The 72,089-nt window shown below is 44.4% G+C and overlaps 1 protein-coding gene across 2 annotated transcripts; it reads right to left on the bottom strand.

Annotated features, from left to right (window-relative positions):
- Positions 1-26,563: 26,563 nt before the first annotated feature.
- LOC115161039 (matrix-remodeling-associated protein 5) lies at positions 26,564-46,221 on the bottom strand. 2 transcript variants are annotated; one of them, XM_029711718.1, is made up of 10 exons: positions 45,784-46,221; positions 44,119-44,318; positions 39,039-39,168; positions 38,587-38,825; positions 38,308-38,459; positions 37,746-38,199; positions 35,934-37,658; positions 32,563-35,903; positions 29,811-30,846; positions 26,564-29,688 (listed from the first exon to the last, which is right to left on the bottom strand). In XM_029711718.1, the coding sequence occupies exons 2-10, from the start codon at positions 44,295-44,297 to the stop codon at positions 27,369-27,371; spliced, it is 9,576 nt and encodes a 3,191-aa protein (XP_029567578.1). In that variant the 5' UTR covers positions 44,298-44,318; positions 45,784-46,221; the 3' UTR covers positions 26,564-27,368. The 2 variants fall into 2 exon arrangements, with proteins under 2 accessions (XP_029567578.1, XP_029567577.1); XM_029711717.1 differs by having other exon boundaries at positions 32,563-37,658; positions 45,784-46,220.
- Positions 46,222-72,089: the final 25,868 nt, after the last annotated feature.

Here is a 72,089-nt window from a genome sequence, read left to right as displayed (position 1 = left end):
TGTATGAGATGCTCTGAAGGCGATGAAGCCCGCTGTGGACAAAGTGAAAACAGCTGTGGAATACTTCCACAGGAGCACAGTAGGTGCTGAAAAACGAAAGTCTACCCAACGCCAGATGGGGATGCCTGAGCTGAGGCCTAAACAAGACTGCACTACAAGGTGGAATTCAACATTTTATATGTTGAAGCGGTTTCTTGAGTCAAAGGATGCCGTCATCTCTACCCTGGTCATTGTCAATGCACCTGTTGATGTGTCACGTCCTGATCCTAGTAAGATGTCAGTTTCTTTAGTAGTGTAGGTCAGGGGGTGTTTTGGGGTTGTTCTATGTTTTCTATTTCTATGTTTAAGTTCTAGTTTTCTATTTCTATGTTGGGATTGTTTGGGTTGATCTCTAATTGGAGGAAGCTGATCCTCGTTGCCTCTGATTAGAGATCAAATTTAAGTAGGGGTTTTTCTTCCTGAGTTTTGTGGGTAGTTGTTTTCTGTTTAGTGTACGTCACCTGATGGAACTGTTTTCGGTCATTTTGTTAAAGTATATTCATTAAAAGTAAATATGAGCACTATACACGCTGCGCATTGGTCCCCTTTATACGACCCGCCTTACAGAACTACCCACCATGATTAGATCAAGCGGCATGCCCGGGAAGAAATGGACACCTGGTTACATCAGGAGTGGATTGAGAGGAGAGACTGGACTTGGGGCCAGGTAATCGAGCGATATCGGAGCCTACCTGGGAAGAACAAGGGGCAGCCCCCAAAACATTTTGGGGGGCACACGGGTAGTTTGGCTGGGCCAGGACTGGGACCTGAGCCAATTCCTTGTGCTTTTTGTGGTAAGCATGTGCCTGCCTCTCGCATTCTCACTCCAGTGCGCCTCCATAGCACAGTACGTCCTGTGCCTGCTCCTCGCGTTCTCCCTCCAGCGCGCCTCCAGAATCCAGTACATCCTGTGCCTGTTCTTCGCACTCTCCCTCCAGTGTGCATCCATAACCCAGTAAGGCCGGTGCCTGCTTTGAGCACTCGGTCCTCAGTGCGTCTCCCCAGTCCGGTGAGACCGGTTCCTGCTCCACGTACAAAGCCTCCAGTGATAATCGATGGTCCGACGCCTGTAGAGATGATCCATGGCACTAAGCCTCTAGTGATGATCCATGGCCCGGAGCCTGTAGAGATATTCCATGGCACGAAGCCTGAAAAGGTAATCCATGGCCCGTAACCTGAAGGAGTAATCCATGGCAAAAAGCCTGGAGGGATTATAAATAGTCCGGAGCCTGTAGGGATAAACCATTGCACGAAGCCTGTAGGAATAATCCATGGCCCGGCACCTGTAGAGATAATCCATGGTAAGAAGCCTCCAGTGATGATCCTTGGCGCGGAACCTGTAGAGATGATCCATGGCATGGAGCCAGCAGCAACGGTCACTAGTCCGGAACCTATTATGACGCCTCTCAGTCCGGAGCCTCCGGTGATGCTTTTCCGTCCGGAGCCTCCAGTGACACTCCTCAGTTCAGAGCCTCCAGCGATGCTCTTCAGTCCGGAGCCTCCAGCGACGTTCTTCAGTCCGGAGCCTCCAGCGATGCTCCCCAGTCCGGAGCCTCCAGCGACGCTCCCCAGTCCAGAGCCTCCAGCTATGCTCCCCAGTCCGGAGACTCCAGCGGCGGTCCGCAGCCCGGAGTCTCCAGCGGCGGTCCGCAGCCCGGAGTCTCCAGCGGCGGTCCGCAGCCCGGAGTCTCCAGCGGCGGTCTGCAGCCCGGAGTCTCCAGCGGCGGTCCGCAGCCCGGAATCTTCAGCGGCGGTCCGCAGCCCGGAGTCTTCAGCGGCAGCCCGCAGCCCAGAACCTCCAGCAATGATCTACAGTCCGGTTCCTTCGACGACAATCCATGGTCAGGTGGTAAGAAAGCAGAAGGATCAGCGGGTGGAGCGGGGAGTACGCCCAGAACCGGAGCCGCCTCCTATGCTGGAGGTTAAGGTTATGTGGACTGTATTTGAGCCGCCATAGACTTTTGTCACCCTCCCTACCCTCCCTTTGTGTTTGTGGTTGTTTTGTTGGGTTTTGATTTGTTGCATTCGGGGTCTGCACCTTTGGGGGGGGGGGGGTACTGTCACGTCCTGATCCTAGTAAGATGTAATTTTCTATAGTAGAGTAGGTCAGGGCGTGACAGGGGGTGTTTTGGGTTGTTCTATGTTTTCTATTTCTATGTTTAAGTTCTAGTTTTTCTATTTCTATGTTGGGATTATTTGGGTTGATCTCTAATTGGAGGCAGCTGATCCTCGTTGCCTCTGATTAGAGATCATATTTAAGTAGGGGTTTTTCTTCCTGGGTTTTGTGGGTAGTTGTTTTCTGTTTAGTGTATGTCACCTGACGGAACTGTTTTCGGTCATTTTGTTGTTTTGTTAAAGTATATTCGTTAAAAGTAAATATGAGCACTATACACGCTGCGCCTTGGTCCCCTTTATACGACCCGCGTTACATGATGCTCTGACCCAAGAGGAATGGGAGGTGGTGGAGGAGGTGTGCAGAGTCCTGAAACTTTTTGAGCAGGTCACTGTCGAGATCAGCGGAGAGAGGTACAGTAAGCAGTTATTACTACATCATTATTTAATCCAGTATTATATATGTATATGAGCAGTAGATGAGAATGTAGTATCAGTAGACAAAACAGGAACCTGTTCTCTCTTTTCAGCTATGTCATAGCCTCAAAAATGATACTCCTGTGTAATGGTCGGCAGCGAATCACAGCCAGCCGCCAGAGAGAAGCAAATGTAACCCCAGAACATGTGACAGAGTTGATGGACGCCCTATGTTAATCAATGGACAGAAAGTTCCACAGAATGGAATATAATCACGTGCTATCAGCAACCTCTGCGCTTGACCCCAGGTTTAAGAAGTTAGCCTTCAGTGATGCCAGAGCGATTGATGAGGCTCTTCAAAGAATAACCTCAGCAGCAGGGAGGGACAGCCCCAGCAGTCAGTTGGCTCAGGCACCAGGGCAACAGGAAGAAGAGGGATCAGATGAAGCACCAGCAGTAGTGCCACAAACGTCTGCTGTTTGGATGCTGTTTTACGAGAGAGCAACTGGGAATGCAACACGAAGTAATCCCTCAGCAGATGCCATAATGGAGGTCCGATCCTATTTGGAGGAGCCCCTCTGAGCTGGTGGAAGAATAAGGCCTCTGTCTACCCACGGCTTACTAAAGTCATGACAGGGAGACTCTGCATAGTGGCCACATCCGTTCCCTCTGAGAGGGTCTTCTCGAAAACAGAACAAATAATTACTGAGAGAAGAAACCGCATCAGCCCCTCGAAAGTGAGGCAGCTTGCAATTCTGAATGCAAATCTCTCATAAAAGTCAGCGTTGCTGTGTGCTGCTGGTTATAACATGGCAATAAAGAAGAGAGAGAAAAGAGGGACCAGTTTAATGTTTTAAGTGGGATGCTACAGTTTTGCACATTGTTATTTATTTTTCTTTGATATGGTGCAATATTTTATTATGCTGTTCAGATTGTATTCGTTTTGAATGGTTATATTTATATGCACTTTGTTTATGTACATTAAAAAGTTATACTATAAATGCAAATGTTTAATAGCATTTTTTTCATAACAAACCAATGCATGTTTAAGTACATTGTGGTTAAGGTAGAGTATGATTTCATGTAATAATTTAATTAGAATTGTTTTAACACCAATCATAGTCAAACTATCACAAACTGTTTGACTTGAAAAAATACAAAACATATTTTTTTTAAAGAGTCGTTTGGGAGCCAAAAGAGACGGCTCTTTTTGGTGGGCTGAGCCGAGCGAGCCGGCTCACTGAAAAGAGCCGGAATGCCCATCACTAGTCTGAATGTAGAATTCCACCTACACGGCAGGCCCAGGGAGCAAATCAACTGCATCTATTGTCTACCGCTGGCCAATCAGGTAGCTCAGATCACCGTGTCTGCACAGTTTCCTCGCGACACAGACTTTAAAAAGAAGCGTCCGACGCACAGCAAAGTTGATAAAGTGAGAATTCAAAACTTTTAAAACCGTGACTAGAGAGAGACTCAATGAATACAGCATAGAGCTGCTGGTTTTATTAGTAAGTTAATGTTTAAGTTGTTATTCCACACTGTCAACACTTTGTTCAACAGTTTTATAAGCAATAAAATGCGCATGTTTCGATAAACTTGCTTTGTTATTATTTGTGGCTTGTCTTTTTTAATATTGAGGAATATTTCACTTTCTCTCGTCATAGGAGTAACAACATGAATTGGTGCATGAGATGGAAATAATGAATTGTGAGTCAGTGGCGACCTGGTCATTCAGGGCAGGTGGTTTAGCATGCATGTTTTGCATGTTATTTTGGTATTCATTCGTGTCAGGTATCCGTTTGCAAACAATGTAAAAACAAATTTATTGAGTGAATAAAGCCGCATACAAACATGGTCTCTGTCTTGCTTTCTTGAGTAAGGAAACTCCAAAATGCAGGTGTTTCAGCCTGCTTTCTGTGGTGGAGGGGCAGCTAGCGGAAAATACAGAGTGTAGGCGTTGGTAATCTTCTCTAGTTGCGGCGTGATTGGCTCAGTGTTCTGTCACTCATGGGGACACTACATCACCACAGAATCTACAGGGAGAGCTAGGCAGTTCAAGCCCCCTTGGGTCCTGTCATAGATTTACATTATAAGAGTCCATCCAAGAAGGCTCAAGGTCATTGGCCACAGATAAAATTACATCAAATCACGTTATATCTACAGTAGCTTTGATTGGACTGATCATGTCAACATCATACTTTCAAAATCTTAGCTAGCAGTCATCATGAATCAAGTCTACAATCTACTGGCACTCTTCATATGAAGAGAAATTATAGATAAAACGTATCGGTGCTCATTGGCCGTTGGACATAAACATTACACTACAAGTCGGAAATCACAAATTCAACAATGAGTGGTTTGGAAAGAATCAGTGGCTAACTGAAAGCGTTGCAAAGCATTCATTATTTTGATTCCCTACCTGCTATTCAGTGGAGAGGGTGTGTGGTCCAAGTCTGGGTTTAAGGATTTAAAACGTCTGTCTGAAAGGGTTTCTTTTCCAAGCTTAAAAGGATAAACATTCAAACGCAACACCATGGGCTACAGAAGGTTGAACACATTTGCCATGCTGTCCATCCAGCATGACTTCTGCTGCATTCAAAACAACTGGAAACTCAGAACTGGGAAATCTCAGACCTCAGTGAGTTCAAGACAACTGGGAACTTGTAAAAAATTAGCTTTGAACAGTTATCCAACTTGGAATTATAAGTTGGGAACTCTGGCCTCTTTCTAGAGCTCCGACCAAAAGATCAGTGACATCATGATTCAACCTTTTTTTTCAGAGTTCCTAGTTGTCTTGAAAGCACCATAAATTCTGAGAATGACAGACTTTGATGACAATATTTGCCCACAAGAAGGACTGTCGCGCCACCTTCCTATTCAAGTGAACACAGCTCAACAACGGTGAGTCCAACAATGTCTTGTATGCTGCTGCATAAATGATGTAATATGCCAAGTAGATATGTATTGCCTACTGTAGCTAAGATAGTAATACTAAGTGTATGTTGTGTAGTAAGCTGTTAGTAGCCCATGTGTCACACCCTAATAATTTGGTCCCTTTCCCCCTCAGAACTTAGCCTACTGTTCTGACTTGGTGGTGCACATGTAGCCTATAGCCTGTTTTAGAGAAATGTCATCATCAAATATTGTGTGCTTATATGCCCACTTTATTTATCCTACAGTTCTGACTTGGTGTACAGGGAGAATACTGTAAGAACAGCCCATGTTCAGAATTCTGTCACTGTACATTTCAAAAGGGATGAACAAATAGTTATATTGACTACGTCCATCTTAGCTCACTCATTAATGTCTTAATTGAAATTCCGGATTGCCTCTTATCTGCTCATCAATCCCTTATGCCATAGTTTGTACATCTCAATTGTTACAGGCCTATTGCTTATATATGTCTATCTCATTAGTATCTTCTTCTTCATTTTAGGCAATGTTGGAATGATTTCATTGTTTCGCTTGCTTTGCGTATTATAATTAGCTCATGTGCTTTTCTTGACGAGGAGGAAATACTATAAATTGTTGTTGGGTCTGTAACCATGTTTGCCAGTTACAGTCTCTTCCCTTTCAAATATTTGTTTTCAACTAAAAGTTCAGTAATAGACCCGTGTAATTCCAGTTGATATTGCAATGGTTGTTTTGTTTGCGCAAAGCGGTCAGTGCGTCTGTATATTGTCTCTAAATGTGGATCCTTGTGATTGTATTTTTCTTCCTTTTTAGACCACATAGGTCTAATAAAATACTTCAAATGGTAGGTTAACCTATTCTCTCTCTCTCTCTCTCTCTTTCTCTCTCTCTCTCTCTCTCTCTCGCTCTCTCTGTGTGTGGTGACTTAAAGAAGAGCAAAGTTAAGTCCTCAACATCTTGCTGAATTCATCTGAACTTACATCTATCTGAATTTCTGTCTGTGTCCATTTTGAAAGAGCTGAACGAATAGGCCTACCTCATTGCAGCTCGTTTGTTTGCACTTGCTTTTACTTAGAGCTAAGTGTTAATGATATAAGAATAAACGTTTACTGAACATAAACGTAATAATGGCTGTGTATGGTTCTAAAGTCAAAACTTTAGTTATCTTATCCACAAGGAGTCAGTAGTAACTACATTTGCCATATCAGCTATGGTTTTTAAATAGGCAGTAAATGAGGCTGAATGAACTGTTTCGCTGCTAGACAAGGCTCCGCTGATAGCCAGGTGTAGCAGTGGTAAGGATTCACTCCATGGTGCTGAAAAGAAAGCTGTTGGGACAGCTTTATGTAGGCCCTAACAGTTTGTGAGCCCCGTTTGTCACCGTTGTAGTGCAATTAATGTACTGTTTATTGTTGTGTTGTGTAGTGGCTTTACTGGCATGCATCTAAAAATTAATGTTGAGTTTGCCCCATCAAGGTTTACATGCTAAAATCGCCACTGGTGCGAGTTAAGTTTTGCCATCTGCTGGAAGATTGTGTCCCCTTTTCTCAGCAGAGGAAGGGAGAGAGAAGGGACGGTGAGTTGGGTGAGAGGCAGCCTCACTGCTGCTCCCTCGCTCCCCTCAGACTGACCATCAGATGCAGGCCATCAGTCCAGTAAAAAAAGCACTGCCTCACAAGTAATCAAATGATCTATTGACAATGTGATTATTCATAGTCACTTCAATTATACATTCATGTACATACTACCTCAATTGGCCCGACCAACCAGTGCTCCCGCACATTGGCTAACCGGGCTATCTGCACTGTGTCCCACCCACCACCCGCCAACCCCTCTTTCACGCTACTGCTACTCTCTGTTTATCATATATGCATAGTCACTTTAACCATATCTACATGTACATACTACCTCAATCAGCCCAACTAACCGGTGCCTGTATATAGCCTCGCTACTGTTATAGCCTTGCTACTGTATATAGCCTCGCTACAGTTATTTTTCATTGTCTTTTTACTGTTGTTTTTATTTCTTTACTTACCTATTGTTCACCTAATACCTTTTTTGCACAGTTGGTTAGAGCCTGCAAGTAAGCATTTCACTGTAAGGTCTACACCTGTTGTATTCGGCGCACATGACAAATACACTTTTTGATTTGATTTGATATACCTAACATGTTTAAATATAATTTCAAAATGAACATCATTGGCAGGGCAATTCAAGCGTAGCCAATACGCAGTGAGAATGTATTGGGCCTATAGCCTACTGCACAAACATTGCTACAGAACTGTTTTTAATTGGTTAATGTTGCATAGGCTGTTTTTTAAGTAATGTTTAAAAAAAATCTGAGTGGTAGATCTCGGCATGCATTTTGACTCAAAAAGTGATCTTGAATCCGAAAAAGTTGGTGACCACTGTTCTGGAGTGTCATAATAAACGTTCATCCATCCTCACGCTCTTACACATTACGCAACACTGACATTAATTAATGGCTTATTTCCTGACATGAAAAAACTGTACATTTTGCAGAAATAGCCTGTTGTTGAGTTCAGAGTGACTATATTATGCAGGCCATAGTCTACTTTGTGCCTTTACCTGAATGGAGCTACGGAGAGACAAGCTTGAGGATATATCAGTAAGTCGGCTATCTGTGTACATCAGAGGAAGATAACATAGACAATTGTATCTGTTGTTCACAAAACAAACTATGTCCCTTTAACTGAACGTTCTATAACGTTTCACCATCCTGAACAGTCCCATGCTATAGATCACTGAGATAAGTTAGCGTTGACTTCCACCACACACCAGATTAACAGATAGGATTGATGTCAATAGGAATGTAAAGGTTATGGAGCACCATTTGTCTCTAAGGTATGATCTATTTCTCCCTCAGGCTGTCCCGTGGTGTTCCATGAGATTAAATGTTTAGAACCGTTAGACAGAAACACAATTCAGTTCTGGATGGGTGCTCGGCCCGCTGTCCGGAAGTTTGAGAATTTTGCATTTTTCAAACTGCTGAAATAGCATTTTCCTGCAATCTAGAGACATAATCTTATTGTTAATTCTATGTAAAAAAAATATGTTTTTATATTTTTCTGCGTATTTTACCTGTTGAGCTGTCGGTATCCTCATGACTGGCGGTTCTTTTTTTAAAAAAGAAACTAAATATGCTTCTCTGCATCTACTAAAATCTTGTTAAATATTGAAAAGAATGTGAGTCTTATTAAGTACATTTAGTTAGACAAGCTAGCTACTCTATCTTGATTGATAGCCTAAAATGGCTTCTTGGTAGCTAGTTATGAGGTTGGGAGATTGGGAACCTATCTGGGCTAGCTAAAGCCAACTTCATAAAATTACTAGGGGGCTAGTAGTATTACAACAAAAACGTGTATTTTTGTATTATTATTATTTTTTTAACACGACAAATCTGAGGAGGCACGTACCCCTGGACCCCATATGGGCATGACGCCTCTAATTGGAGCTTTCTCCGGGTATCACTCTTCCTTTCACCCCTCTATCCCGTTAATTTTTCCCATATGGATTTTACCCTATTACAAACAGTGTCGGTATACAACAAGTTATTGCACACTTAATAATATACCATTGTAAAGCTTAGATGCACAGCTATCAGTCAGACACATTTTCTGAATGTCCATGTCAGCAGGACTTTGACTTTTGACCTCTAGGGTACATATCAGAATTACCTGTATAAATTGCTTTAAAAAGGAAACCCTGTTACATTTAAACTTTGTTTGACATTAGAATGTTGGACACTTAGACATAGAATTCCATGTAGTGGTCCAACTGTGTTTTTAGATTGTAACAGCTAAAACAGTTAAAAAAAAAAAAAATTGGAGATACATGGCTATCAGAAGCCTTTTTTCAGTATGCCCTCAAAACAACTCAATGTGACTTATGCCAAGCGTCAGCTGGTGTGGTGTAAAGCTCGACGGCATTGGACTCTGGAGCAGTGGAAACCCGTTCTCTGGAGTGATGAATCACGCTTCACCATCTGGCAGTCCGACGGTGTCAGCGTCAGTATAGCGGAGGTGAGGAATAGAGTCAAGCGCAGGACCCCGAACTGAGTAAAATAACGTAATTTACTCTAGAAAAACTCATCAGTCAAAATCCACGCAGGGATAAACAATATTGACAAAACACGACAAACAGGAAAACAATAATGCACAAAACATCATGAGAACCAAAGGGTTTAAATAGGGAAATAATCATAACAAGATGGGAACCAGGTGTGAACAAATCAAGACATAATAAATGGACAAAGAAACATGGATCGGTGGTAGCTAGAAAGCCAGTGACGATGACCGCCGAACGCCGCCCGAACAAGGAGAGGCACCAACTTCGGCGAAAGTCGTGACAGACGGATGAATCTGGGTTTGGCGGATTCCAAGAGAACGCTACCTGCCCCAATGCATAGTGCCAACTGTAAAGTTTGGTGGAGGAGGAATAACGGTCTGGGGCTGTTTTTCATGGTTCGGGCTAGGCCCCTTAGTTGCAGTGAAGGGGAATCTTAACACTACAGCATACAATGACATTCTAGACAATTCTGTGCTTCCAACTTTGTGGCAAAGGTTTGGGGAAGGCCCTTTCCTGTTTCAGCATGACAATGCCCTGGTGCACAAAGCAAGGTCCATATAGAAATGGTTTATCAAGATTGGTGTAGAAGAACTTGACTGACCTGCACAGAGCCCTGATCTCAACCCCATCAAACACCTTTGGAATGAACTGGAACACCAACTGCAAGCCAGGCCTAATCGACCTAACCACCCAAGGCTGAAAAACAGCCAGAGAACGTGCTGGAACACTAGTGCAAGGCCATATCAAATATCATATTGAAACGAACCATCGCAGATGTAAGGGCTGTCGTACTGGAGAGAAGACCGAGGTGCAGCGGAGTTAGTGTTCATAATTTAATTCAGACAGAACACTATATAATTACAAAACAAGAAACAACCGACAGCTAAACAGTCCTGACAGCTAACACACTGAACAGAAACAATTACCCACAACCACAAGGAAAAACACACACTACTATATAGGACTCCCAATCAAAGGCAACTCAACACACCTGCCTTCAATTGGGAGTCCAACAACCAACTCACACGTAACACAAAAATCTCTGCCACGTCCTGACCAAACTAATACAATTGCTCCCTCTGCTGGTCAGGACGTGACAGCAGAGCCTTTTCTGACTGGAGTGATCCTTATTATTCCATTTTCCCTAAATGGCACCAAAAAATGTCTACCTTTTTATTTTACCACTAAAATCTGTTCTTAGACAAAACTGAAAAATAAAAACTTACGTAGAAATTAAACGTCCCCAACTAGATTGTGCCAATTGTACTTATGTCTGCGTAATGAGAAAGTAGGAAAAAAATTGCAACTTCTGACTATTTCTGGTCTAGCAATAGATTACAGCAGAGTACACTGCCCAAACGTATATCGTTAGAAAGAGATTATCCTGATTAAAATGGTGTCCGACTTCAAAAAATCTAAATATATACATTGTGAGATATTTGGCGAAATAGACCAGCATGCCTCCCCATAGGAAAACAGTTGGGGGAGCTCAGAGTTCCAAGGGCAAAAGGTATTTCTGGTCTAGCGATAGATGACAACAGAGTGCGCTGCCCAGCCTTGCATGATTAGAAAGAGGAGATTCTCACGATTAAAATGATGTCCGACTTGAAAAACAATATATATACAAATTGTGAGATATTTGACAGAAATAATAGATAGACAGAAATGTCTGTGTAGAGTTTTTCCATAGGGAAACAACAGGACACTGTTATTTCTGACGTTTTAAATGCTAGCTTTTAATGACAACTGCGTACGCTGCCCAGCCTTACATCATTACAAAGAGGAGATTCTCCTGATTAAAATGGTGTCTGACTTGAAAGAAGAAAAAAATCTAATTTTGAGACGTAAACAGACATACCACTATTTCCCCTATAGGAAACAATGGGACGACCTCAGAGTTAAACATTTTTCTTTTGCCGTTTTAACTACCAGCAATTGGTCACATCCTTGTACGCTGGCCAAACGTACATCATTAGAATGAATAGGTTATCCCAATTAAAATGATGTAGAACTTCAAATCATCAAAATGATCACGTTTCAGGGAAGACCCAGATGCAGACAGTGTCGAAGTAACAAAAGTTTATTACTAGAACAGGGGGCAGGCAAAACGACAGGTCAAGGGCAGGCTGTCTCAGATCAGAGTCCAAAAGGTGCAAAACGGCAGGCAGGGTCAACGTAGGCAGAGGTCAATAATCCAGTGTGAAGTGACAAGGTACAAACAGCAGGCAGGCTCAGGGTCAGGGCAGGCAGAATGGTCAAAACCGGGAAAACTAGAGAACAGGAACTAGAAACAGACAGGAGCAAGGGGAAAACCACTGGTAGGCTTGACCAACAAAACAAACTGGCAACAGACAAACAGAGAACACAGGTATAAATACACTGGGGATAATGGGGAAGATGGGCAACACCTGGAGGGGGGGGGGGGGGGGGGGAGACAAGCACAAAGACAGATGAAACAGATCAGGGTGTGACAAAAATACATATATTGAAATATTTGGCAAAATAGACAAACTGCTCAGCAAAGCAAAGGCACTTTTGAGAGCTACCAGATTTATTTAAAAGCTAATTGTCAGTGTCTGTGTTTATATGTTAAGGGTCTGTTACATCTAAAGAAATACATTTTTTTAAATAATTAACGAAATGTATGGTTTATGTCAGTTTCATTATGATACAAATGAACTAGTAATTATTACTTTAGTAAGGATATACACTTAGTAAGTGTAACATATACACTATGAGTCATGAAGCAGGTGCAGAGTTTAATAATGAGAACAAGCAGATAAACAAAACAAGAGATGTGTAATGAACGTGAACAAAATACTGCCTGAAGACTGAGGCTACTGAGAGCTAAATAAAGGGGAAGTAATCAAGGTAATGATAAAGTCCAGGTGTGCATAACGATGGGGAACAGGTGTGTGTAATGATGGTTGCCAGGTGTGCGTCATGTGGGTTGCCAGGACCGGTGACGTCAAGTGCCGAAGAGAGGGAACGTAGGAGTGACAGTACCCTCCCCAAACGCCGGCCAGGAGAATGGCCCCGAGGGCGAGGAGCGGGCCGGTCCTGGATGTCACCCGCCGGAACCCAACAGCGTTCCTCTGGGCCGTATCCCTCCCAGTCCACAAGGTACTGATGTCGACCCTCACAACTTTGGGAGTCCAGTAGGGACCTGACGGCATCGGCAGTGGACCCATCGATGTCCAGGGGAGGGGTGTCGCGGGGGACGGCATCAGCAAGGGGACCAGGAAACACCGGCCTGAGGAGGGAAACATGAAAAGAGGGTGAGATCCGGTAGTTGGTGGGGAGTTGTAAACTGTAAGTTACCTCATTAACCCTCTTTAGGACCTTGAAGGGCTCACAAACCGGGGACTCAGCTTCTGGCAGGGCAGGCAGAGTGGGAGGTTCCTTGTGGAGAGCCAGACGCAATCACCAGGATGGAACATGGGAGCTTCACTGTGGTGGCAGTCCTCCTGATCCTTCTGACGGCGGAAAGTGCGCTGGAGCCTCATGTGGGTGTCGTTCCACACCTCCTCTGTGTGTTGGAACCCCTCATCCACTGCAGGGACCTCGGTCTGGCTCAGAATCCAAGGAGCCAGGGCCGGCTGATATCCCAGGACACACAGGAAGGGAGTCAGCCCATTGGAGGAGTGACAAAGTAAGTTCAGGGCGTATTCCGCCCAGGGAAGGAACCGGGCCCACTCTCCCTGCCGGTCCTAGCAGTGACTCATTAGGAACCTCACCAGCTCCTGGTTGGTCCTCTCCACCTGCACGTTAGACTGAGGCCGGTACCTGGATGTGAGGCTGACCGTGGCCCCTAGCTTCTCCATAAAGACTTTCCAGACCGCGACGTGAATTGGGGACCATGGTCGGAAACGATGTCCACCGGAAGGTCATAGTGGCGGAAGACCTGCTGGAATAGTGCCTCAGCCATCTGGAGAGCGGTAGGTAGACCAGAGAGAGGGATAAAACGGCAGGATTTAGAGAATCTGTAAACAACCATAATGGTGATAAAACCTTAAGAAAGGGGAGATCTGTTACAAAGTCTATGGACAGATGTGACCAAGGCTGCTTAGGCACGGGAAGTAGTTTCCCTGCTGGAGGGTGCCAGAGGAATTTGGATTGGATACATATGGTGCATGAGTTGACATAGTGGGCGACGTCCTGCACCAAGGTCAGCCACCAGTATTTATCGGAGAGGGATTGGATAGTGCGAGTGATACCTGGGTGTCCAGCGGCGAGGGGTGTGTATGCCCAGGTCAACAGCTGATCCCTCACCCCCTTGGGGACGTGTGCTCTGGAGGGCAGGTAGCAGGAGCGGGTTCCTTCTCCAGAGCCTGTTGAATGTCCACATCCTAGTCCCAACACACAGGGCCAACGATTTGTGAGGGCAGATTGATAGGCTGGAGGGCACTCACAGGACCCTCCACCAGCGTGGAACCACAGGGTGCGGGAAAGCAGGTCCTTCGGCATTCTAGAGAGATAACACTAGAGGGACAGCCAGCCAGTGAAATGGGAACCAGAAAGGGTTTGGCGGAAAATGATGATAATGGAATATTCACGCCTACCCTGGGAGATGGAAGGTCACGGGCCGCCCCTCTGCTCTAGTGGACCCCGTGTTGGGACCAGACACCAGACACCGCTGAAGTTGATGCCCCTCCTGGCCACAATAGGGACAGAGCCCCAGCTGTCTCTGGCGACACAGTGGAGAAGTGTGTGGCCTTTAACCTCCATGGGTTCAGACTCTGCCTCAGGACAGTCAAAGGACGGAGGCGAGTAGCGAGGTGGACACCGGCGCTCCCAAAGAAGGTTATCCAGATGGATTGCCATCGCGATGAGAGCATCCAAGGATATGTTGTCATCCCAACACAGTCCACTGCGGAATAGAGTGTGGAGTGCCGGGGAATTAATCAAGGGGAAGTAATCAAGGGGAAGTCCAGGTGTGCATAACGATGGGGAACAGATGTGTGTAATGATGGTTGCCAGGTGTGCGTAATGTGGGTTGCCAGGACCGGGGGTTAGTAGACGGGTGACGTCGAGTGCAGGAAAGAGGGAACAGGAGTAGGCGGGAGAGAGGGAACAGGAGTAGGCGTGACAGGAAGGATATGCACTTTATTCAGTACTGCTGTAATTGCTAGATCATTCCAATAGATGACAGCACAAAAATGACGTTTTTGAAGATTCGTTTTCACCCTGGCTATACCATTTCCTCACAGGAAAACTCCCGCACGTGCTTTTCTTCTCTCCCATAACACACTTCTAACACAAGAGGAGGACTGAAAAAGCATTTAAAAGATTACTGTGAATTAATATAATGATGATTCATGTTTATTATTAACTGTTTTTATGCTCATGTTTTGAAATGATACTTGATTACTATTTGAACATTAATTCACTCATGTGTTTTCCTAGTACATTCATTGTCAATTCATCAACCAGCATGACTTCTCCGCATGTAGCCAACTCAACAAGCCCTTCCACAAACTGGTGCTGTCAGCAGCAGCGAGCACTCTGGGGACATGTTGAGGTAATTTACTAACCCCAGGATTGCATGATTTCTTGGCGGGCACTGTCATATATTAACATATCTCATTATGCATGCATACTAACTAAGGTTGAGGTTAGTGCATCTGACTAGCACTTATTTAAATACTAGCAATATTTTTTTTAAATGTGGCTCTCCCAAAAGCAACGCAGGACTAATATAAATGGAGTTGGTGGAGAGAGAGAAAGACTGCGAGAGTGCTTGCACGTGCACTGATTTATATTTGTATTTAACCTTAATTTTATCAGGGCGTCATACAGAGCCCAAGGTCTCTTTTACAGACGAGCAATGAAAATTTGAAAGCAACGAAATTTCAGTGAGGCTGTTTAAAAACTCTGTAGCTGCAATAAATGTTAAAAAACACAATTACAAAACAAGGTGACCCCCGAAAGCCAGATGGAGATGGGTAAATTAGACACGCATTCTGTCTTTAGATTACTGTAGCATAGGCTATGCTGCAGCAAATGTAGGCCTACCTGTCACAAGAAAACCAGTGACCATGATGAGATGATAGGTCTACATGCATTGTGAACTGCGCTCCATACTGCGATGGGTCTGTCCCCACTCTGAGCGTTGATTCAGCATGCAGAGGTGGTAGAGAAGCCAGATTTAGACATTGCATATAATTAAACAGTTCCATTTCACACCATGCTGTTCATATAAATAGGGGAGTGGTTTTGGGTTGTAAATCTTGGTACTGTCTCGGATACACCATTGGAAAGTAGGTAAGACTCACACACACTAACACACTTCTGAGTACATGTAATGTAGGTAAATGGCACCTGCATGTGAACTGTGAGCATCGAGGGGACCACCTACATCTAAACTGGTCTAACACACTCTTCCATGGCAGAAAAATGTGAAGAGAAATATTAAGAAAAGAGAAATGTGAAGGGAAATATGAAGATATTTGATCAACTTTTTCAGACTATCCTTTTGCAATTATGTCTGGACAGTTGTACATGTCTATATAAAATATGATAATAATTAGCTCAAAGATAATGTATCTGTTTTGATATCTGAACCAATCCTGTCAGTTACTGCTCTTCACCACAGGCTGGAATACACATTCCTTTCTGCTGCAGTACATGTATGCTGTCTCCTGTTCTATCTAGTTTAACTGCATCAATGTTGACGCTGTGCTGGATTAGCTCCCAGCGGTCTGGGACACTCAACTGAATCACAGTTACTTTGCTAGTACAGGCCAGGAATACTGACTCGTTTGTGGTATATTCGAGCTGTGAGAGCTGTGTTCTGAGTGTGTAGGCGGCTCTTAGTACCACCAGGTGGCACTGCAGCCATAAGTATCAGCGACAGACAGCCCCATAGATGTCAGTACAATGTACAAGCTGTACAATACACTCAGGGTCAGTAGGATTAATATTTCATCTGTGGTACTGTGGACCCACTGAATTCAAACCGATCAAGGTTCTGTGTTGCTTATAAAAGTGATGGATGCAGGCCAATTGATTTATTCTGTACTGTCAATTACACAGAAGAGAACTGATGGGCACTGGACAGAAGGGCTGGAATGGGTGGAAGCAGTAAAAATACTCCACTAAATAGACAGTGACTGGGTTTGGGTCAGTGACAGTTGGCACTTTTATTTTTTACTTTTTTTTAATTTCACCTTTATTTAACCAGGTAGGCAAGTTGAGAACAAGTTGTTATTTACAACTGCGACCTGGCCAAGATAAAGCGAAGCAGTGCGACACAAACAACAACACAGAGTTACACATGGAATAAACAAACATACAGTCAATAACACGATAGAAAAGTCTATATACAGTGTCTATGTACAGTGTACAGTGTAGTTTTGGCATCAAGACCAAAATGAGAATTTAGCAAGATGTTCTTCTGACAGGATTAAAACCTCATCTCTCTTCTGTTAATTATTCAAGATATTATCTGTTCTGTATTTAATATAACATTTCCAGGTTCTTTAAGTGTTATACATCACACTGGCATGAATAGCTCTCTAACTCAGTCATGGGCCATGACTTCTATTTTCTGAATAGACAGACAGCAGTCACTGTGAACCTATACTTGAAGACATGGGTAGAGTTAACAGAGTGTAGGCCTCCTGTAGAGTCTACCTCTCTTATACAGTATACAGTGCATTCAGAAAATATTCAGGCCCCTTGACTTTTTCCACATTTTGCTACAGCCTTATTCTAAAATTGATTCAATTCTTGTTATTTTTTAAATTTTTGTAATTTTTTTAACTGAAATATCACATTTACATTCAGACCCTTTACTCAGTACTTTGTTGAAACACCTTTAGCAGTGATTACAGCCTCTAGTCGTCTTGGGTATGACGCTACAAGCTTGGCACACCTGTATTTGGGGAGTTTCTACCATTCTTCTCTGCAGATCCTCTCAAGCGCTGTCAGGTTGGATGTGGAGCGTTGCTGCACAGCTATTTTCAGGTCTCTCCAGAGATGTTCGATTGGGTTCAAGTCCGGGCTCTGGCCGGGCCACTCAAGGAGGTCCTGAGCATTCTGGAGCAGGTTTTTTATCAAGGATCTCTCTGTACTTTGCTCCGTTCATCGTTGCCTCGATCCTGACTAGTCTCCCAGTCCCTGTCGCTGATAAACATCCCCACAGCATGATGCTGCCACCACTATGCTTGGTGCCAGGTTTCCTCCAGACGTGATGCTTGGCAAAGAGTTCAATCTCGATTTCATCAGACAAGAGAATCTTGTTTCTCATGGTCTGAGAGTCCTTTAGGTGCCTTTTACTGAGGAGTGGCTTCCGTCTGGCCACTCTATTATAAAGGCCTGATTGATGGAGTGCTGCAGAGATGGTTGCCCTTCTGGAAGGTTCTCCCATCTTCACAGAGGAACTCTGGAGCTCTGTCAGAGTGACCATCGGGTTCTTGGTCACCTCCCTGACCAAAGCCCTTCTCCCCCGATTGCTCAGTTTGGCCGGGCAGCCAGCTCTAGGAAGAGGCTTGGTGGTTCCAAACTTCTTCCATTTAAGAATGATGGAGGCCACTGTGTTCTTGGGGACCTTTAATGATGCACACATTTTTTGGTACCCTTCCCCAGGTCTGTGCCTCGACACAATCTTGTCTCTGAGCTCTACGGACAATTCCTTGGACCTCATGACTTGATTTTTGCTCTGACATGCACTGTCAACTGTGGGGCCTTATATAGACAGGCATGTGCCTTTCCAAATCATGTCCAATCAATTGAATTTACCAAATGTGGACTCCAATCAAATTGTAGAAACATCTCAGGGATGATCAATGGAAACAGGATGGACCTGAGTTCAATTTCTCATAGCAAAGTGTCTGAATACTTAAGGTATTTCTGTTGTTTTTTTTTATATACATTTGCAAACATTTCCTAAAAACAGTTTTCACTTTGTCGTTAAGGGGGATTGTGTGACTGATGATATTTAAAAAAAAAAAAAGAAAAATCCATTTAAAAAAACAAGGCTGTAAAGTAACAAAATGTGGAAAAGGGTAGGGGTTTGAGTACCTTCCAAATTCACTGTATTAATGGTCTCTGTGTCTCTGCTCTCTGGACAGCCAGGCTGTTTCCTCCCTATTGTTGCTCCCTGGTCAGTCTTCAGACTCAGTCACTCTGCTGTTCATGAATCAGCCCTGTAGTCATTGTTCCAAGCCTGGCAGAACAGATCACTGACCAGTGGCCTGACTCAGTGCTTCATGTTCATATTTCTGTGGCCTTGCCTAGTCTGACCTGGACTGGACGAAACCCTCTGTCAGAACCGGCCCAGCTCAACCATAACCACTGGTTCAGATGTCTCTAAGGTCACCAGCCTTTTAAATGCTTCAAACCATAAAGCATCTTTAATGGTGTATTTCCCAGCCCTGGCTGCTCTATAGATAGAGAGCCACAGGAAGGAAATCACTTCCATACATCCAGCATAGGAGGCTTAGGGTTAGGGTTAGTTCCACTGAGAAACAAATGTTTGGCAGCGGAGTTCATTGGTACTGCGGCTTCTAAAGACCTCTGTAGCTCTGTCTGGAGTCAGAGACCAGAGTTTTGTAATGTAATCAATATAGAATGAGAGGAGTGACTGAACAATGTCAGAGAAACTGAAGGCTATCACATTCCCATCTGATTGGCTTTAAAACATGGCTTCCCTCAAACCAGACACAGGATCAAGGGAAACGCAGGCTTTTTATTTTAGACAGTTAAACCAGTTCGACTCTTTCAAAACAACTCCACCATCATGCCAACTGCCATGTGTTCTAAAGAGGGATGTGTAGAGCACACTTCGGCCTGATAGACCCACAGCAATGGCTTCCATGCTGCCTGCAAACCTAAACCATGCACGCACACACACACACACGTACAAACACAAACACAAATACACACACACACTATATGGAATTGTTTGTCTTCCTTGCTGTTGAGCAGTGTTCCAGTGCTGTTTGGGATAATAGGTTTAAGTTCAAGTGTTTCATGGTTGTAATTTCACACAGAGCTGCTTCTATATGGATCTCTGGCCCAGAACTGATACACTGACTATTCACATAAAGTCCACTCAACCTCTCTACCCTGGACTCCTCTGATTTTCCCACCCCTGCCCCCCATCTTCCAACATCCCTTAATCTCCCCTCTCTCCCCCATCCTCTATCTTCCTCCCCCAGTCTGCCCTGGCCTGAGCAGTGAGAGAGTTCAGTCAAAAATCTGTTGTTGACTCAGAAATGCTCTGCCAAATACCAATAGTCAATAATCAAACAGTCAGCCAAATCCACACAGATGGCTTTTAGTCAGTGCCTGGGTGGAGTCATGGAGAGTCTTACTGGATTCAGGTTACTTTCTCTGGCACTTCAGATGGACTCAGTATAAATGAGTACAGTCAGTCCATTGTCCATTGGCTACAGCTTCCTATTCCCTATACAGTGCAGTGCAGGACTTTGGGCCAGAGCCCTACTGTGAGGTGTCCTATGCCTCTCCCCATACTGTATCCTGCTCTCAGTCCCCTTAACCAAACCCAGAGTGATGATGACATGTCTGTGCTCTCAGGATCCACTGTAAGCCCTGACCTCAGTGGAAATGCTGACACCATGTCTTCCTGAAGGGGAGAGAGAGAGGTTAGAGAAGGGGTGGGGAGAGAGAGGGAGGGGGGATAAGAATGAAAGACTGTGTCTTTGTACCCAGCGTGTCTCTAACACCCCCTTAGTTAGGTGGAACTATTCCATTGGATGACAGTCCTTTCCATTAGATATGGCTGCACTGCACTAAATGCATCTGAATGTGTTATCTTGTAGTTTGCCAGTAATGTATAATAAATGGACCTCTTCGGTCATGTATGGTTGTGAGGATAGTGGAGTTAGTGCAGGTCTCTGTGTTGGTCCAGGCTGAATCGTTCCCGTGTGAGAATGCTGCAGGGTTATAACACTGTAACACTCTCAGCTGGAGAGCTTTCATTCTGCACCCCTAGTTCACCACTGTGTGTGTGTGTGTGTGTGTGTGTGTGTGTGTGTGTGTGTGTGTGTGTGTGTGTGTGTGTGTGTGTGTGTGTGTGTGAACTTGTTTAGTTTCTTTTCTAACTCATGATCCCTGTGGCTTCGCTGGGTTTATATTCTCATTTGGAGCTTTCAAAGACATCCCTCTCTCTCTCCTCTTCCCCTCTCTCTCCCTTGTCATTAATACCTGTCCCACTGTCCTTCTCAGTCTCTCTCTCTCAATCCCTCTCTGCATGGATGTGTATGTATGTTGGTTTTAGGAATTTAACTTTGCATGCAGTTGTGAGAATATGTGTGGTTAAATATTGTGATGTGTAGTGATGTGATTATGTTAGCTGTGGGTGATATTCTCTGTCTCTGTTTTATTGTTGTATTGGTAGACAGGCGGCCCATCTGTTCAGCATTATCATGCTCTTCACAGGGGACCCAGCCTGTGACTGGCGACATGGCTTTAAAAGAGTGCTTGCTCAAGTGTGTGTGTGTGTGTGTGTGTGTGTGTGTGTGTGTGTGTGTGTGTGTGTGTGTGTGTGTGTGTGTGTGTGTGTGTTTGACCCGTCAGAGCAGTGTCCCATCTGTTGCTTACATGTCCCATAGGCACACAGTGACAGTATCCCACAGGCACACAACTACCAGGCCTTCACCCCACACACTTCAATGGGCTCATTAAAAACACACAGGAAGTATTTACAGAGGTGGGCCCTGATGAAGGACAGATAACTGCACTGGTCTGGATTTAACTCACACACTCACACACTCACACAAACACTCCTCTGCAGGAACAGAACTATTATGCAGCTACGGTTTCTGCATTCCTAAACACTCTGGGTCAATAATTGTGTTAAATTCTACAGGGGAAAGAGGTGCATCATGGGTGTGAGAATCCAATGCAATCAGCCACAGGAAATGCGCCAAGCAAATTGCAGTGTCTAAGAGGCCTCAGCCACATCTCTAGCTAGCTTCCTTTTCTTAGTTTACAGTTTTAGAACATAGTACAACCACTATGGTCAAACCATCGTATGTGGGTTTCCACATTTAATCCAATAGGGAACATCCAATAGGAAACATCCTGGAAAGAGTCAAGGTAAACAGTTTCCTGTAGGGGTTCTGTAAAGGCCACTTCTACTTACTACCCCAGACCAGTCGCTGTTTCAGGTTTTACGTTTTACGGGATACACATGGTATACATCGTCCAAATAAATGCTTACTTGCAGGTTCCTTCTCAACAATGCAAACAACAATAATAAATAATAAAGTGTGTGTGTGTGTGTGTGTGTGTGTGTGTGTGTGTGTGTGTGTGTGTGTGTGTGTGTGTGTGTGTGTGTGTGTGTGTGTGTGTGCGTGTATGCGTGTGTGTGTGTGTGTCTGTGTGTGTGTGTGTGTGTGTGTGTGTGTGTGTGTGTGTGTGTGTGTGTGTGTGTGTGTGTGTGTGTGTGTGCTCGCATGCGTGCGTGCGCACATGCATGGCCAATCCTTTTTCTATCCCCATGAACATCATTGAGAGGGAAGGATGGAGAGAGAGAAAGACAGAGAGATGGACAGACAGAGACAGATGGAAGGGTTGGAGAGAGAGAAAGACAGACAGATGGACAGACAGAGACAGATGGGGAGGTTGAGAGAGAAAGATTCTGGGTCGTGGGTTATGTTTCTGGGAAGCAGCGAGATAAGATCATAACAACATCTGCAGAGGGGACACTAGATGGGGAGAGGGGGAGAGTGGGCGGTCACATGTCAGTAACAGTAACCCTGGGACTGCTCTCTGACAGACATACTGAACCTGTCCTGTCTCCTGCAGGTCAGTCCTGTCTATGTCTGATGTAGAGATATATTGCAACAGCTGGTTAGTCTTTATGAAACAATGTTGGCCTCATCTGAACTGAAAGGCGTTGTTTGAGACATGCAGAAGGACACAGCTCTCCTGATCCTCTAATATGTGAAGATGGACCATCTGAACAGAGAGGATTGGTTGGACTGCTCTGTCTATTAGTTGAAGCCTTTACCAGCAGTCTGAGAGGCTGTCACACAATATAATATTCTCACAAAAAATAAGATGAATTCCAGGTGGATGGATAAGACTGGAGGAGATTGAAAATGGGAGGGAGCATGGGACGGTGAGGACAGGGGAGGGTCTGGAAGGAGAGGAAGTAGGATGAGGAAAGGAAGGAGGAAAGGATGAGGAGACCGGTGTGTCGAACGAAAGACAGACCGGCTGATGACATTTTGCCGAGACGAGCCTGGGTCAAAGAGAGGAGATAGAGGGATGGAGGGAGAGAAATGCTGGTCCTGTGTGGATGAATTGGTAGAGAATGGCACTTGAAATGCTAGGGTTGTGGGTTTGATTTGATAGTACAAAAAAATGTGAAAAAATGTATGTGCTCGCTACTGCGTCACTCTGGATAAGAGCGTTTGGTAAATGAATAAAATGTAAAAATTGAGAGAGGAAGGGAGTGGTGGTGAAGTCATTCTGTTATAAAACCCAGCTGCAAATGGTCACCCTCCTCCCCTCCTCCTCTTACCTCTTTCTTTCGGCCAGTCTTTCTTCCTTTCCTTGTGTTTGTATATCTCTACCTTCCCATGTCTCTCTCTGAGTGTTTTAGGGTTGGAGCACACCTGTTTGGGAGTGATCATGTGATAATAGGAGAACTGGAATGTACTGTACTGTAACACAGATGTGTCATCTCCTCTCCATGCAGGTTATACAGTCGCTACTTAATCATCAGGAGTTGCTTTAAGGTTGTGGTCCCATGTCCCCATTTTATTCCTGGTGAAGGATGTCTTCACAAGATATCTGCTTCAGAAACGGTAGATCCATTTTATTGAAGGGTAACAAACTGAGCGGAGTCCACATGGAAGGCCCAAATAGAATCTTTCTGAAGGGAGAAGTTATTTTCTCTAAGAGTGGAGAGGGGTTATGGGTTACTGTCTCTGTCAAAGCAGCTGCTCACATAGATAATTATGTTTTTGTAGTAAGTCAAATATGTCTTTGAAGAGATCTATTGTCATAAATGTCATACATTATTATCAAATGCACATTTAGATCAATAGATATTTTAGGCTGAGTCCAGTGGTAATGTCAGAGATGTGCAGTATTACATCTGTAATCCAGTATTATAGTGTAAATGCTGCAGGCTGTATCTAGTAACCTATAACCTATAGGCCCTCTGTCCAGGGGGGACGTTTCTCCAGCTGTCTCCAGATGTTTCTATTGAGCAGAAGGAACGACAGTGATACAGTAATAACTAACAGAGCCATGACACATATACACACACACACAGTAATAATACAGTAATAACTCCCAGAGCCCTGACTGTATGAGTTCTATCAGCCTGTCCAACTGTAACACCCCACCCCAGTCTGACCCACATACTGAACTATCCCTGTGTGTGTGTGTGTGTGTGTGTGTGTGTGTGTGTGTGTGTGTGTGTGTGTGTGTGTGTGTGTGTGTGTGTGTGTGTGTGTGTGTGTGTGTGTGTGAGATAATCAGTAGGAAGGACACTGCACTTCACGACTTAGTGTTTCCCCTAAGTACCCCCCCCCCTCTTCTGTTTAGGTATTAAAACAGATATATGTGGAATTCAATAGATTATATGGGATTCAATAGACTTTGGTATGTTTGGATCGTTTCAGTCGTCATCTGGGTTTCCATGGTGACTGAGTCATATCTAGTGTACCGACCGTCTGAACCCACCTGCTGACTAAAATTAACAAAACAGATGAAACACTTTTATCCACCTAGATGGATTTGGTTACATCTAGATTAAGTCATGTCTATAGACCCTTCCCATCTGTTATGGAGATAAGTGAGACATATTGTCCATAGGTGAAACAACATTACCCTATTATATTATAATGCAGCTGCAATGTCCTGGGAGAGGAACACAGACAGTGATATTTCATAAAGAAATAAATAAAAGGTCTCTATAATACTAGTGTAATAGAGTTAATACATGTCTAATAGGAGATTCTTGGATTTGACACATGAAGCATGTGGAAAATGTAGGTGGGGGGCTTCTACTAAGCTAACATATGGAATTGTTTTAAGATGGTCATACCATTGATCATTTAGCTATTTGATTTTGGATTTTAGAACCCTTTTAGGTATTAAACAAATATTTAAAATATTGAATTTGGCCTTTATTACTATAACCCATAGAAACGCATTGAATAACACATTAATGGCAAAAATAAAGGTTTTGAAGTGTCTGTTTTATATCAAGGAGATATACTGCACAGTACACATATTTAACCCCTTTTTTGGGCTCAAAACTACCTCCATACTTCCATTCATTTGTATGGGTTACCTTCAGATGAGTCCCGTGACACTTGTGTAAGTCTTGTGTAAGTCTCATCTTTCCATAGAGTGATTATAATAGTTTGTAGGCCAAACCATTCAGACGCTTCAGACGTTTTCATGAGAAGAACGACTTTCGGGATGTCTCATGGTCTGACAAACACTGCTGTAGCTCGGCCACCTTCCACTGCAGATGCGTAATTCCGACATAGGCGGATGTGGTAGATTGAGATACAGCCCATGCTGTAGCTTAAACTGACACATTTTGATGGGGATTATTTTATTATGTTACTTAGATTGACGCAATAGACACTTAAGGATTATTAAGAGCCATTTCCTGGTTTCTCTGCTGAGACTCATGGGATACAAAGCCTCAGGTTCCCAAACAAACCCACTGTTTCTGTCCCTCCCAGGACACATACACACACCCAACAGACTATGCCTTGATCAGCAGGCTGAATTCCTTTTATCTTTTATTTATAAAATGTAACAGTTGGAAAAAAAAGCATAATTGACAGAAGGTTAGTGAGAGATTCGAGAGAAATCTCTCTCTTTATGACAAGAGGCACAAAATAACAACGTTATATTTCAGTCTTAACAAGACAAATAATTTAAACAAAATTAAAACATGATGATATCAGCTTTTATATGGATATTACACATGCGTGATCTGACACTGGAGCCACACACACATCTATGCTACTGTATACAAAAATACCATCTTGAAAGACTTGGTAACTGTTGTTTTATTTGACAGATCTGGGATGTATGTAGCCTACAGCCTAATGGCTGGAAGAGGGGTCGAGTCTGCAGGGTTGGAGTGCTGCAGACACAGAGCTGCAGACACAGAGCGCTGCAGACACAGAGCTGCAGACACAGAGTGCTGCAGACACAGAGCTGCAGACACAGAGCGCTGCAGACACAGAGCTGCAGACACAGAGCGCTGCAGACACAGAGCGCTGCAGACACAGAGCTTGCAGACACAGAGCGCTGCAGACACAGAGCTGCAGACACAGAGCGCTGCAGACACAGAGCGCTGCAGACACAGAGCGCTGCAGACACAGAGCTGCAGACACAGAGAGCTGCAGACACAGAGCTGCAGACACAGAGCGCTGCAGACACAGAGCGCTGCAGACACAGAGCTCTGCAGACACAGAGCTGCAGACACAGAGAGCTGCAGACACAGAGCGCTGCAGACACAGAGCTCTGCAGCCTCCTGTGGCTCCACAGAACTATCATTGGAGGAGTTCTGTGACCACTATCAAACGTTTGTTCTGCTCATAAATACACAACTATACACAGGACTCAAAAGGCCACTTTAGATATTATGGAGGTAAAAGTTCAGAAAGGTTGTAATACAGAGCTGAATATGTTACATGTTGCTGATGCTGATGTTGCTGATGCTGATGTTGCTGATGCTGATGTTTTTACTCCCTGATATAGTCTGTGATGTTGACACTATTTCTTGTTGTTGAATAATGCAGTTGCTTCTCAGAGCTGCTCATTGCTTTTATAACTCACACACTATGGCTGTGAGATCTATATCACACTATGGCTGTAAGATGTGTAACACACTATGGCTGTAAGATGTGTAACACACTATGGCTGTAAGATGTGTAACACACTATGGCTGTAAGATGTGTAACACACTATGGCTGTAAGATGTGTAACACACTATGGCTGTAAGATGTTTAACACACTATGGCTCTAAGATGTGTAACACACTATGGCTGTAAGATGTGTAACACACTATGGCTGTAAGATGTGTAACACACTATGGCTGTAAGATGTTTAACACACTATGGCTGTAAGATGTGTAACACACTATGGCTGAAAGATGCATAACACACTATGGCTGTGAGATCTATAACACACTATGGCTGAAAGATGCATAACACACTATGTCTGTAAGATGCATAACACACTATGGCTGTAAGATGCATAACACACTATGGCTGTAAGAAGTGTAACACACTATTTCTGTAAGATGCATAACACACTATGTCTGTAAGATGCATAACACACTATGGCTGTAAGATGCATAACACACTATGGCTGTAAGATGCATAACACACTATGGCTGTAAGATGCATAACACACTATGTCTGTAAGATGCATAACACACTATGTCTGTAAGATGCATAACACACTATGGCTGAATCAGAACCGGACGTGATTGGGAGTCCCATAGTTCTTAACTGGCTTTCCTAGTTAAATAAAGGTACAATTTAAAAAAAGAAAGATGCATAACACACTTGCTGTAAAATGCATTTGGTTTTATACTCTCTATTTACTATCTTTTATCAGTCTTTGGTTGAACAGTATTTTCTGCACTCAACTTTGCAGTTTCTTAGGGCAAAAAGTGTGTGTGTGTGTGTGTATTTGTGTGCGTGTATTTGTGTGTGTGTGTGTGTGTGTGTGTGTGTGTGTGTGTGTGTGTGTGTGTGTGTGTGTGTGTGTGTGTGTGTGTGCCTCCTCCAGACACGAGGATAAGGAGGACCAGGTCTCACTGTGTGTGTGTTTTGTTAGATCACATGTAGATAAGTGGCCTTGGTGTCGGTTCCAATGACGTTCCGTGCAGTACAGCGGTAGAACCCAGTGTCTCTGCTGGTCGGGTTCTGGATCACTAGGGAACCCTGGGGGCTCAGGTACCGGTTGCCATAGAGACGGGCCTGACCTGTGACCCTTAGCTGGGATTGGTCCGGCATCTCCCAGGTGATGGTCGCTCGGGGGGTTGCTATGACGTAGCAGGTGAGCTGCACAGCAACTCCGGGCCGGGTGTAGGTGAGGGGAGGGGGGCCGTTGGTGATGCGAGGGGGGTAGGCGATAACAATCACTGGAACTGTCAGGATAGACAACGTGTCCTGATTGGTGGTTCGGCAGGAGTAGGTCCCCCTGTCGAACACAGACGCCTGCTGCACCGTCAGAGTCCCGTCATCCAGGATTGAGTACTGACCCGTCCCTGCCGTCTGGCCCCGCGAAACGATCACCCCGCTGGGCAACGTCCAGGTCAGAGACTGGGTCTGGCTGGAACTCTGACTGGGGCTGTCTGTCTGGGGACAGGGTAGCCGTAGATTCTCTCCGCTTATGATGCTGACCAGAGAAGCTGATCTGCTGATGACCACAGGCTTCCTCTCCAGGATGACACTCCTCGCTGCCTCTGCCACTGGGCCTCTTGGGCGAGGTGTGTCTTCTCTGAATGGGACTCCTGGTACTGTCCTCTTATCCCCGCCTACTGGGTGAGGTGTCTCTGTGCTGACTTGGCCTCCTAAGTGAGGTTTCTCAGTAGTGACTGGGCCTCTGGGGTGAGGTGTCTCCTCTGTAACTGTGAATCCTGAGCGAGGTTTCTCTGTGCTAACTGGGCCCACTGGGTGAGGTTTCTCTGTGCTGACTGGGCCAATTGGGTAAGGTTTCTCTGTGCTGACTGGGCCTACTGGGTGAGGTTTCTCTGTGCTGACTGGGCCTACTGGGCGAGGTTTCTCTATGCTGACTGGGCCTACTGGATGATGTTTCTCTGTGCTGACTAGGCCTACTGGACGAGATGTCTCTGTGCTGACTGGGCCTACTGGGCGAGGTTTCCCTGTGGTCACTGGGCCTCTGGAGCGAGGTGGGTCCTGTGTGTCTAAAACCTCCAGATGTACCATTATCTGAGCCTCGCCCCTCTCACTGCGAGCAACACACACCAGCAGGCCAGCATCGCTTGCCCTCACCGCCCTCAGCTCCAGGGTTCCGTTGCGGTGTACAGTGAGTCTGCTGCCGTAGTAAGGCGCAGGGAGAACCGCGTTACCAGGCAGGAACCAGGCCAAGCGGGGTGGAGGGAAGCCCTGGGATGGACAGGGCAAAAGAACTGTCTGGCCTCTTAGTGCTGAGACCTTCTGGTCCCCTACATTACTGACCCCATTATGACTAACTTCATTATTAATGACACCATTACCACTACTGACACCATTACCAGTACTGCCCGACTGAACCCTCCCTGCAGACTGACTGATGGTGATCACAGCACTGAGTCCACTACCGCTACCAACAGCTGTATGTCTGTCTGTCCCATCGAGTCCACCCCTAGCCCCATTGAGAGTGAAGCTGGGTGGGGTCATGCTCACCTCCACCCCCATCACCTTGCTCCTCTCCCCAGCCACGTTGCTGGCTCGGCAGGTGTAGTTTCCTCCGTCAGCCCCTCTAGCCCCCTGGATCACCAAGGAGCCATCTGGACGCATTACAACTGGACCGGACCCCCCCACAGGGATGACACGATTGATTGGAGAGAACCATGTGATTGTAGGGATGGGCTCTCCTTTGGCCCCACAGTTCAGAGCCACCACGCCCCCTTGTTGCACCTTGATGACCTGATATCTCGTTCTGGGGAAGGAAGGGGGTGAGGTAAGGACTTTGATCATCACCCTCATGGAGTCTCTCCCCATCTGGTTCTCAGCGTGGCAGACGTACTCCCCCTCCTCCCCCATCCTCACTGAGGGGAGGAACAGAGTCCCGTTGTCAAACACCACCAGCCGCCTCCTCCGTCCCCCTTTCTCCTCCCCTTGCAACATTACGCTGTTCACTGAGGTTCCGTCCGGTAGGCTCCATCTCACTGCGGGGTCGGGCTGCCCGGTCGCCAGACAGTCTACCTGTAAAGCTGCTCCATACGATACCACCTTCTGATTGGACGGCTGCTTTGGCTCAATCTTAGCGGGTTTAGCGGGCTTTGTGACCACGGTGACATGGAGGAGGCGGTAGTCATCAGCCATCTTATTTCGTGCGACACATAAATAGTCCCCCCCGTCTTTCTCCGTCACAGACTGGATATACAGCGTTCCATTACAGTGTACCTTCATCCTCTTGTCAAAACTGGAAATACAACACAGAGAGGATAAGGTTTGATACATCAGCACAAGACACAGACAATCAATCAACACAACAGAGACAGACTAGATTAAACAGATCAGTAATCAATATGGACAAGTACACACCTGTAGTGGGCATCCACTAGTTTCTTGCCAGGTACCCTCCAGACCACTCTAGGCTCTGGGTTGCCGGTTGCTGAACATTGAAGGAGCAGAGTTTCACCATATACAACTATAGAATTGGATGGAGAGGTGGAGAGGATCTTAGCCTTACTGAGGGGCGAGGAGGGCCGGAGAGGAGGGTTAAGGACGGCTGAAGAGGGGTTCAGGTCAGAGTTACTGTTAATGGAAGAGGAGGATGTAGTTTTATCTCTGGAGACAACACCTCCTCCTTCATCTCCAGTCACCAAAACCCTCACTGTCCTCTTATCCCCGCCCACTGCATTAGTCGCCAGACACTCGTAGCTCCCAGAGTCCTTAGTGGAAAGCTTGCGTATCAGCAAGGTGGCGTTGGGGAGGACAAACAGGTTCCCGTTGAGGAATTGAGAGGGGAGCAGCAGCGTACCATCTGGGGTCCTCCAGCGGATGGAGGGAGCGGGGGCCCCCCGGGCAGAGCAGTGGGCGTAGACAGGCATGCCAGCGGGCTGGGTTACCCTCTCCTCTCTCAGCTGCTGGATGGCTGGAGGCAGGAAGGAGACATGGAGTCGGACTGACAGACTGCTTGCCCCTGCTGGGTTGGAGGCTACACAGCGATACAGACCTCTGTCTGCTGGGCCGACAGCCACAATACGCAGAGTACCATTAGGGAATATAGACACCCGGGGGTGAGGGCCTTGGGCAGGGTTGGAGTTAAGGTCGGGGGTTAGGATGGAGCGGTCAGGTAGCACCCAGGACAGCAGAGGGGCAGGCACCCCCTGAGCCTGACACTCCCACCTCACCTCGCCCCCCTGGTGCACCGTGGCCTCTCTGTGAGTGGGTAGCTGAATGCGTGGTGGGCGGGACCAGACCTCCAGATTCACCATCGCGCGGTCAAGACCCACAGAGTTCTGTGCGCTGCAGATATATGTCCCCCGGTCCTGGACCTGCACGCTCCGGATGAGAAAGGTTCCATTGGGTAGGACCTGGAAACGCTCTGCCTTGGTGTCCAGTGATATCACAGCTCCTGGGCCAGACAGAAATACAGTTGAAGTTGGAAGTTTACATACACTTAGGTTGGAGTCATTAAAACTCGTTTTTCAACCACTTCACAAATTTCTTGTTAACAAACTATAGTTTTGGCAAGTCGGTTAGGACATCTACTTTGTGCATGACACAAGTAATTTTTCCAACAATTGTTTACAGACAGATTATGTCACTTAGAATTCACTATCACAATTCCAGTGGGTCAGAAGTTTACATACACTAAGTTGACTGTGCATTTAAACAGCTTGGAAAATTCCAGAAAATGATTTCATGGCTTTAGAAGCTTCTGATAGGCGAATTGACATCATTTGAGTCAATTGGAGGTGTACCTGTGGATGTATTTCAAGGCCTACCTTCAAACTCAGTGCCTCTTTGCTTGATATCATGGGAAAATCTAAAGAAATCAGCCAAGACCTCAGAAAAAGAATTGTAGACCTCCACAAGTCTGGTTCATCCTTGGGAGCAATTTCCAAACACCTGAAGGTACCACGTTCATCTGTACAAACAATAGTATGCAAGTATAAACACCATGGGACCACGCAGCCGTCATACCGCTCAGGAAGGAGACGCGTTCTGTCTCCTAGAGATGAACGTACTTTGGTGCGAAAAATGCAAATCAATCCCAGAACAACAGCAAAGGACCCTGTGAAGATGCTGGAGGTAACAGGTGCAAAAGTATCTATATCCACAGTAAAACGAGTCCTATATTAACATAACCTGAAAGGCCACTCAGCAAGGAAGAAGCCACTGCTCCAAAACCGCCATAAAAAATCCAGACTACGGTTTGCAACTGCACATGGGGACAAAGATCGTACTTTTTGGAGAAATGTCCTCGGGTCTGATGAAACAAAAATAGAACTGTTTGGCCATAATGACCATTATTATGTTTGGAGGAAAAAGGGGGAGGCTTGCAAGCCGAAGAATACCATCCCAACCATGAAGTATGGTGTGGCAGCATAATGTTGTTGGGGTGCTTTGCTACAGGACGGACTGGTGCGCTTCACAAAATAGATGGCATCACGAGGGAGGAAAATGATGTGGTCGCAAATGGGTCTTCCAAATGGACAATGACCCCAAGCATACTTCCAAAGTTGTGGCAAAATGGCTTAAGGACAACAAAGTCAAGGTATTGGAGTGGCCATCACAAAGCCATGACCTCAACCCTATAGAAATTTGTGGGCAGAACTGAAAAAGCGTGTGCGAGCAAAGAGGCCTACAAACCCGACTCAGCTCTGTCAGGAGGAATGGGCCAAAATTCACCCAACTTATTGTGGGAAGCTTGTGGAAGGCTACCCAAAACGTTTGACCCAATTTAAATAATTTAAAAGGCAATGCTACCAAATACTAATTGAGTGTATGTAAACTTCTGACCCACTGGGAATGTGATGAAAGAAATAAAAGCTGAAATAAATCATTCTCTGTACTATTATTCTGACATTTCACATTCTTAAAATTAAGTGGTGATCCTAACTGACCTAATACAGGGAATTGTTACTATGATTAAAAACTGAGTTTAAATGTATTTGGCTAAGGTGTATGTAAACCTCCACTTCAACTGTACATATTGAGTGCCGTATTGTGTGACAGTAGTGAGTGCATTGAGTAAGGTGTATGTATGACAAAGTACGTATTATGTGTATGTGAGTGACAGTAGCATGTATTGTGTGTAGAATTGAGAGTAGAGTATGTGGTGTACCTGTGGAGACCTTGATCCAGGTGATTGTCGGAGGAGGCTGTCCAATGGCCTCGCATGGCAGGAGGGCGTCACTCTCAGCTGGGACAGACATGGGGCGCACGTGGGGGGGAGTGATAAGGGGCCTGACACGCAGGACAGGGCTCTGGGGGGGGCGTTGGGCAGTCACACTACGGTGTGGAGAGAGGGGATGGGAACGAGGAGTAGAGCAAGTGTTGACCTCGGCCTGAGGGTCTGTGGTGGGTGGGGAGGTGTTGGGGGGGCTGGACGGAGCTCTCGTGGTGGGGACTGCAGAGGAAGGGGTCTCTAAAATGTCTTGGAGAAGAAGTTTGGGGTTGACACGGTGTGGGAGAGAGGGTGCGTGTTTTATTGGGGGTGGAGTTCTGACTGGGTCAGGCCTAGTGATAAGGTGTTGTGGGTAGTTGGGGTAAGGTGGGGGGTGGTAGCGACTGCCATGTGAGTCTGGGATGGAGTTTAGCCCAGGATTCCTCCAGACTGTTGTAGTAGTAGGAGTGGTAGTAGTAGTTGTAGGAATAGTGGTAGTAGTTGTAGGAATAGTGGTAGTAGTTGTAGGAATAGTGGTAGTAGTTGTAGGAATAGTGGTAGTAGTTGTGGGAATAGTGGTAGTAGTTGTGGGAATAGTGGTAGTAGTTGTAGGAATAGTGGTAGTAGTTGTGGGAATAGTGGTAGTAGTTGTGGGAATAGTGGTAGTAGTTGTGGGAATAGTGGTAGTAGTTGTGGGAATAGTTATAGTGTTAGTTATTCTAATGGAGGTGATGACTGTAGAGGAGGTGATGGCTGAAACAGTGGCAGCTGCTGTATCAGTTGTGTTTGGGGACAGTAGTTGTGTTGTAGATGAAAGAGAGCTGTTTATTTCTGACTCTGGCTGTCTCTCCTCTGGTTTATCAGGTGCTAGATAGACTGGTTCCATCTCTCTGTGTTCTTCATCAGTGGCTGGTGGTTCTATCTCTCTGTGTTCTTCATCAGTGGCTGGTCGTTCCATCTCTCTGTGTTCTTCATCAGTGGCTGGTGGTTCCATCTCTCTGTGTTCTTCATCAGTGGCTGGTCGTTCCATCTCTCTGTGTTCTTCATCAGTGGCTGGTGGTTCCATCTCTCTGTGTTTTTCATCAGTGGCTGGTGGTTCTCTCTCTCTGTGTTCTTCATCAGTGGCTGGTGGTTCTCTCTCTCTGTGTTCTTCATCAGTGGCTGGTGGTTCTCTCTCTCTGTGTTCTTCATCAGTGGCTGGTGGTTCTACCTCTCTGTGTTCTTCATCAGTGGCTGGTGGTTCTACCTCTCTGTGTTCTTCATCAGTGGCTGGTGGTTCTACCTCTCTGTGTTCTTCATCAGTGGCTGGTGGTTCTACCTCTCTGTGTTCTTCATCAGTGGCTGGTGGTTCCGTCTCTCTGTGTAATTCATCAGTGGCTGGTGGTTCCGTCTCTCTGTGTTCTTCATCAGTGGCTGGTGGTTCTCTTTCTCTGTGTTCTTCATCAGTGGCTGGTGGTTCCATCTCTCTGTGTTCTTCATCAGTGGCTGGTGGTTCTCTCTCTCTGTGTTCTTCATCAGTGGCTGGTGGTTCTCTCTCTCTGTGTTCTTCATCAGTGGCTGGCGGTTCCATCTCTCTGTGTTCTTCATCAGTGGCTGGTGGTTCCATCTCTCTGTGTTCTTCATCAGTGGCTGGTGGTTCTCTCTCTCTGTGTTCTTCATCAGTGGCTGGTGGTTCCATCTCTCTGTGTTCTTCATCAGTGGCTGGTGGTTCTACCTCTCTGTGTTCTTCATCAGTGGCTGGTGGTTCCACTTCTCTGTGTTCTTCATCAGTGGCTGGTGGTTCTCTCTCTCTATGTTCTTCATCAGTGGCTGGTGGTTCTCTCTCTCTGTGTTCTTCATCAGTGGCTGGTGGTTCTCTCTCTCTGTGTTCTTCAACAGTGGCTGGTGGTTCTACCTCTCTGTGTTCTTCATCAGTGGCTGGTGGTTCTACCTCACTGTGTTCCTCATCAGTTGCTGGTGGTTCTATTTCACTGGGTTCTTCATCAGTGGCTGGTGGTTCTTCCTCATTGGGATCTTCATCAGCAGCTGGGTAGAGGGGTTCTATCTCACTGGGTTCTTTCTCAGTGCCAGTAGGTGTTGTTCTGCCTGGTGTGGTTCCAGACTGAGGGGGAGTTGTTTTGATATCCTCTGGGTTGTGTTGGTTGAAGACAGATGGAACCTGCTCTTTTGGAGTGGCCCAGACCTGAACCTCTGTTTCAGCATAACTCTGTTTGTCTGTATCACTGTGTGTAACTGTGGGTGTATGTTGGTCTGTGTGTGTACTAGTTGTTGTGACTGTGGGTGTATGTTTGCCAGTGTGTGTGTGAGTGTGTGTGCAAATCTGTGTGTGTGTGCTAGTCGTTTGGGACCTGTCAGGGAGCCAAGAAGCAGTGTTTGCTGAGTGAGTCACCCTGTCTGTGTGTGTCTGGGGGGGAGAGGCAGGAAAGAAGGCAGGGGGGGAGACGGATGTGCTTGATGGAGCAGTGATCCTAGTAGAGGATGGAGCAGTAGTTATAGTAGTGGTTGTAGCAGCTGCTGGCAGTTCCCTGGGGTCTGCAAGTGCTGCTCTGGGGGTATTCTGGTGAGGGGAGGTTGGACCTGGGGTATTCTGGCGAGAGGAGGTTGGACCTGGGGTATTCTGGCGAGGGGAGGTTGGACCTGGGGTATTCTGGCGAGGGGAGGTTAGACCTGGGGTATTCTGGCGAGGGGAGGTTGGACCTGGGGCATTCTGTGGGGCGATGGGTCGTCCTCTGGGTCTGTTGATGCGTCTCCTCTGGCCGGGCCTTCTCCTGGAATTCCAGGGGATTCTGGATTGTGACGGGACAGAGTTGGAGAATGTTACCTGTCCAGAGTTTGTTGTTCCATACCTTCCCCTCTCACCTGTGGTCCTTACAGGATTAAGGACCACCTCTTTGCTAATGGCATTGATGCTGGAGGTTGGCTTTGTGCTTTTAGGAGAACTCTCTGTCTCTGTTCCTGTCCCTGTATCTGTGTCTGTGTTTGACTGAGGGGTCAGGGGGAAGTTATTGGTCTGATCTGCAGTGTTTGTTGTCTCTGGGGCCACTCTATCCTTTGTTAGCAAGTCTGGGATCAGTGATGTGTGGACAGTGTTCAACCCCTCTTCCTGTAGACTGGGGACATCTATGGAAAAACCCTCTGTGGTATCAGCCTCTGACTCCAATACAGTACGTTGAGGGGATTTTCTTCCCACTGTAACCTCTGGTGTGCTCTTTGGTAGTGTGGTGTTTGGTAGTGTGATGTTTGGTTGTGTGGTCTTTGGTTGTGTGCTGCCTGGCTTTATTCTGGTTGTCTGCATTCTGGTTGTCTTTGCTTCAGTTGGGGTTGAGGTGGTTGTCTTTGCTTCAGTTGGGGTTGAGGTGGTTGTCTTTGCTTCAGTTGGGGTTGAGGTGGTTGTCTTTGCTTCAGTTGGGGTTGAGGTGGTTGTCTTTGCTTCAGTTGGGGTTGAGGTGGTTGTTTTTGCTTCAGTTGGGGTTGAGGTGGTTGTCTTTGCTTCAGTTGGGGTTGAGGTGGTTGTCTTTGCTTCAGTTGGGGTTGAGGTGGTTGTCTTTGCTTCAGTTGGGGTTGAGGTGGTTGTTTTTGCTTCAGTTGGGGTTGAGGTGGTTGTCTTTGCTTCAGTTGGGGTTGAGGTGGTTGTCTTTGCTTCAGTTGGGGTTGAGGTGGTTGTTTTTGCTTCAGTTGGGGTTGAGGTGGTTGTCTTTGATTCAGTTGGGGTTGAGGTGGTTTCCTTTGCTTCAGTTGGGGTTGAGGTGGTTATCTTTGCTCTAGTTGGGGGGGCTGAGGTGGTAGTACGTGTTCTAGTTGGGGTTGATATATATAGGGAGTCTGTGATTTTAGGGGCAGTCCTTTCACGTATCTTAGCCAGCAGCTCGGCCCATTTCTGAGGGTCAATCTTGTGTTTGGCCAGGTTAAACCTCCGGCGGCCCTCCAGCCTGTTCCTCTTCTGCTCCACAGGGAAGCCTCTCCTCAGGGGCCTCCTGCCCCTCTGAGGGGGTCCGCCTCCCTCCACCCTCACCATGTGGGATCTGATGGGGGGGCGCCGTGTCAGGGGAGGTTTAGGTCTAAGACCTCTCCTCCTGGTGTTACCTGCCCTGGTGGACAGTATGTTCTCCTCCCCCCCCTTGTCATTTCCTGACACCCCCTCTTCAACCTCCTTGACCCCTAGAGGGGCTGGTACCCTGTTGGACAACCCCACCAAAGACTGTGGCCTCATGGGATATCTCATGCGTGATGAGGTGTCAGAAGGACGTGGGGTTAGAATCAGTCTGGTGGAGTGGGAGTCAGCACCGTGCTGGTTCACCGCTACACAACGGTATAGTCCTGCGTCTCTCTGCCTAGGGAAGGGGAGAGACAGGGTACCATTGGCTAAAACAGTCACCCCTGCCTCCCCCGTTCTTCTCCCCTTGTTCCTACTCCCTACCACTCCCCCGTCAGGAAGAACCCAGTTCACCTCAACCCTCGGTGAACCAGAGGCCTCACACGGTAGACTGACAGGGTCTCCAACCAATCCAGTCACAGCAGGGCCTAGCTCCTCCCCTGGGGGAGGGTTGGATGATTCTACTACCACCAGACGGAGGGGGAGAACATCAACATTTCCCCCCGCCCGCGCCACGCAGTAGTACAGTCCAGCATCAGAGTGATCCACTCTCTGCAGGATCAGCCCTTGGCCAGACACCCGGACCCTACCATCTGAGCTGTGGTAGGGGAAGGAGACTGTTGAACCATCTGGAAACACCCATTGGAGCCTGGGGTCTCCAGAGCTTAGGTCTGCAGTAGAGCTAAGGACAGGACAGGGCAGGTGGACCTGGCTGTCTGTGGCTGCTGTAAAAGCTGTGTGGGTGTGGTTGGTCTGGATGAGGACCCAGGGGTGTGGGGATGGGGGGTCTGGGGGGGCAGACACCAGGGTGGACAGGGTCAGTTTAACCCTGTGGGTGCTGGACTGAGCTCTGTTGAACTGGAGACTGACATGGGGCTGCAGTAACCAGGCAGGCTGGGCTTGGACACTGGCCCTGACCCCTGTATGGTAGTAGCCCTCTCTCTCTGCTCTCTGTCTGTACCTGAAGGACATGAAATTAATGTGTTGTGGTTAAAACAAAATTGTAGGATAATAACAGAGGAATGTGTGTGTTTCTGTAATTTCATACCTGTAGGCAAGTGTTGGGGCTTTACTCAACATGATTTCTCTCTGAAGCCTGGCAGGTGTCTCACTGTAGTAGGCCATCAGCCTCCACAGCCTCTCATAGCTGTGCCCATCCACCCCACAGACCAGGGAAAGGGAAAGAGAGAGGGAGAGGGGGGTGAAGGAGGAGGAAAGTTGTGGTGGGGTAATGTCAGGAGTCTGTGAGGAGTGTGTGATGTTACACTTCAGATCAACGGCATTCCCCTGTTGGTCGGACATCCCCAAGAAGGCGTGACCTAAAGCCTCTCTAAAAGTTTCTATTGACTGAATTTCGCCATCCTCCTGAGATGAGGCTCTGGAATTGGTGGCAATTACAGGCGAGGTGCAGGATAAGTCTTTCTGCTGCAAAAGACCACGTCCCTTCAGGTGATTGGGTGAGGCACAGACCAGGCACTGTGGCCCCGGACATTTCAACAACCCTGAGAGAGAAGAGAAGAATCAGTATTTCCTCACCCAAATAAGCATCCCAGTTCCAGTGATTTTGAGACTAGTGTAAGGACTAGGGGTTAGTGTAGTGTGATTGTCACCTAGGTGAGAGATGCTCCAGGCCTGCAGCCAAGCCATGCTGCAGTCGCAGGTCCAGGGGTTGGCCTGCAGAGCAAGGGACTCCAGAAGAGGGGCGGTCCTCAGTATGTCTCTGGGCAGGTTAGTCAGACTGTTGTTGGACACGTCCAGATGCCTGGGGAGAGGAGGGGGATAGTCCAATCACAAATGACACCCTATTCCCTAAGTAGTGCACTACCTTTTAGGTGTGACCTATGACTAAGAGTGAATAAATGAATAAATGAAGACTGTAGAAAACCCACCTGAGGGTGGAGTAGCAGAATGTCTGCAGTAGGGACAGAGTGCAGAAGGCCTGGGGATGCAGCTGGTGGAGCCGGTTCCCCTGCAGCCGGATCAGTCTGAGGTTGGGGAGGCGGAGCAGGGCCTGGGGGTGGAGGGACTGCAGCCAGTTGTGATCCAGGTGGAGGCGCTGTAGAGAGGACAGGCCTGAGAAGCTCTCTGCTGAGATCTCCCTCAGCTTGTTATAGCTCAGCTTCAGGACCTGGGGGGGAGAGGGATGGATGGATGGATCATTGAATGAAGGATCATTGAAAATACATGGTATAAACTCCTCCAGCTATAAACAACAATACATACACATCAATGTGAGTCAAATGAACACAAATACACAATATAATAACAGTGTCTAAGTGCAATAGAACAATTGACATTTGCTTCCAATTATTAGCTAATTTGACCCCTCTCCTCTCAGTACCTGAAGGGAGGACAGATCTTGGAAAGCTCCGTCAGGAATCTCATGGATGTCATTCCCATGAAGCATCAGCAGTGCCAGCCTCCTCAGACCAGCCAATGAGCTGTCTGGGATCCTGCTGATACTGTTGAACCTTTTAGAGACCAGAGAGAAACAGCATCAACCAATGGAATGCCTTTAAAATGTGTGTGTGAGAGTGAGAGTGAAAGTGAAAGTGAGAGCGAGAGAGAAAGAGCTAGAGAGAGAGAGAGAAGTACAAACCCTCCAACCCAAAAAGGCCTGTGGTGTTGATGGTATCCTCAATAAAATGATAAAATATACAGACAACAAATTCCAATTGGCTATACTTAAACTCTTGAACATCATCCTTAGCTCTGGCATCCTCCCCAATATTTGGAACCAAGTGCTGATCACCCCAATCCACAAAAGTGGAGACAAATTTGACCCCAATAATTACCGTGGGATATGCGTCAACAGCAACCTTGGGAAAATCCTCTGCATTATCATTAACAGCAGACTCGTACATTTCCAATGTACTGAGCAAATGTCAAATTTGCTTTTTACCAAATTACCGTACGACAGACCACGTGTTCACCCTGCACACCCTAATTGACAAAGAAACAAACCAAAACAAAGCCAAAGTCTTCACATGCTTTGTTGATTTAAAAAATGCCTTTGACCTTTTAGCATGAGGGTCTGCTATACAAATTGATGGAAAGTGGTGTTGGGGGAAAAACATAAAATCCATGTACACAAACAACAAGTGTGCGGTTAAAATTGGCAAAAAACACACATTTCTTTCCACAGGGCCGTGGGGCGAGACAGGGATGCAGCTTAAGGCCAACCCTCTTTAACATATACAGCTCTGGAAAAAATTAAGAGACCACTGCAAAATAATCAGTTTCTCTGGTTTTACTATTTATAGGTATGTGTTTGGGTAAAATGAACATTTTTGCTTTATTCTATATTCTATAAACTGAAAGCTGTGATTGAAAATCAGGGTTATTCCACCAAATATTGATTTCTGAATTCTTCCTAAGTTAAAACATTAGTATTGTGATGTTTAAAAATGAGTATAAACGTATTTTCTTTGCATTATTCGAGGTCTAACAACACTGCATCTTTTTTGTTATTTTAACCAGTTGTCATTTTCTGCAAATAAATGTTCTAAATGACAATATTTTTAATTGGAATTTGGGAGAAATGTTGTCAGGAGTTTATAGAATAAAACAAAACAATTTATTTTACCCAAACACAAACCTATAAATAGTAAAACCAGAGAAACTGATTATTTTGCAGTGGTCTCTTAATTTTTTCCAGAGCTGTATATCAACAAATTGGCAAGGGCACTAGAACAGTCTGCAGCACCCGGCCTCACCCTACTAGAATCTGAAGTCAAATGTCTACTGTTTGCTGATGATCTGGTGCTTCTGTCACTAACCAAGGACAGCCTACAGCAGCACCTAGATCTTCTGCACAGATTCTGTCAGACCTGGGCCCTGACAGTAAATCTCAGTAAGACAAAAATAATGGTGTTCCAAAAAAGGTCCAGTTGCCAGGACCACAAATAGAAATTCCATCTAGACACATTGCCCTAGAGCACACAAAAAAACTATACATACCTCGGCCTAAACATCAGCGCCACAGGTAACTTCCACAAAGCTGTGAACAAGCTGAGAGACAAGGCAAGAAGGGCCTTTTATGCCATCAAAAGGAACATAAAATTTGACATACCAATTAGGATCTGGATAAAAATACTTGAATCAGTTATAGAACCCATTGCCCTTTATGGTTGTGAGGTCTGGGGTCCGCTCACCAACCAAGAATTCACAAAATGGGACAAACACCAAATTGAGACTCTGCAAGCAGAATTCTGCAAAAATATCCTCTGTGTACAACGTAAAACACTAAATAATGCATGCAGAGCAGAATTAGGCCGATACCCGCTAAGTATCAAAATCCAGAAAAGAGACCTTAAATTCTACAACCACCTAAAAGGAAGCGATTCCCAAACCTTCCCTAACAAAGCCATCACCTACAGAGAGATTAACCTGGAGAAGAGTCCCCTAAGCAAGCTGGTCCTGGGGCTCTCTTCACAAACACGAACAGAGCCCACAGAGCCCCAGGACAGCAACACAATTAGACCCAACCAAATCATGAGAAAACAAAAAGATAATTACTTGACACATTGGAAAGAATTTACAAAAAACTGAGCTGAACTAGAATGATATTTGTCCCTAAACAGAGAGTACACAGTGGCAGAATACCTGACCACTGTGACTGACCCAAACTTAAGGAAAATGTTTGACTATGTACCCGACTCAGTGAGCATAGCCTTGCTCGGGGCTCCCGAGTGGAGCGAGCCATAGGCAGACCTGGCTCTCAAGAGAAGACAGGCTATGTGCACACTGCCCAGAAAATGAGGTGGAAACTGAGCTGCACTTCCTAACCTCCTGCCAAATGCATGACCACATTAGAGACACATATTTCCCTCAGATTACACAGATCCACAAAGAATTTGAAAACAAGCCCAATTTTGATCAACTCCCATATCTACTGGGTGAAATACCACAGTGTGCCAATTACAGAAGCAAGATTTGTGACCTGTTTCCACAAGAAAGGGGCAACCAGTGAAGAACAAACACCATTGTAAATACAACCCATATTTATGTTTATTTATTTTCCCTTTTGTATCTTAACTATTTGCACATCGTTACAACACTGTATATAGACATAATATGTACATTTGACAGAGAGAGAGAGAGAAAGAGTGTGTGTAGAGAGAGAGAGAGAAAGAGAGAGAAAGAGAGAGATTGTGTGTGTGCAGAGAGAGGGAGAGAGAGAGAGGGAGAGTGTGTGTGTGTGTGTGTGTGTGTGTGTGTGTGTGTGTGTGTGTGTGTGTGTGTGTGTGTGTGTGTGTGTGTGTGTGTGTCTGTTTGTACACAGTCCTTACCCCAGGTTGATGTGTAGTGTGTGTAGAGAGTGTGTGTGTGTGTGTGTGTGTGTGTGTGTGTGTGTGTGTATGTATGTATGTATTTGTACCCAGTCCTTACCCCAGGTTGATGTGTAGTGTGTGTAGAGAGAGAGTGTGTGTGTATGTATTTGTACACAGTCCTTACCCCAGGTTGATGTGTAGTGTGTGTAGAGAGAGAGTGTGTGTGTATGTATTTGTACACAGGCCTTACCCCAGGTTGATGTGTAGTGTGTGTAGAGAGAGAGTGTGTGTGTGTATCTATTTGTACACAGTCCTTACCCCAGGTTGATGTGTAGTGTGTGTAGAGAGAGAGAGAGTGTGTATGTATTTGTACACAGTCCTTACCCCAGGTTGATGTGTAGTGTGTGTAGAGAGAGAGTGTGTGTGTGTATGTATTTGTACACAGTCCTTACCCCAGGTCGATGTGTAGTGTGTGTAGAGAGAGAGAGAGAGAGTGTGTGTGTGTATGTATTTGTACACAGTCCTTACCCCAGGTTGATGTGTAGTGTGTGTAGAGAGAGAGAGTGTGTGTGTATGTATTTGTACACAGTCCTTACCCCAGGTTGATGTGTAGTGTGTGTAGAGAGAGAGTGTGTGTGTATTTGTACACAGTCCTTACCCCAGGTTGATGTGTAGTGTGTGTAGAGAGAGAGAGAGAGAGTGTGTGTGTGTGTGTGTGTATTTGTACACAGTCCTTACCCCAGGTTGATGTGTAGTGTGTGTAGAGAGAGAGAGTGTGTGTGTATGTATTTGTACACAGTCCTTACCCCAGGTTGATGTGTAGTGTGTGTAGAGAGAGAGAGTGTGTGTGTGTATGTATTTGTACACAGTCCTTACCCCAGGTTGATGTGTAGTGTGTGTAGAGAGAGAGTGTGTGTGTATTTGTACACAGTCCTTACCCCAGGTTGATGTGTAGTGTGTGTAGAGAGAGAGTGTGTGTGTATTTGTACACAGTCCTTACCCCAGGTTGATGTGTAGTGTGTGTAGAGAGAGAGAGAGTGAGTGTATGTATTTGTACACAGTCCTTACCCCAGGTTGATGTGTAGTGTGTGTAGAGAGAGAGTGTGTGTGTGTATGTATTTGTACACAGTCCTTACCCCAGGTTGATGTGTAGTGTGTGTAGAGAGAGAGAGTGTGTGTGTATTTGTACACAGTCCTTACCCCAGGTTGATGTGTAGTGTGTGTAGAGGGAGAGAGAGAGAGTGTGTGTGTATGTATTTGTACACAGTCCTTACCCCAGGTTGATGTGTAGTGTGTGTAGAGAGAGAGAGAGAGTGTGTGTGTGTGTATTTGTACACAGTCCTTACCCCAGGTTGATGTGTAGTGTGTGTAGAGAGAGAGAGTGTGTGTGTGTATGTATTTGTACACAGTCCTTACCCCAGGTTGATGTGTAGTGTGTGTAGAGAGAGAGTGTGTGTGTATTTGTACACAGTCCTTACCCCAGGTTGATGTGTAGTGTGTGTAGAGAGAGAGAGAGTGTGTGTGTATGTATTTGTACACAGTCCTTAACCCAGGTTGATGTGTAGTGTGTGTAGAGAGAGAGAGAGTGTGTGTATGTATTTGTACACAGTCCTTACCCCAGGTCGATGTGTAGTGTGTGTAGAGAGAGAGAGAGTGTGTATGTACTTGTACACAGTCCTTACCCCAGGTTGATATGTAGTGTGTGTAGAGTGAGAGAGAGTGTGTGTGTGTATTTGTACACAGTCCTTACCCCAGGTTGATGTGTAGTGTGTGTAGAGAGAGAGAGTGTGTGTGTATGTATTTGTACACAGTCCTTACCCCAGGTTGATGTGTAGTGTGTGTAGAGAGAGAGAGAGTGTGTAGGTATTTGTACACAGTCCTTACCCCAGGTCGATGTGTAGTGTGTGTAGAGAGAGAGAGAGTGTGTATGTACTTGTACACAGTCCTTACCCCAGGTTGATGTGTAGTGTGTGTAGAGAGAGAGAGAGTGTGTAGGTATTTGTACACAGTCCTTACCCCAGGTCGATGTGTAGTGTGTGTAGAGAGAGAGAGAGTGTGTATGTACTTGTACACAGTCCTTACCCCAGGTTGATGTGTAGTGTGTGTAGAGTGAGAGAGAGTGTGTATGTATTTGTACACAGTCCTTACCCCAGGTTGATGTGTAGTGTGTGCTGCGGTAGGGGCTGTGGTATGTTGACCAGAGATCTGAAGGTGCAGTGTAGTTCAGTGGGCTGGTAGCAAGAGCAGGGCAGAGGGCAGGCACAACCAGGGGACACCAGGGTCAGCAACGCCACAGCCAGGGACACACCACACACACTGGGAACCATCTTATATAGGAGGGCCGCTCACTAACAATATAGAAATATATATGTCAATGTGTCACACACACACAGTCTCTGCAGTAACAACTATAATGCAGGGTAACACTTTATTTGGATAGTCCATCTGTAGATGCTCTACAGACTATCAGTAGCATTTCAACTAACTATCTACTAACCCTAACTCTTATCCTAACCCTAAACTTAACCCTTACCCTAAAGCTTATTTTAAACCTAACCTTAGCAAGCATTTACTTATCAACAGTTTGTTAATAGCAGTGGTGGGGAAAGTGCTCAATTGTCCTACTTGAGTAAAAGTAAAGAGATCTTAATAGAAAATGACTCAAGTAAAGTGTGAATGCCACCCAGTAAACTTGAGTAAGTCTAAAAGTATTTGGTTTTAAATATACTTAAGTATCAAAAGTAAATGGAATAGCTAAAATGTATGTAAGTATCAAAAGTAAAATAATAAACCATTTCAAATTCCTTATATTAAGAAAACTAGCCCTCATCATTTTCTTGTTTTTTTATTGACGGATAGCCAGGGTCACACTCCAACACTCAGACATTATTTACAAACGAAGCATTTTTGTTTAGTGAGTCTGCCAGATCAGAAGCAGTAGGGATGGCCAGGGACGTTCCCTTGATAAGTGTGTGAATAGGACCATTGTTGTGTCAAAATGTAACGAGTATTTTAGGGTGTCAGGGAAATTGTATGGAGTAAAAAATACATGATTTTCTTTGGTAATGCAGTGATAGTATGACCATCTGTAGAGTATCTAAATCCGGACAATCCTAATTAAGTGTGTCCTAATGCAGCTACAGTTTCTGCATTCCTAAACACTCTGGGTCAATAACTGTGTTCAGTTGGCCAGTGTTCTACTGAGAGATGATGGCACTGACACACGGCACTGACAAACACTCTAAAGGCATGTGCTGACGTTCCCGTGCAAATTACAGTCTGAGTCTGGTTATTCTAACGTCTTGACCAGCTATCTTTGACATTGCTCTGACATTTAAATATATGTGAATAAATGTAAACAGTAACGTTCACAAAGGAGAAGAACGAGCTATCTAAATTCAACAACTAATAATTTACACCATCTGCGAGCAGAAGCGCCAACTGTTTCCAATTGTTTGTTTCCTATTGTTTTATGCGCGAGTGGCTTTCCTCTAATAATCCACAACCAAGCCCTTAACCATCATCATCTGACTATTAACACTCTTGACCCGATTCTGATACTGACTATTCTGTGACTGACTGCAAAACCAGCTGCCACAGAGAGTGATGAAATTGAAGAAAAGCATACATTTTCCTCGGTGCGTAAACGCATAAATATGATACAACTTTACAACTTTACATTGCATTGACGTACATTTTAAATACATTTTAAATACATTTTAGCATCTAGCGGGAATTTGACAGAAGTTTCCCCGGTCATAATATGAATAGTAGGATGAGCATTTCATTTGGGAGCTATAACTTTCAATTTACCTGGCAATCCTTCAAATCGAAGATATCAATATTCTTCATTTCTTTATAGTCCAATTCCCATCAAGTGCTCATTTTTATCCAAATGACGATTTGGCAACGGTAGAAATTATAGAAAGCCTTATCATTTATGTAGTATAATATTGGCATTCAAAATGTTACTGACGTTTCAATAGACTACAACTTTATCCATTGAAAATAACAGAGTTGAAAACCAGTAGCCTATACAATCCAAGAAAAAACGAATATATCTTTGGTATTCCCACACAGCACGTCTTGTGCAGTTGAAAGGAAGGGAAGGGATAAGAAAGAAAGGATTGTAAAAAAGAATCTCGATCCCACGCGCTGTGCGCAATAGTCAAGGGACGAGGTAACTTCTCTCCGGATAGCCTGGTCTCATAAACTACACGTAACATAGTACATTTAAATCAGGGGCATGCAAATTAGTATGATATGTTATGTTTAGAATGGTTACGTAACACAAAAGGTTATTTAAGCCAAAGACAAAATGAGGGTGGTTGGTTGGGTGTACAACACGAATGTCTAGCAACCCAAAGGTTGATTGTTCAAATCTCATCATGGACAACTTTAGCTAATTAGCAACTTTTCACCTACTTACTACTTTTAAGCAACCTAACTAAAGTTAGCCACAACAAATTGAAATTCATAACATATCATGCATTTTGCAAATTCATAACATATTGTATGTTTTGCAAATTCGTTACGTATCATACGAGTTGTAATTCATAACACATTATAAGAAATGGATGATGGACATCCACAAATTAATACATACTATACAAACTGTAATATATCATACTAAATGGAGTGTCTTGGATTTACAGACAGAATAATATGAAATGCTCTGAGACCAGGTTGCTGAGGAGGGGGTCTGAGTGGGTGACTTCCTCTTTCAGAGAATTGTATCTGTAATGAAAAGTGAGACAACCTGATAAGTTTGCCCATTAGTCTATATTTAACCTTTTGCCTACCCTGACTAGAGCTGTGGAGCATGTGCTGTGGCAAGTCGGAGACTGTGCCTGTGTTATGTTGTGATACAACTGGGGGGTCTGATGATGCTGGGAGAGTTCAGACAGGTGTGTGTTGTGGCAGGGGGGGTCCCACGCCCTCACACCTCCAGAGCTAAAGGGGGAAACCTGGAGGTGTGGAAATATCCAAGGGCTCCTCAGCTGTTGTTCTCAGGGCCTTGGCCACGTGGGTGTGTGTCCTTTATTTCTCTGTCCCATCTCTAAATCTCTCTCTCTTTTTCTTCCTCTTTCTCTCTGTCTGAGATATCTCTGTTATAGGTATCAGTAGTTCTGTAGCTGCTCTCCTGTTCTAGTGAAACCCATCCAGCCAGGCTGTAGAAAGCATTAGGCCCAAACCCATTTAGGCAGTCCCTCAGTCCCACACAGTTACATAACAGCAAAGCAGTGACCCAGTCCCATTCAGTCCAACACAGTCCCCATTATAATATGAGGTTGCCATCATAATGCAGCTGGAATTCATAGTGTCTGACTGTCTGGCCTGCATGCTGTAATGGCATGATGGCGACAGAACAGAGCACCGCAGTGGCACAGAAAGCAGAAAGTATATTCTCGTTTCCCTCTGAGGGGTTTCTGGACATTGTCTGAAGCAGTCATTTGTGATAGCTCATATTGGGCATGGTCAGAAGCCGTAGGTTTTAGGGTAGGTCTATATAATGTTGTAATATAGCCTTGGGGCTGGTCAGAAGCAGAGTAGAGTGTAATATTGGGCATGGTCAGAAGCACAGCCCTGTTAAATGATTTCCCTTAAATCAATGTGGATTCTCTCTGAGTCATGAGCTAAACTAATGGAGGTAATAAACCTCGTCATTGGTCAAAGGGTGGATAACATGAGCCATGATCGAGGATTCCGTAGGACTGTGGTTATTTGGCTGAGGCTGTTTAAGTATATATATTATGGACTACGGTATATAATATGTATTTGTGTAGATATTTCTGAATGTGTAGGCAGCATTATCCTGTACATCAGACATGTCTGAGTATCAGCATGCCTGGCTGGCCCTGGCTAATAGCATGGGCTGGGTTGGGGGGGGGTCAGGAGGCTGGTCACCTGGGCCAGCAGGAGGCTGTAAGATTAGCCTGGTTCTGACTGGCTCCATGGGGTCAGGGCTGGAAGTCCGCCTGCTCAGTTAGGCTGGGGAAGGGAAGGGTCAGCGGGGTCAGGGCTGGGAGGGTGCCTGGCTGTAAAGATGTAAGTCAGGGGTAAGGGGCCTGGTTCCAGAAGGGTGTAAGGCTGGGTCAGTGGTCTCAGTGGCCTGGGGCAGGTGGTTAAGGTTAGCCTGGGGCTAGGGCTAGGGCAGTAGCCTGGGTGGGCCTGGGGTAAGAGTAGAGGGGTTACGCTGGGACAGGGGTAGAAGTAGAGGGGTTAGGCTGGGACAGGGGTAGGAGTAGAGGGGTTAGGCTGGGACAGGGGTAGGAGTAGAGGGGTTAGACTGGGACAGGGGTAAGAGTAGAGGGGTTAGGCTGGGACAGGGTTAAGAGTAGAGGGGTTAGGCTGGGACAGGGGTAGGAGTAGAGGGGTTAGGCTGGGACAGGGGTAAGAGTAGAGGGGTTAGGCTGGGACAGGGGTAAGAGTAGAGGGGTTAGGCTGGGACAGGGGTAGGAATAGAGGGGTTAGGCTGGGACAGGGGTAGGAGTAGAGGGGTTAGGCTGGGACAGGGGTAAGAGTAGAGGGGTTAGGCTGGGACAGGGGTAGGAGTAGAGGGGTTAGGCTGGGACAGGGGTAAGAGTAGAGGGGTTAGGCTGGGACAGGGGTAGGAGTAGAGGAGTTAGGCTGGGACAGGGGTAGGAGTAGAGGGGTTAGGCTGGGACAGGGGTAGGAGTAGAGGGGTTAGGCTGGGACAGGGGTAAGAGTAGAGGGGTTAGGCTGGGACAGGGGTAAGAGTAGAGGGGTTAGGCTGGGACAGGGGTAAGAGTAGAGGGGTTAGACTGGGACAGGGGTAGGAGTAGAGGGGTTAGCCTGGGACAGGGGTAAGAGTAGAGGGATTAGGCTGGGACAGGGGTAGGAGTAGAGGGGTTAGGCTGGGACAGGGGTAGGAGTAGAGGGGTTAGGCTGGGACAGGGGTAAGAGTAGAGGGGTTAGGCTGGGACAGGGGTAAGAGTAGAGGGGTTAGACTGGGACAGGGGTAGGAGTAGAGGGGTTAGGCTGGGACAGGGGTAAGAGTAGAGGGGTTAGGCTGGGACAGGGGTAAGAGTAGAGGGGTTAGGCTGGGACAGGGGTAAGAGTAGAGGGGTTAGGCTGGGACAGGGGTAAGAGTAGAGGGGTTAGGCTGGGACAGGGGTAAGAGTAGAGGGGTTAGGCTGGGACAGGGGTAAGAGTAGAGGGGTTAGGCTGGGACAGGGGTAAGAGTAGAGGGGTTAGGCTGGGACAGGGGTAAGAGTAGAGGGGTTAGGCTGGGACAGGGGTAAGAGTAGAGGGGTTAGGCTGGGACAGGGGTAGAAGTAGAGGGGTTAGGCTGGGACAGGGGTAAGAGTAGAGGGGTTAGACTGGGACAGGGGTAAGAGTAGAGGGGTTAGGCTGGGACAGGGGTAGAAGTAGAGGGGTTAGGCTGGACGTTTGCCTCGGGGCCTTTGGCTCCATGGGGTCAGGCTTCCTTTTGTCATACCCTCCCTCCTCACAGATTTAAATCAGCATGACCACAGCTAGTTAGCATAACAGCGCCAGTAGCCTCGGCACTACAGCAGACACTGCTCTATACTGACAACACTGATGTGACAATACAGCATTAGTCACGGTTATACAGTAGGGAGAACGGCTAGGGACCTGCTCTGTTGGCTCCGCTGTCTGTCCATGTTGGTCTGAGTCTGACTTACAGCACTGCTTTCCAGGTTTACATTTGCTCTCGTTAAAGAAAATAAACATTTCAGTAAGTCAACACTTCACTTTAGTCAGTTGAAACATAATGCTGTGAATTAGGCGACGTTAAGGTGTGTCGTTTGGCGATCCAGTCAGGTAAGCTGTTCACAGGAACATGTGAGAGAAGTCCGGTCTAAAGGGCAAAACCAAACCAAGGACTTTTACTGGGCTTTGTAGTAGCATACAGATGTAGGATAACATGGATTTAGCCTATAGGACAGAAGTTCTGCAAACCAGTCTATCATTGTTTAGGACATAAATCTTGATCTAATTCAACACATTGAAGAGAGAATTATCTACGAATATCCTTTATAACATGCAAGGGATTCCAGCTCTATGGGAGGCCTGGGTATTGTGGCAATTAAACAAAGAATTATGACATTTGAGAAAATGGGAAACAGTGATTTCCCAGAGGCTGAAACAGAGGCTGAAACAGAGACTGTCCTCAGTGAAACATTGAGAGGAAGAACAGAATGACAACAGAGCAACACTGACAGAGCTACAGATGGTCAAGTCAAGTACCTCTAGTCTAATGACCCAGTAATTCACTATTCATTGTTGTGGATGTATTATAGCTGATGACCGTCAGATAGACAGTATGGACAGTTCCACTCCATCTTTGTTCTCTGACATAACTAACACCACAAATTGGTTTCATTGGATGTGACTTTTTATTTAATGGCCATACTGAATTGATTGAATGATTCTTCATAACAACATATTCTGCCTCAATTGTGATAGCAGTAATATAGTAACAATACAGTAATAACAGTAATTGGGGCAGACACCATGTGTCCCAGTCCCGGTCCCAGCTAGTGTCCAGATGGAGCTGAGCTGCTGACATAGCTGATGACTCCACATGGTCGTCATTACACCAAGAACAACAGGAAGTCTCACAGAAAGATATTTTGGAAACACCAGCCAGACAATCACAGATATGGAGAACAAAGCAAACTTTAGAGTTCACATGTTAACACCACCTTTCTACATGTGAGGAGAAAAACATGTTTTCATGAAAATCCCATTTGCGGTTTCTCATGTAAGAAAATCCACGTGGGGGTGAAATAGTGTTAGTTCACATGAAGGATGAAATAGTGTTATACTCCTCATGTGAAAAGGTGGTGATAACATGTTGCAGTTGCAATGTTTCCACATGTGGAAATGCACATTTTGTAATGCCATTCTGTTAAAAGGTTACTTAGCCTACCGGAGTATAATAATTGAAGTGCGTTAAAAATCATTATTTATTCTCTCCTGAGTGGCGTAGTGGTCTAAGGCATTGCATCATAGTGCTAGCTGTGCCACTAGAGATTCTGGGTTTGAGTCCCGGTGTCACGACTTCCGCTGAAGTTGGTGTCTCTCCTTGTTCAGGCGGCGGTCGACATCACCTGCTTTCTAGCCGCCACCGAGCTACGTTTCATTGTCAATTTGTTTTGTCTTTATTGTACACACCTGGTTTCCATTCCATTATTATTTATTCCCTATTTAACCCTCTGGCTCCCACATGGGTTGTGCATGTTTATTCGTTGTTAAGTGTTCACTATTTCTGTGAGCTGGAGTATTTTCCCTGCGTGGAATTATTTTTGTTGGTTTATTCGAGTAAAGAACTTTTTTACTCAGTTCTGTGTCCTGCGCCTGACTCCGTCCTACCCGCTGCACATTGACACTTGACACCCGGCTAGCGACTCCTGTGGCGGGCCTGGTGCAGTGCACGCTGACACGGTTGTCAGGTGCACAGTGTTTCCTCCGACACATTGGTGTGGCTGGCTTCCGGGTTAAGTGGGCATTGTGTCAAGAAGCAGTGTGGTTGGGTTGTGTTTCGGAGGACGCACAGCTCTCGACCTTCGCCTCTCCCAAGTCCGTATGGAAGTTGCAGCAATGAGACAAGACTGTAACTACCAATTGGGGAGAAAAGGGGATAAAAGTAAAATAATAATAATAATTCTTATTTCTGAGTAATTTCTGAGCCATTGTTATTGTGGTCATGTTGCATTGATATACATGTATACTTAGCGCTATCACTAGGGAGAGGCAATCAAAGTGTTAATGCTGATGCCGCGTGGCTCTCTTTGTCATATGTTGCTCTGTGACCATTGAAAGAAGCCCAGTGAAAGAACAGAGACGCTTGCTCTCTGTCTCCTTATTTTTATCCTGTTTACGGTTTGTACTCATTGTTACGTTTTTGAAATCTAGAGCTAATATATTTAACTAAACAATGTTGAGTTTTAATTTTGATGTATAATTTTGGAATATGAGTGAGATTTTCCCATTTAGATAACAGTAGTCAAGCTAAGTCGCTAGTTAGGTCACTTTGGTATGCAAGTCAATGAGAACAAGATGGCGTTTAGATAATTTATTATTTCCACTATAAATATTTTGGCTCTTAAATGGTTTTATATTTACAAACGAGGGCTCATATTGAGTGTATTTAAATGTGTACATATGAACCATGCTAATGATAAGCATTTTAGAAAGGTTACTTTTTATGAAATTTGTATCCAATGGTCACATAATAATTGCTAACTACTAGCTAGTGTGACACACAAATATGTATGGTCATATTTTTGATGTTTTATTTCGTTTGTTATTTTATCGGCCGATCCCGTGTATCATTTTCTAGTCCTCCTAGGTATTTGCATTTAAATTAATGTGTATGAGTACTGCCACTAGGGGGAGCTGTGACGTCAAATGGGAGCGTTAGTGAGATCATGAGATCTCGGAGGTTTCTTCAACAATCTTGTAGAATGCCTACTACTGTCCCGCCCTGACCATAGAGAGCCCTCTGGGTTCTCTATGGTGTTTTAGGTCAGGGCGTGACTGGGTTCTTTCTAGGTATTGTGTTTCTATGTTGGTGTATGTGTATGGTTCCCAATTAGAGGCAGCTGATAATCGTTACTTCTAATTGGGGATCATACTTAGTGTGTTCTTTTTCCCACCTGCGATGTGGGATATTGTTTGTGTGAGTGCTTATGTGCGCTACGTATTGCACGTTCGTTAATTCTTTGTTGTTTTGAAGTTTCACTGTAATAAATATGTAGAACTCTACTCACGCTGCACCTTGGTCCGATTATTTATACAACGATCGTGACAGAATATCCCACCATTACAGGACCAAGCAGCGTGCCCAGGAGGTAAAGGAGAGTTGGACATGGGAAGAAATACTGGGTGGATGCGAGACCCTTCCTTGGCAGGAGTCGCCAAGGAGTAAAGGGGGACAGCGACGACGCCGGGGTACGCGGCCACAAACAGCCCAAGGGCAACCCCAAGATTTTTGGGGGGAAGGGCACAAGGGGCGGTCGGCTGAGGAGAGAGCCAGAGACCGTCTGGGAGTCGATGGAGCAGTTGGAAGAGGGAGATCGGAGAGAGATGTTGGTTAGGTGTATTCTGCAGCACAGGCACCCTGAAGAGCGTGTCATCAGTCTGGTTCAACCTGTGCCGGCTCCACGCACCATGTCTCCAGTGCGCCTTCCCAGCCCGGTACGTCCTGTGCCGGCTCCCCACACTCACCCTGAGGAGCATGTCATCAGTCCGGTGCAACCTGTGCCGGCTCCACGCACCAGGCCTCCAGTGCGCCTTCCCAGTTTGGTACGTCCTGTGCCGACTCCCCGCACTCGCCCTGAGGAGCGTGTCATCAGTCCGGTGCAACCTGTGCCGGCTCCACGCACCAGGCCTTCCAGTGCGCCTCCCCAGTCCGGTACGTCCTGTGCCGGCTCCCCGCACTCGCCCTGAAGAGCGTGTCATCAGTCCGGTGAAACCTGTGCCGGCTCCACGCACCAGGCCTCCAGTGTGGGATATTGTTTGTGTGAGTACTTATGTGCACTACGTATTGCACGTTCCTTAATTCTTTGTTGTTTTGAAGTTTCACTGTAATAAATATGTAGAACTCTACTCACGCTGCAAATTGGTGCGATTATTTATACAACGATCGTGACAACTACTGAACACCACTAACGTTTCTCCGTCTCATAATTCTATCCTATTAATTCAGGTATGTAGTGTGCAAAAGTGCAATATGACTCTCAATATATTGAAGTTACATGTTTAATTACATAGTCCATGAGTTTGGTGACGTTTGAAGGCAATTGTAGGGAGTTTTAATTGAGTGAAAAACTCATTGGTATGTTCCCCATTGTCAGTAATGGAGGATGGCTAGGTTGCTAAAGGTTTACATGTAAGAGAAGGGATTAAGATGCCGCCCAAACTTTTTGTACTTTTTTTCAACATTTTAGCACCTATTTGTTTTATTTTCTATGAACGAAGGCTCAGTTTAGTTCAGGGAATATATCTAAATATGCAATGTGACGATAACATGTGTTAAAGTGTTGATATTTGTAAAAAAAAAAGTAATGTTTAACAGTTCGCTACATTTTTGCTAACCAAATGTAGCTATGCTAAGCGCTAGCTAGCTCTAGGCAATTGGGTTTCAGCTATTGTTAGATTACGTGTTAATGGTTTAGAAGGTAATGCTTGTAGCATTGTTTAGCACAGGCCTCCAGTCATTTGTAGCTTTTGAAAATGGACACTGCTAGTACAGTGAGTTATATACAGTCATGGCCAAAAGTTTGGAATGACACAAATATGAATTTTCATAAAGTTTGCTGCTTCAGTGTCTTTAGATATTTTTGTCAGATGTTACTATGGAATACTGAAGTATAATTACAAGCATTTCATAAGTGTCAAAGACTTTTATTGACAATTACATGAAGTTGATGCAAAGAGTCAATATTTGCAGTGTTGACCCTTCTTTTTCAAGACCTCTGCAATCCACCCTGGCATGCTGTCAATTAACTTCTGGGCCACATCCTGACTGATGGCAGACCATTCTTGCATAATCAATGCTTGGAGTTTGTCAGAATTTGTGGGTTTTTGTTTGTCCACCCGCCTATTGGGGATTGACCACAAATTCTCAATGGGATTAAGGTCTGGGGAGTTTCCTGGCCTTGTTCCCTGAACCACTTAGTTATCACTTTTGCCTTATGGCAAGGTGCTCCATCATGCTGGAAAATGCATTGTTCGTCACCTAACTGTTCCTGGATTGTTGGGAGAAGTTGCTCTCGGAGGATGTGTTGGTACCATTCTTTATTCATGGCTGTGTTCTTAGGCAAAAATGTGAGTGAGCCCACTCCCTTGGCTGAGAAGCAACCCCACACATGAATGGTCTCATAATGCTTTACTGTTGGCATGACACAGGACTGATGGCAGCGCTCACCTTGTCTTCTCCGGACACACTTTTTCCAGATGCCCCAAACAATCGGAAAGGGGATTCATCAGAGAAAATGACTTTCCCCCAGTCCTCAGCACTTCATTCCCTGTACCTTTTGCAGAATATCAGTCTGTCCTTGATGTTTTTCCTGGAGAAAAGTGGCTTCTTTGCTGCCCTTCTTGACACCAGGCCATCCTCCAAAAGTCTTCGCCTCACTGTGCGTGCAGATGCACTCACACCTGCCTGCTTTCATTCCTAAGCAAGTTCTGTACTGGTGGTGCCCCGATCCCACAGCTGAATCAACTTTAGGAGATGGTCCTGGCGCTTGCTGGACTTTCTTGGGCGCCCTGAAGCCTTCTTCCCAATTGAACCGCTCTCCTTGAAGTTCTTGATGATCTGATAAATGGTTGATTTAGGTGCAATCTTACTGGCAGCAATATCCTTGCCTGTGAAGCCCTTTTTGTGCAAATCAACAATGACGGCACGTGTTTCCTTGCAGGTAACCATGTTTGACAGAGGAAGAACAATGATTCCAAGCACCACCCTACTTTTAAAGCTTTCAGTCTGTTATTCGAACTCAATCAGCATGACAGAGTGATCTCCAGCCTTGTCCTCGTCAACACTCACATCTGTGTTAACGAGAGAATCACTGACATGATGTAAGCTGGTCCTTTTGTGGCAGGGCTGAAATGCAGTGGAAATGTTTTTGGGGGATTCAGTTCATTTGCATGGCAAAAGAGACTTTGCAATTAATTGCAATTCATCTGATCACTCTTCATAACATTCTGGAGTATATGCAAATTGCCATCATACAAACTGAGGCAGCAGACTTTGTGAAAATTAATATTTGTGTCATTCTCAAAACTTTTGGCACGACTGTATATATATATACGTACAGTACCAGTCAAATGTTTGGACAAACCTACTCATTCAAGGGTTTTTCTTTAGTTTTACTATGTTCTACATTGTATAATAATAGTGAAGACATCAAACCTATGAATTAACACATATGGACTCATGTAGCAACCAAAAAAGTGTTAACAAATCCAAATATATTTTATATTTGAGATTCTTCAAGGTAGCCACCCTTTGCCTTGATGATAGCTTTCACACTCTTGGCGTTCTCTCAACATGATTCCTGAGGTAGTCACCTGGAATGCATTTCAATTAACAGGTGTACCTTGTTAAAAGTTCATTTGTGCATTTTCTTTCCTTCTTAATGAGGTGGTATAGAGAAGATAGCCCTATCTGGTAAAAGACCAAGTCCATATTATGGCAAGAACTGCTCAAATAAGCAAGAGAAAGACAGTCCATCATTACTTTAAGACATGTCAGGAACTTTGAATGTTTCTTCAAGTGCAGTCGCAAAAACCATCAAGCATTATGATGAAACTGGCTCATGAGGACCGCGACAGGAATGGAAGACCCAGAGTTACCTCTGCTGCAGAGCATAAGTTCATTAGAGTTAACTGCACCTCAGATTGCAGCCCAAATAAATGCTTCACAGAGTTCAAGTAACAGACACATCTCAACATCAACAGGCCTTCATGGTCGAACTGCAGCAAAGAAACAACTACTAAAGGACACCAATAAGAAGCTGGGCCAAGAAACACAAGCAGAGGACATTAGACAGGTGGAAATCTGTTCTTTGGTCCAAATTTGAGATATTTGTCTCTAACCGCCGTGTCTTTGTGAGACGCAAAGTAGGTCTCAGTATCTCCACATGTGTGGTTCCCACCGTGAAGCATGGAGGAGAATGTGTGATGTTGTGGGGATGCTTTGCTGGTGACAGTGTTGGTGATTTATTTCAAATTCAAGGCACACTTAACCAGCATGGCTACCACAGCATTCTGCAGCGATACCTCATCCCATCTGGTTTGCACTTAGTGGGACTATCATTTGGTTTTCAAAAGGACAATGGCCCAACACACCTCCAGGTTGTGTAAGGGCTATTTGACCATGAAGGAGAGTGATGGAGTACTGCATCAGATGACCTGGCGTCCACAATCATCCGACCTCAACCCAATTGAGATGGTTTGGGATGAGTTGGTTTGGGATGGGTGAAGGAAAAGCAGCCAACAAGTGCTCAGCATATGTCAACTCAAATAAAATAAAATGCTATTCGTCACATACACATGGTAAGCAGATGTTATTGCAAGTGTAGCGAAATGCTTGTGCTTCTAGTTCAGACAGTGCAGCAATATCTAACAAGTAATCTAACAATTCCACAACAACTACCTAATACACACAAATCTAAGTAATGGAATGGAATAAGAATATATACATATAAATAAATATATGGATGAGCAATGACCGAGCAGGATAGGCAAGATGCAATAGATGGTATAAAATAGGGTATATACATATGAGATGAGTAATGCAAGATATGTAAACATTATTAAAGTGCCATTATTAAAGTGACTAGTGATCCATTTATTAAAGTGGCCAATGATTAAGTCTGTATGTAGGCAGCAGCCTCTCTGTGCTAGTGATGGCTGTTTAACAGTCTGATGGTCTTGAGATAGAAACTATTTTGCAGTCTCTCAGTCCCAGCTTTGATGCACCTGCACTGACCTTGCCTTCTGGATGGTAGTGGGATGAACAGGCAGTGGCTCGGGTGTTTGTTGTCCTCGATGATCTTTTTTGGCCTTCCTGTGACATTGGGTGCTGTAGGTGATGAGTTGTGCAGACCGAACCCCGCTCTGGAGAGCCCTGCGGTTGTGGGTGGTGCAGTTGCTGTACCAGGCGGTGATATAGCTTGACAGGATGCTCTCAATTGTGCATCTGTAAAAGTTTGTGAGGGTTTTAGGTGACAAGCCACATTTCTTCAGCCTCCTGAGGTTGAAGAGGTGCTGTTGCGCCTTCACCACACTGTCTGTATGGATAGACCATTTCAGTTTACCCGTGATGTGTACGTCGAGGAACTTAACTTTCCATCTTCTCCACTGCTGTCCCGCCGACGTGGATAGGTGGGTACTCCCTCTGTTGTTTCCTGAAGTCCACGATTATGTCCTTTGTTTTGTTGACATTGAGTGAGAGGTTGTTTTCCTAACACCACACTCTGAGTGCCTTCACCTCCTCCCTATAGGCTTTCTCGACGTTGTTGATAATCAAGCCTACTACTGTTGTGTCGTCTGCAAACTTGATGATTGAGTTGGAGACATGCATGGCCATGCAGTCATGGGTGAACAGGGAGTACAGGAGGGGGCTGACCACGCACCCTTGTGGGGCCCCAGTATTGAGGATCAGCGAAGTAGTAATGTTGTCTCCTACCTTTACCACCTGGGGGCGGCCCATCAGGAAGTCCAGGACCCAATTGCACAGGGCGGGGTTCAATCCCATGGCCCCGAGCTTAATGATGAGCTTGGATGGTACTATGGTGTTGAATGCTGAGCTGTAGTCAATGAACAACATTCTTACATAGGTATTCCTCTTGTCCAGATGGTATACGGCAGTGTGCAGTATGATGGCGATTGCATCATCTGTGGACCTATTGGGGCGGTATGCAAATTGAAGTGGGTCTAGGGTGACAGGTAAGGTGGAGGTGATATGATCCTTGACTAGTGTCTCAAAGCACTTCATGATGACAGAAGTGAGTGCTAAGGGGCGATAGTCATTTAGGTCAGTTATCTTTGCCTTATTCGGTACAGGAACAATGGTGGCCATCTTGAAGCATGTGGGAACATGAGACTGGGACAGGGAGAGATGGAATATGTCCATAAACACATATAATTTTCCTGTCCTGCTAGTACTTTTGGGTGTCAGGGAAACTGTATGGAGTAAAAACTACAGGAATGTAGTGTACGCAAAAGTAAAAGTTGTCAAAAATATAAATAGTAAAGTACAGATACCAAAAAAAACAAGTTAAGCAGTACTTGAAAGTATTTTTACTTAAGTACTTTACACCACTGCTAAACTGTTTGTAATCGTCCATATTCCCAGTCACCTTTCCATGGTTAAATGCGGAGGTTCGCGCTTTCAGTTTTGAGCGAATGCCACCATCTATTCACATTTTCTGGTTAGGGTAGGTTTTAACATCTCCTATGCACTTCCTTATAAACTCACTCACCGAATCAGCTTATAAATGGATATTATTCTCGGAAAACATGTTCCAGGCCGTATGATCAAAACAATCTTGAAGCGTGGATTCCGATTGGTCTGACCAGCATTGAATAGTCCTTATCACAGGTACATCCTGTTTGAGTTTCTGCCTATAGGAAGGGAGGAGCAAAATGGAGTCGTGGTCAGATTTGCCGAAAGGAGGGCGGGGAAGGGCCTTGTATGAATCGTGGAAGTTAGAGCAGCAGTGATCCAGTGTTTTGCCAGCGTGACTTCTACAATCAGTATGCTGACAGAACAAATTTGCTTTGTTAAAATCCCCAGCTACAATAAATGCAGCCTGGTTTCCAGTTTGGTTTCCAGTTTGCATCAAGTCCAGTGCAGTTCATTGAGCGCTTTTGTGGTATCGGCTTGAGGGGGGATATACACTGCTGTGACAATAACCCTTGAGAATTCTCCTGGGAGGTAATACGGTCGGCATTTGATTGTGAGTAATTCTAGGTCAGGTGAACAAAAGGACTTGAGATCCTGTATGTTATTACAATTACACTGTGTGGGAGCTCCTTCAAGACTGTTGCAAAATCATTCCAGATGAAGCTGGTTGGGAGAATGCCAATAGTGAACAAAACAGTCATCAAGGGTGGCTACTTTGAAGAATCTAAAATCTAAAATATATTTTTGGTTGCTACATGATTCCATATGTGTTATTTCATAGGTTTGATGTCTTCACTATTATTCTGCAATGTACAAAATAGTAAAAATAAAGAAAAACCCTTGAATGAGTAGGTGTGTCCAAACTTTTGACTGGTACTGTATACAGTTGAAGTCGGAAGTTTACATACACTTACACTCATTAAAACTTGTGTTTCAACCACTCCACAAATCTCTTGTTAACAAACTATAGTTTTGGCAAGTCGGTTAGGACATCTACTTTGTGCATGACACAAGTAATTTTCCCAATAATTGTTCAATTCACTGTATCATAATTCCAGTGGGTCAGAAGTTTACATGTACTAAGTTGACTGTGCCTTTAAACAGCTTGGAAAATTCCAGAAAATGTTGTCATGGCTTTAGAAGCTTCTGATAGGCTAATTGACTTTGCCATTGTAATTGTTTGTAAGCTTGTGTAGTCTAAAATGAATCTATGATCGTATGCTATCCATTTGTTTTTTTGTATGCTGTTCTTTGTTTGCCATTTTTATATTTGAGAATTAACCAATGATATTAGGCCACACTTGGCCATGATTACAGACACCTGTGTGTCTTTTGACACTATATAAACGAGTCATCTCGCAGCGTTTGTGATCATACCCTGATGAAGACAGCTTGGCTGTCAAAACGTTGGATATTACATTTTTGCATCTGAGCTCCTAGAGTGTGCGGCTCTCCCTTATTTTCAAGTTTTCTACTCCGCTAGCAAGCACCTCGCCTTAATAGGTGTGCGTTTCTTTTTCTTTTAGATCATCATAAAGCCCTGACCTCAATCCTATGGATAATTTGTGGGCAGAACGAGCAAGGAGGCCTACAAACCTGACTCAGTTACACCAGCTCTGTCAGGAGGAATGGGCCAGAATTCATCCAACTTATTGTGGGAAGCTTGTGGAAGGCTACCCGAAACGTTTGACCCAAGTTAAACAATTTAAAGGCAATGCTACCAAATACTAATTGAGTGTATGTAAACTTCTGACCCACTGGAAATGTGATGAAAGAAATAAAAGCTTAAATAAATCATTCTCTCTGCTATTATTCCCACATTTCACATTCTTAAAATAAAGTGGTGATCCTAACTGACCTAAAACAGGGAATTTTTACTATGATTAAATGTCAGGAATTGTGAAAAACTGAGTTTAAATGTATTTGGCTAAGGTGTATGTAAACTTACGACTTCAACTGTATATATATATATATATATATATATATATATATATATATATATATATATATATATATAATGTAATGTAGCCTCTTATGGTACAATTTCATGGTTTTACATGCCAAATAGATTTTGTTTCTAGATGCTAATACTACTGATTGAATAGCCTCAGATTATATGCACTATTGATTTGACCATTAGTGAAAGGTAATATGTGAATGTGTTTGAATGTGTAGATGTATGGTGATAGTTTTTTGTGACCTTTTATTTTTGATACTGAAATATGGAATGTAACAACGTAATACTACAATGCAATTGTAATGTGTCATTGATTTTGACAACAAAAAGATAGAAAAAGAAGACAAAATAGTTTGAGTTTATTTTTTACAGGGACAGTGCACATTAATCAACGTTTCAGTAAAAAGTGCCGGTTTTAGCCAGCTGGCTAATTTTCAACCACAGTCCCTGGGCAGGTTATTAAAAACCATTACAATACAGACAATCAATGAGCAGTGAGCACACGCAGAGCAACATAGGACAAGCAAGACATAGCATACAGACAGAGCAGCATAGCACAAAAAGCAACAAGACAAAATCCATAAAAGCAACAAAGTGTTTCCACACCTCACAAGCTACAGACAACAGACAACATGGAAAGCGGCAATACACAGCTAGGGATTATGTTCACAAATCTGATTGACATTTAGCCATGTCTTCATGTTTTTTTGTGAAAGTGTGATAGGTGGTGCAGTTATGAGTGTCTGATGGCAGTGTATTCCAGACATGGGAAGCTCTCACAGAGAAAGCAGATTTACTAAAGGTGCTTTTCCTTAAGGGAACTATACGGTCACCTCTCATGGCAGACCTTGTGGATCTGCTGCCATATGTTTGGGTTTTCTGTTTAACAAAAATACTGAGTGGAGGGGGAGCCAGGCCATTTAGGATCTTGAATACAAAGAGAACAAGAGAACAATATTTTAATAAATCTTATAGAATGCCTACTACTGAACACCACTAACGTTTCTCCATCTCATCATTCTATCCTGTTAATTCAGGTTTATTATCTGCTGATCACGTCTCAGTCCGAGGCGTATAACACTAGCTTAGTGATAGGCGATAGCTAGCCTTCCATTTCGTTCTAGCTAGCTATTTTTAACTTCTGTTGTTGTTACCTATCCATTGGTTTTTGTTACATTTAATACACAGGCCTAAAATATATTTTTATTTATTTGAAAATGTGTGAATGTGTTTGCTTTTGGAAATCAATGTAAACAGATACGTTTCAACTAAGAGATGATTTTGTATTAGAGCTAATCAGTTAACTCCTGTTAACTTTTTGTAATTTTAGTGCACAATTAACTAAACGCATTAACTAAAAGCATTCAAAATGCACTGAAGACATCCAAAAAAACATTACCCATACAGCTAAAAACAAGAATGTGATGTCAAAACAAGTTGACATTAGGTTAAAGAAAGTGTGCTTCATCAGTTTACTAGATTTTGCAAACTGTTACTTTGGCCAAAATCAAGACGTCAATATTCTTGTAATGCTTTGTATATAAACAATCTTAAATTACAGCGAATTTTTGTTTTCACGTGACATTCATGGTATTTGTTCATACATAAGTTCATGTGTCAGAAAACCAGGTGTTTTTTCTTACATTCGTTTTTTCACATTTTGGGGGGTTATAGGGGTACTTTCAGCTCCTCCAAACGACTGTCAAATACAGCTGACTCCTCATGAGTGAAATACCAACAAGATCTCACGGTTCGATACGGTCTTCAGTATTCAACGTTTGTCCAAGGGGGCGATAAACATAGAGTTTTGATGGTTAAGTTAAGGCATTAACTACAATTGGTTAAGTTAAGGGTTAAGATTTGGGACAGGGTTTCAACAGAAACAACTCAACGCTTAAGTTTAGGCATTCATTCTGTTTGGTTAAGGGTTAAGGTTTGGGATAGGGTTAAAACAAAACAAAAACAAGTGGCTAGCACTGGGATTGAACCCGCGATCCTCAGAGCTGGAACTCATGGCTTATGCTCATCTGCCATATTACAGGCTGTAAAAGCTGTAATACATAAAACACATGTCAAACGCAGCCATAGCTTTCCCAAGAACAAGATGGACAGGTCAGGGTGAGGAGTGGGAGATGTTGCGTGGGAGGTGTGTGTGTGCATGACTGCCATGCTGACATCAGCTTGAGCCATAAATCCTTACAATCTGACTATTCATGTAAGTTGGATGAAACCTCCCTGTGAGATAGAAAATGGGGAGAGCGACTGTCGGAGAAAGAGAGGAGAGAGCAGAAAGAGAGAGAGTTCAAAAAAGAGGAGGGAGCAGAAATAAAAATAGTGTGAGTGAGACAAGGTGAGCAGTGATCTGAGGTAATGTTTGCATGTCATATTGGGGTGTCATGCTGTGGCTCCAGGGCTTGGCCTGTTTGAAAGGTGAAATCACAGTAAACACACGGTAACACACTAACAAGCACAGAGAGGCATGTTCAGCAACATATTAACAAGCAGAAAAAGGTGTGTAATATAACATACTAATTAGAGGCTGCCATGGACACAAGCATGCAGACATGCATGCTGGAGCAGAAACATTAACCCCTAACCCCCAAACCCAACCCAAACCCTACAGGACACCACAGGAGCAGACACCCAAAATGCTCCTGATTCCCTCTATTATCAGGGGTCTGCAACAGGTTGATCACGAGCTACCAGTAGCTTGCAGCCAACCTATGAGTAGCACACCAAACAAATCTGAAAGTACATGCAATTTTCACGTGTTCCACTACAAACTGTCATAAACACATCTCAGAAGTTGCAGACACCACATCTCCCAGGTACTATCTAATCAATGCAAAATTAACATTTTGTTATTTCTCTATGAACAATAGTAATTTTATGGAAAATATGGAAAATATGGAAAATATACAACATAATTTTGAGGGGGTGGGAAATCACAGATATTATAGGGCCCCCCTTGAGTTTATTACCATTGTTTTACTAGGTATATTGACAGAAAACATAGTGCACTACTTTCTCTTGTACACTAAGAACCCAAGGGAAAAGTTGCAGGAGAGAGGAGAAGAGAAGAATATGCTTATTTGAAAGATAGAAAAAAATGAGTAGCTCGCAACGTTTCATTTTTTGAAAGTAGCTCTCATGCTAGAAAAGGTTGGAGACCCCTGCTCTATATAATGCACTACTTTTAGTCATAGCCCTATGTGGCTAACAATACAAGGCTTAAGCTAACAGCAGCTTGGCATCAGGGAAGATATGAAGTATGTGCGTGAATGAGCTTCAATCCCAAGGTGTGTGTTTTCTCTCTAATCTTTACCCATCTGGTTCATTAGCTTCGTGTGTTTGTGTGTGTGTTTGTGCGTGCGTGAGTATGCACGTACGTGTGTGTGTGTGTGTGTGTGTCTGTGTGTGTGTGTGTGTGTGCGTGCTTGACTGCGTGGGTGTATTGTGCAGGGAGTGGGTTGGGTGCAGGGGTATAGTAGTGCATTAGGGGGGAAATGAGGTCATTATGACTCTCCCAGTGCTGCTGACTGAGCTGTGTGTGTGTGTGTGTGTGTGTGTGTGTGTGTGTGTGTGTGTGTGTGTGTGTGTGTGTGTGAACCTGCCTGCCTGTGCGTGTGCGTGTGCGTGTGTGTGTGTGTGTGTGTATGTGTGTGTGTGTGTGTGTGTGTGTGTGTGTGTGTGTGTCACCTACAACTGGATGTAAAGCCAGCTCAGTTCTCTGGTAGACACAGCAGACCCTGGGGGGGGGGGGGGGGGGGGGGGCATGGGAGGAAAGGAGAGTAATGACAAAGTAGAAGAGAGGGAATGAGGAGGAGAGATGGGAATGATAGTCTGATGATGTATTAATCCTACATTTGTGTGTTTATACTGTACAGAGATTTCAACACATACTGATGATTTCCCTGTGCACTCAGTTAATCATACTCTAGCACCCTGGCCTCAGTAGTTTACAGCATCTCAGAGATCATTAGTCTGCTAAGCTTGATATTCTGCAGCAAATATCCTAGACATCTTTCTAGGAGAGTAGTGATGTTACTGCAACTCATTGAATCCCAATAGGTGATAAACTATCCAGTATTTGAGCTGGGTTGGAGGATAGAATGATCTGTCCATCCCTTTGTTCTCTCCTCCTGGCCTTTGTCCCACCTCTAATTCCTTTCTGGGTTAAAGACAGCAGGCTGCACACTGACTGATCTGAATCAGATACACATGCAGCACACACCGACAGCTTTCTGAGGTGGACACCTGCCATTATCAAGTGTTTTCTCAGAGATATTATCACCTCTGTTGCTAGGTCCCTCCATTATCACCACTGTTACTTCTATTAGCATCCAGTGGGTATTCCCAAAGCCTTCATGGCTAAAATAGTTTATTATTCTACTCCACAACCCATCCCCAACAGAGTAATAATTATAATACTGATAAAATATTATATGCGTAAAGTAAAAAAAACATTGGTGTTGTAGGACATGCGTGAGTCTGTGTCCTCAAGAGATGAGGCTCAGGACCCCCCCCAAGCTGTATAGAGTTTATATATAGACATGCTCACTGTTATCATTAGACCCTGGCAGAGGAGTGAGACAGGCTTTTACCTCCAGTCAAGAGTCGGAATACATTTGAGTATTACTACAAAACTACTGCTGCTATCAAGACTTACTGGGGACCTTAGACATTGATAAATATGAGACTTTAGCTCTAGATTTGGAGAGAGAGGGCTAACTGGCTTATGTAATGCAGGTATCTTTGAGTTTCTTGGAGAAAAATGTGTTTATATAAGAACAGATGAAATGCTGTTCCATCATGTTGTAAACTGGCCGGACAAACAGTAGACAGATGGTTTAGTAACACTGGTCTCTGGGAGAAGAACAACATTTACTATTAACATGACCACCTGGCGAGAGGAGAGGAGAGGAGAGGAGAGGAGAGGAGAGGAGAGGAGAGGAGAGGAGAGGAGAGGAGAGGGGAGACAGAGCGATAGGAAGAGCAAATATGGGAGAGCAGGGAGAAGAGCGAGCACATGGAAATGAGAGTTTGTACCATGGCCATTATATACTGGAGTTTTAAGTCTCCTCTACTCTGTTAATTCTCGCCTCTCCTCCTCTTCTCTCCTCAGCAGTGAAAGCAGATTAGCTAAACTCTGGTCTGCCTGTTTATATGAGATGATTGAGATGTGGATAAGAAGTGTGTGTGTGTGTGTGTGTGTGTGTGTGTGTGTGTGTGTGTGTGTGTGTGTGTGTGTGTGTGTGTGTGTGTGTGTGTGTGTGTGTGTGTGTGTGTGTGTGTGTGTGTGTGTGTGTGTTTGTGTGTGTGTGTGTGTGTGTGTGAGGGACAGTTTCTCAGCTCATGGCTTGCTAAAGTCTGGAAAACGTTACAGTGGACAGGAAGTGCAGAGAACAATAATAATCAAGTAGTTGTGTTTCCATCATGGCTGTTTTTACACAGCCACTGTGCTGGCCGTATCCTCTCAGAGCCCAGCGATCGCATGGACTGAGATATCTAAGCTACTTAATCCTGATGGAATGGACATTTATAGTGAAAACTGTTCTTCAGGGGGAAATAGTGTCCAAATCCATTCACATTCCACTTCCTGTTGTCTCTACTCTCTTCTGGGCTGGGTAAGCTCAAGGGGGAGGTGTGTGTCTCTTTGTTAACAACAGCTGGTGCACAATCTCTAATATTAAGGAATGTCTCAAGGTTCTGCTTGCCTGAGTTAGAATGTTAATTGTTATTTAATTATTTAACCTTTATTTTAACAGGGAGTCAACATTTCCAGATGAGCCCTGTGTACACAATACACATTGAGATAAAATATACACATTTAAAACTACACATGCATAAATAAATGTTAAAATATTAAAAAATATTAAAAAAGCTAAAACACAATCGTAAACAACAGTTTATCAAAGGCCTTGGATAGATCTATAAATATGGTAACACAGTTATTCCTATGATCTAAGAATTTAATATATAATTTAAGACAAACGTAGCTGCTGAAACAGTGCTATGTACAGGTCAGAAACCAGACTGGTGCTCATTAAGAATTTAATTTGAAGTTTAAAAAAAAGTTCTTAGCTGAGAGTTTGCCAGTGATTCTAATATTTTTGCAAAGCAATATAGTTTAGAGATTGGGCAGTAGTTATCCAGGTCAGAAAGATCCCCACCAGATCTTAGGGATAGCACCAGAAGCAATTATTAACTAGAACATGTGAGTCAAAGGTTCTACAAGGAGGGGGGCAGAAAGCTGCAGTAGAAAGGGATCGAGTCAGCTCAGATCAAGCAAATTAGATTTTCTTTACATACATTTTTTGCAAGTCAAGGCATCATTGGCATAAAATGGTTCAATTGAAAAAAAAGAGTTAGTGCTTGGAAGTGGATCATTCTCTGCTATTTCTGTAGAGGTGAATAAAGGACTCCCTCTAGTGGAGGTTGAGGTATTTTCAGAAATCTTTTTTTCAAATAGATCGCCAGTTGAGGCAAAATGGTTATTAAAAGCACCACAAATGTCATGTTTGTCTGTTATGGGACCAGAGGCTGTCACAACCTGCTGGGGAAATGAGGAGGTGGAGTTCTTTTCTCTAAGACTTGACCACATTCCAGAATTTAGCTGGATTTCCACCACTCTCAGATTCACAATTCAAGAAGTATGTTGACCTTGCTTTTCTACCCAGAGTAAGACGTCTATATCTCAAATGTCAAAAGGACTACAAGTCACAGGAAGAATCAGTCAATCTAGTCTTAGCCCAAGTTACGTTTATTTCATGAAATCTTTCAGACAATTCATGCATGGAGGATTGGTTAGATCTGTCCTTTACCCGTAATCTCTTATATGGGGCTTGCTTATCTACAACAGAGTTAAACAGAGAGGTAAAACATTTAAAGGCCTGATCTGAATCAGAGATAGAGGACACACCCTCCCAATCATACAACCCCAGGTCATACAGGAAATGTTGCTCATTGAAAGTTCTAACATTTATATTTGTAATAATGTGTGGACAGGATTTAGGTAGCTTAGTATCTCTATTGTAGACAATGGGAAAATGGTCACTGAGCTCGTTAGCAAAGATTCCATTGGCTGTATACTTATGAGGGGCATTTGTCAGAATTATATATAAAAAAAGCTTATTTTTCAGGGTGTTTTAAGTTGGGGAGGGTTGATTCAGTTGAGTTAAATTTAGCTCAGTACAAATATATATTTTTGTCTATCTGATACTGCCATAAATCAATCCAGGTTAAGATCACCCAATATTAATAATTCAGAATTAGTATAGTTAGATAGCAAGTCAGACAATTTGCTAAGAGCAATTGGGAGGGATGAGGGAGGTTGATAAACTCCCACTCACGTTAGTTGGGTATTATTACCAAGGCCCACATTTAGGAAATATTTTCTAATTGCTTGGGGACAGAGGTGGTAATACACACAGTAACATTCAAGTCAAACACTCAAACACTAATCAAACACTTCATGAGAGCCCATGAGCGCATGTTGCCCTTCATTTCTATATGCTATGCAATTGCTTTAATAAAAAGAGGAGGATCCCATCAGTTTTCTATAGACTAGGCCGACTATATAAAAGTACTACTAGGCCTACTACTAAAAGTGTCCTCCATTTGCTATTTAAGTGCATAGATTACATGTATATTTCCCGCTGCCCTTGTTTCGATACAGGTGCATGATAATGGTCCATTCTACATCAAAACAAAGGTCACACATATATTATTTCATATATGTAAATACAAGATTAAATCAAGAATAGTCTGATGGGTGACAATATTACAATATCACTTGTGAATTATGTATTATCACTTGTGAATAATGCCCAGCATAAGAAACAAAGTCATTTTTTGCTACTTTTTCTAATCATAGTCGCACAGCTCATGTAGCCTAGCCCATAGGCCTATATGTTTTAATAAGGTTTGTATCACAACTAAAGTGGCCAAATAACTTCTTAAAAGTAAGCACATTAATCCACTTTACAAGGGGTGTAGAGCCTAACTGGCATACATAAGCAGCGCGTGAGTTTCAAGTTTGGGGAAGATCATTTTTACCATAGAAATGCACCTTTATAGTAATAATTGCATTTGCGGTCACTTTTGATAATGGTGTTTTCTGCTAATGGAACTTTTGCACTTATCGTGTGCGCATTGCTGCACTTATAATGTGAAGAAATAGCATAATAGTTTATCAACATTTTAAACGTTCTGATCTGTTGCGTCAGCCTCATTGCTTTTAAAAAAAAATGTTGACTCTTGTGGTTGTATAAATTTGGGATCTATCGCATCCAACAAGTCTCCCAGACTATGTTTGGAATATTTATTTCATGCACAAAATAGAATAGATTAACACAGGCTAGTGCTTTTGCTGTCCGTTAGGCCTACTCATCTTGTTGGCTGATTTTTTTAGGGTGCATTACGACCACACGAAGGTGATACCGCCGTGAAATTCTATTCATTATCAAGTGCTTGTCAAATTGTGAATGAGTGACTGATGTAGTGTGTACAAGCCTGCCCAATAAACAAAGCAGAGCTCCTGCCTTTCAAGCATCTTTTTCAAATCATCATTAGTCACAACATGCAACCTTACAATGTATGAAAAATCAAAACATATAGCCCAACGTTTGTAGAACAACTAAAGTTACATTAATAACTCTAAATTAAGCATATAGGAGTACCTATTTCTTTGTTAACCGCTCAACACATAGTAGCCGTATGTGCGCACTCCCTGAAATCGTTTGGAGAAAATATCCTTTCTATTTTTTTCAGCTTTGTTCAATTGTATTCTTCAGACTATAAAATAATGCCACGGGAATTCTAAGCAAATCTTGTCTGCTAAATGAACTAGTGTAGCCCACAGCAATTTGGCATAGCCAGATCAGGACCTAACATAAGGACAACTCAGAGTATGCTATTCTGTTCTTCTGAAATAGACTACATTTTCTTCCTATCATGCTTCTTTAGACCTGTCTAAAATAAATAATATATTTATTGTGAAGGTGTAGGCTGTATTACATGGATTTATTAGACTTTTTAAATGTAGATGTTCTGAAGGTCAGCATCAGTGTCTTGTAGGAAGCCAGGAGATGCTAAATGTGTTTATGTTAATTAGTGGTCAATTACCGTGAGACTGACAGTTATTTGCTTGACAATCACCGGCAGACAAAATTTTGTGAACGCCACTGCCCTACTCATGATAAATTGTAGACCATACTATTTACCAAGAGAGTTTTCATCTATATTTTTCATAGCTGTCTCTTTACCACCACAAACCGATGCTGGCACTAAGACCACACTCAATGAGCTGTATAGCGCCTTGAGCAAACAAGCAAATGGCCGGTGAATTTATTGCAGGAAAACTGAAATCCGTCTTATCTCATTTCTACCATCATGTCACCTGTGCAACCAGATGCAAAATAACTCTAGACGCATTCAAAGCTCTCCCTCCATTTGTAAAATCCTGCTTATAAGCAAAAATCAAACAGGAAGTACCAGTGACGTGCTCAATAAGGAAGTGGTCCGATGATGCGGGTGCTAAGCTACAGGACTGTTTCACTAGAACAGACTGGAATATTTTCCAGGACTTATCCAATGGCATTGAGGAGTTTACCACATCAGTCAGCAGCTTCGTTGTCCCGTGTGGCTCAGTTGGTAGAGTATGGCACTTGCAACAACCAGGGTTGTAGGTTTGATTCCAATGGACGACCAGTACAAACAAAATATGAAAATGTATGCACTCACTACTGTAAGTCACTCTGGACAAGACTGTCTACTAAAATGTAAAAATTAATAAGTGCATCGATGATGTTGTCCACAGTGTTGTCCACAGTGACCGTATGTACATATCCCAACCAGAAGCCATGGAATACAGGCATCATCTGCACTGAGCTAAAGGCTGGAGCTGCTTTCAAGAAGCGGGACACTAACCTGCACGCTTATAAGAAATCTCACTTTGCCTTCCAATGAACCATTAAACAGGCAAAGTGACAATACAGGACTAAGATCGAATCCTACTACACCGTCTCTGATCCTTGTCGGATGTGGCAAGGTTTGCAAACTATCACCGATTACAAAGGGAAACCCAGCTGTGAGCTGCCCAGTGATGCAAGCCTACCAGATGAGCTAAATGCTTTCTATGCTCGCTTCGAGGCAAGCAACACTGAACCATGCTTGAGAGCACTAGCTGTTCTGGACAACTGTGTAATCACACTCTGTAGCTGATGTGAGTAAGACCTTTAAACAGGTTAACATTCGCTGGGTAATGACGGATTACCAGGATGTACTTAGAGCATGCGCTGGCTGACCAGCTGGCAAATTACTTCACTGACATTTTCAACCTCTCCCTGACCCAGTCTGTAATAAATTCACAGTAAAAAAGGGGGTGTAAAAATTACAGTTTTGACTTATTTTAACCCAGGATGAATATTTTCAACGTTATGAGGAGTCATTAAATCGGAGTGTAAATTAAATCGGAGTGTAAAATGATGCAGTTATTGCAGTGTAAATTCAACTCAATTCAGTGGAATTTTAACACCATTTTGAGTCAAATTAACTCTGAAAATGTGACACTACCAGTAGAGTAACTTCAACGATATGTAGACTGGGACCAAATGTTATCTGAAACAGTGTTGAATTCAACTCTATAAGAGTTAAATTAACACTTTTATTTTTACTGTGTACATGTTTCAAGCAGACCACCGTAATCCCTGTGCCCAAGAACATCAAGGTAACCTGTTTAAATTACTATCGCCCCATAGCACTCACATCTGTAGCCACTAAATGCTTTGAAAGGCTGGTCATGGCTCACATTAACACCATCATCTCAGACACCCTGGACCCACTCCAATTCACATACCGCCCCAAAGGATCTACAGATGACGCAATCTCAATTGCACTCCACACTGCTCTTTCCCATTTGGACAAAAGGAACAGCTACATGAGAATGCTGTTCATTGACTACAGCTCAGTGTTCAACACCATAGTGCCCTCCAAGCTCATCACTGAGGGCAATGCATTTTCCCCCTCAGGAGGCTGAAAATATTTGGCGAGGACCCTCAGATCCTCAAAAAGTTATACAGCTGCATCATTGAGAGCATCTTGACTGGCTGCATCACTGCTTGGTATGGCAACTGCTTGGCATCCGACCTCAAGGCATTTCAGAGGGTAGTGCGTACTGCCCAGTACATCACTGGTGCCGAGCTCCCTGCCATCCAGGAACTCTGTACCAGGCAGTGTCAGAGGAAGGCCCTA

This window comes from Salmo trutta, chromosome 24, assembly GCF_901001165.1.
Source record: "Salmo trutta chromosome 24, fSalTru1.1, whole genome shotgun sequence".
Lineage (NCBI taxonomy): Eukaryota > Metazoa > Chordata > Actinopteri > Salmoniformes > Salmonidae > Salmo > Salmo trutta.
Note: the sequence above shows the minus strand (reverse complement) of the source record. Positions and strands in the feature narration are given on the sequence as shown.

Excerpts from the sequence above, each read along its gene's own strand:
- LOC115161039 (XM_029711717.1), bottom strand. The coding sequence starts at position 44,297 with ATGGTTCCCAGTGTGTGTGGTGTGTCCCTGGCTGTGGCGTTGCTGACC. Across the intron at positions 38,200-38,307 it reads CTGGAGCATCTCTCACCTAG|GGTTGTTGAAATGTCCGGGG; the intron begins GTGACAATCACA and ends CTTCTCTCTCAG. Across the intron at positions 37,659-37,745 it reads GCCCCAACACTTGCCTACAG|GTACAGACAGAGAGCAGAGA; the intron begins GTATGAAATTAC and ends CATGTCCTTCAG.